Consider the following 71,342-nt stretch of genomic DNA (forward strand, 5'->3'; position numbering starts at 1 on the left):
TGTTTTAACCAGCTCCCATGTGACTCTTGGCTCAGATGTTAAAGAATCTGCCTGCAATGCAGGAGGCTTGGGTTCGATCCCTGGGTCAGGAAGATCCCTTGGGGAAGGGAATGGCAACCCATTCCAGTATCCTTGCCTGGAGAATTCCCTGGAGAGAGGAGCCTGGTGGACTACAGGCCATGGAGTCACAAACAGTGGACCACGACTGAGCGACTAACGCTTTCACTTTCTTTCAGATGACTCTTAGGCACGCTAAATGTGAAGGGCTGTAGCGTCTCGGGAGGAGGCCTGAGAAAGGAGGGCTGTGCCCCAGCTCTCCCATCTCTTGGTGGTGTATGGGCGGCATAGTCTCTTTAGCAACCATTGCCAAGGTCGCTTTAGCTCAGTTCATTCAGTTCAGTCGCTCAGTCGCGTCCGACTCTTTGCGACCCCATGGACTGCAGCACGCCAGGCCTCCCCGTCCATCACCAACTCCCGGAGTTTACTCAGACTCATGTCCATTGAGTCGGTGATGCCATCCAGCCATCTCATCCTCTGTTGTCCCCTTGTCCAAAGCGGAAGCGCCGAGGAATTGATGCTTTTGAAGTGCGGTGTTGGAGAAGACTCTTCAGAGTCCCTTGGACTGCAAGAAGATCCAACCAGTCCATCCGAAAATGAATCAGTCCTAAATATTCATTGGAAGGACTGATGTTGAAGCTGAAACGCCAATACTTTGGCCACCTGATGCGAAGAGCTGACTCATTTGAAAAGACCCTGATACTGGGAAAGATTGAAGGCGGGAGGAGAAGGTTGCTCTAAGGGGGTTGTGATTTAGTTTGGTGGGCGTAACTTTCTCAAGCACGCCTCTACCCTCCTTTGTAAGAGGCTGAACTCTCTTCCCCAGGTAGTGCAGCGAGGTCTTCTACAGCCTTTCAATTTTTTGAAGGTGGAAACCTGGCCCAGGTGCCTGGACACCGCAGCTAGTTCCTAACTCCAAGGCAAGCATGCCGGCTATCAGGCCGCTCTCCGACCACGCCTCCCTCGGGCCCCGCCTCCCGCAGGCCTCGCCCCTCTGGTCCTCCGCCGCCTCGCCCCGCCCCGCGCACGCGCAGGGGCGGTTTTTTTTCCATCCCGTGATGCTCCGCGGCGCGGGCCATTTGTAGCTAATGGCGGGTGCTTGGTCCGCTGATAGTTGTGAAGGATGCTCCTCTACTAGCTGTACGTGCGGCCACAAGGGCAAGTGGGGCGACTCCTCGCTGTTAGGCAAGCGGCTCTCGGAAGACTCGAGCCGCCACCAGCTGCTGCAGAAGTGGGCGAGCATGTGGAGCTCCGTGAGCGGAGACGCGTCGGTGGCCTGCCCTGAGAGGACGCGGCGCGAGGAGGCTGCGGACCCGGCGGAGGAGGACAGGCCGCTGGTGTTTCTGTGCTCGCGCTGCCGGCGGCCGCTGGGAGACTCGCTGAGCTGGGTGGCGAGCCAGGAAGACACCAATTCCATCTTGCTTCGCTGTCAGTCCGGGCTGGGGCGGGTGGGTGGGATTTAGGACTAAGGGTGGCCTTCTTCCCTGGCGTGCTGACCTGGGCGGCCCCGGAAGAGGCGGGGATGTTTTGGAGAGACTCAGGGTCTTTAAAAGCAGAAAAATCTGAGAGGCTGAGCTGTTCCAGAAAAGGGGCAGGAGGAGAGTCATCCCTGCATCTTGGGCTTACGCGTGGAAGTCCTTTTCTGGGTTCCCCCATCCCAGAAGACCAATGGATGAATCAACAACGTCGTGAGCATATATTAGGAGGAAAAAAAAAAAGTCAACCAACCAGGTTGTAAGCATTTAAGGTGTAGCTACTCTGTGTTATTCCTCATAGAAATTAGTGGTCTCTGTTAATCGGTAGGTAATATTGTTAATTGTTTATTTAGTAAATTAAGCTTTTCAGCGGCCTGCTTCCTGCAGGGGATGTCAGGATTGATTTTTTAGATCCTAATAGTTGTATCAGCGGACGCCTTTAGTCTGAAGTGTTACAACTTCAGAGTTGACGAATCATAATGCTATTATAAAAATGGAAGGAGACTTGCAATAAAAGCACTAACAACTCTCACAAAATTGGAGAGGAAGGAGGATATGATAAAAGGGTGAAGAAGGTCAGAATTCTAGCTTTTAATATTGATTCTACCAGTTACCTGTATGTTTCCCCAGCGTTTCTTTGCTTTGTTGTTTTCATAGTATTTATTTAGGGAAGTGGGTCACTGAGTTACCACTGAGCAAGTTTTCTGAATTAGTGAGTAAGTTTTCTGAGTTACCACTGAGTGGTTTTCTGAGTTGATGTAAAAATGACTGTTCTTTTTGGACTTGTGGTTTTCAAGATTAAGTTTCTGCTCTATTTGAATTCTGTAAGTACTTTTAATGGCAGAAATTCACCACCGATTTATTGATATTTGTGGAAAGTTTTCCTTCCTGGGATGTATTGGGAAGAAAGAAGGAGAGCAGTGTCCACCTGTTACCTGAAATTTTTTGAAGTCTGTTTTCCTTAAGGATGCACTTAACAATAGTTGCTGAATCCTTTTTGGTTGTTAAACATAAGCCTAAGAACATACATTTCCCGTAGTAATTCACTGAGATTAATCCTTCACACCTATTAAAATCAAACAGTGCAGAAGGGTGTAAAAGTAAAAAGGACTTGTCCCCAAATCTTATCCCCCGATCCTGATACTCTTAAGTCCCCAGAGTTCAACATACTTTATTCTCATTTATACTTCCAGATACTCTCCATGCATATATGAGCATGTTTAAATGTACATTTTTTGGAATTCCCTAAACATAAATTTTCAAAAACACCCTTGGGATAATGTTTATACTGTTAAGCATCCTTACCTTTTTTATTCTACACCTGTATTCTGAGTATTTTTCCATATTAGTGCATATCGGCATAGTTCAGAGTTTTAGCAGCTGCCTCTTGTACCCCTGCTGAAAGGCAGTGTAGGTGATGGCCCTCAACTGCATGGGTTTGAATCCTGGTCTGCTGCTTACTGGCTGTGTCTTGGGGCAAGCTGCATAGCCTCTCTGTGCTTCAGTGTTCTCCTCTGTAGACGTGAGGACAGTAATACAAGCGGCAGTTAGGAGTACTGAGCGAGTTTGTATGTGTCCTCTGCTCAGAAGAAATAGGAAGTGCCACTTTAGTGACATCCTTATGGAGATGCTGTTCACCCCCCAAGTCTGCCCCTGTTGATAGCGGTCCAGGTGTTTTCCAGGGTTGCCGTTTTAGAACCACATGTGTGTATTTGGGTTGAGATTTTGCTACAGAGCGAGGGCCTTTGTAGGCTGTTACGATTGAGAATCTGAATCTTTATTCTGCTATTGAAATGAGAGTCTAGTGAGTGTGGTTTTTAAGCTGGAGAGTGCTAGGACTCAGGTTTTTCTTTGGAGGGTGCACTGAAGAGAAGAATAAGCATGGGCGTGGGGAGGTCAGCCAGGGGCCAGTACAGCCGCTCCGGGAGAGGAGGCGGCGGTGGTGTGGGGCTGGAGGGAGGGTCATGAGGTAGAATGGACAGGACTTCTCAGAGGAGCGTCTGAACGGGAGCACGGTAAGGGGATGATGAATGTAGGTGACACTGATTTCAGAAATGAGCGACGGGCAGATGGGAGTGGAGTTTACTGAGTTAAGGTAGGCTGTAGAGGAGGTGAACTCAAGAGTCTGTTCTGATGTCCTTTCTTCATGTCCCTCCACCTGTAGTGTGTCCTGAATTTGGATGCTCTGGGAATGTTTCCTGTTGCTTCTAGCTTCAAGTTGTGGTCTAAAAGATTTGGGGCAGGGTTCCTGTGGACCCTGTCTGTTACTTACAGGGAAATGAGCTCTGTGTTTGAGACTTGGAGATGTATGCACAGATTTTTACCCTCTTCTTTGGGTTAATCCCTGTTTTACTGTGTTTGGCAGGTATTCTTGATAGTCTGTGATTTGAGGTTCTGATTTTTCCAAGTTTCACCGTCAATTGAATTTTTTCTTCCCTGATTGTTCTAAGTTTTACCATCAATTGAATTTTTTCTTCCTAATTTTATTTGTTTTGTTGATTTCAGTGTTTTCTGGGAAGGGAAGGAAATAACTCTTATTCTGCTATGTTTTCCCAGAAGACCCTGTACACTTAGTTTTAAACCACTGTGTGTGTGTGTGTGTGAGAGAGAGTGACTTTTGAGCCTTTATTTTTTTTCTGGCTTTCTGAGTTCTAAAATTAAAGTTGAATTAGAAGTTCTCTAAATACCTGCATGTGTATTAATCAAAGCACATTAATACATTGTTGTTACTTCTTTCCAGGTGTTACCTGTAATGTTTCTGTGAATGAGGAACAGATACTATCCAAACGTAAAAATGAAAATGGTTGGTGAGTAAAGCTATATCTGTATGAGTATGTATGTTTTTATTTTTTTAAATGAAAATCTTTAAAAAGATCATCAGCAGTAAAATTTGGGATAAAACTGTTTTCATGGGGTGTGTGTGCTTAGTCGCTCAGCTGTGTCTGACTCTCTGCGACCCCATGGACTGTAGCCCTCCAGGCTCCTCTGTCCGTGGGGGTTCTCCAGGCAACAGTCCTGGAGTGGGTTGCCATGCCCTCCTTCAGAGGATCTTCCCAACCCAGGGATCGAACCCAGGTCTCCCGCATTTCAGGTGGATTCTTTATAGTCTGAGCCACCAGGGAAGCCCTTTTTCATGGTAATCAATATCAAATCAGTCATTGTGCATGCTTCGTCACTTCAGTCCTGTCTGACTCTTTGTGGACTGTAGCCCGCCAGGCTCCTCTGTCCATGGGATTCTCCAGGCAAGAATACTGCTGTGGGTTACTGTGTTCTCCTCCAGGGGATCTTCCTGACCAGGGGATCTTCCTGACCCGGGGATCGAGCCCACGTCTCTTACATCTCCTGCATTGGCAGATGGTTTCCTGAGTGACAGTGGGCGCCTTTAGATTTAAGATGGAAGAGTTTCTAAACTTCTCAAGGCCCGTTCCAACACTTCCATTTTGGGTGTTTGGCTTGGTCCTAAAGGACATTGAAAATAAAAACAGAAAAAGAAAGTATCTTTATCATGGAATCTCTGAGCCAAAGAATGCTTTAGATAAATGCTCCCCACTTCTCATGGCCTAGCACCCATAGATAATGTGGCACATACAGACATGTGTGGCCCATTGAGGTGGACAGAGAAAGCTGCATGCACGGCGGCCCAGGGCCTCCAGCTGTCCCAGGCTGCTTCTCTCTCCAGGTGTTGAAGCGGTCAGTATCCTGCTCTGCCTGCCACTGTCTGTTGCAAGCAGCAGCCTCAGCAAACTGAATGGGAAGCTCTGCTTTGTAGAATTGTTGCCCGAAAGTTGTCTTACTGATGCATGTGAATAAGTGGTACACGAGCAATTCAATAGAAATTAATAATCATATGTTAAAATTTTATTATTTTTTTATTTTAATATTTATCTATTTGGCCGCACAGGATCCTCATGGCAGCACTTGGGATCTTTGATCTTTAGTTGTGGACTGTTTAGTGTGCAGACTCTTAGTTGTGGCACGTGGGATCTAGTTCCCTGGTCCCCAGGGATCAAACCTGGGCCCCCTGCATTGGGGAGCTCAGTCCCAGCCGCTGGACCACCAGGGAAGTCCCTATTTTTTTTTATTTTAAAACATTGGTTTTTCATTTTTAGTAATGTTAGAGTGTCCTATTCAAATAAAGTATATTTTCATTTAAAAAATTACTCTCTTTAAGGAGAATTTGAAGTCATGTAATAGGACAGGTGGCATGTGAATGTAACAGAAATTGTACTCATAGCATGCTGGTGATAACAATTTGGAAAACCCAGCCTTGGATCATTTCTCACTTTATTGATGAAGAAAATGATACCTTGGGAGGTTTACAGCCTCACCAAGGACATAGGACATTAGCAGGAGCTAATGATGGTGCTTTGCTATCCCTTTGCTTCCTGCAGAGTGTCCTCTGCTTCCCAATTCCAGTCATTCTGATGTCAGGTTACAGCTTTGCTGTTGCATACTTGATATTTTTCATTACATTGACTGAGTTTTTATTTAAGTTTTTTTAAAGGAAATCTGTATGACTGCCCTGAATATATCAACTGCTGTTACTCGAAAGTAACTGTGACAATAATTACAGTGGAAACAAATGTTGTTAAATTATAGCTGAGATACCACTGGCTGGCTGGTTCTGAGCCTGGGGTCTGTCCTTTTACAGTTAAAAGATTTACAGCTGTGAGATACACATTAAAAACCTTCTAGCACCAGGCTGAGACTTTTCTGTTCTTCATAATCAAGATTTCTAGAGAACTGAAAAGGGAATCGACTCTTGCTCTGAACCAGTGTTGCCGAGTTCTGTTTGCTTGTATCACCTGAACCCCATCGTTTATGCGAAACTATGGCTCATGGGCCAAGCGCCTGTTTTGTAAATATGTTTTTGTTGGAACACAGCTCATTCAGTTATGTATTGTCTGTGGTGGCTTCCATGCTGCAGTGGTAGGGACAAGTAGTTGCAGTAGACTCCACATGGCCTGCAAGCCTGAAATATTTGTTCTCTGACTCATCACAGAAAAAAATCTGCCTATCCCTGCCCCAGAGCATTAGTGATCCTTGGTGGACAATGTGACATTTAAAGAACATGTACAATCTTTTTGCCTTATTTCAGAATTTTAGTTAATTTTTAATACCAGATTGAGGCATTTACGTTCTAGAAAAGCACCATCTTAGTATTCTCTTCTTTTTTGCTTTTCTAAATTCTCATTTAATTTTGTCTGTGCTCCGCCTTCATTGCTGTGCACGGGCTTTCTCTAGTTGCAGTGAGCAGGGACTGCTGTCTAGTTGGCGGTGTTCGAGCTTCTCATTGCGGCGGCTTGTTGTGGAGCATGGGCTCTAGGAGCTCAGGCTTCAGTAGTCATGGTGCACAGGCTTAGTTGCTCCACAGCATGTGGAATCTTCCTGGGCCAGGGATCGAACCCATGGCCCCTGCATTGGCAGATGGACTCTTATCCATTGCACCACCAAGGAAATCCAGCATCCGCTCTGCTTTGTCCCTTGTGTGCATGCCGTCTGTCACTAGATGCTGAAGGCAGTGTGACCTGGAGGTGACTTGCCCACATTTCAGATGTAAGCATCTTACTGTCATTTTTCCCCTCTCTATACCCGTGACCTAGTAGGGCTAGGGTAGCGCACTTCAGCAGCGTTAATGCTCAGGTGTTTGCAGATCTCAGCAGTGGGTTTGTGGTAAGCAGTCGCTAAAGGGTGGCCCTTGTTGTTGCAGCGTCCTGGAGACCTTGCACTGCGCAGGATGCTCGCTCAGCCTCGGCTACCGGTACAGGTGCACACCCAAGGGCCTGGACTACAAGCGGGACTTGTTCTGCCTCAGTGTCGAAGCTGTTGAAAGGTGTGTTTGAGGCATGAACGAATAGCTCATAACTGAATTCTCAGAAAGTTGTTTGCAGACAAATTGGTATGAAAATTTGAAAACTACACATTGTTTGGTTAAAATATGTTTTTAAATAATAATTTCTCACCCTAAAGCAAGTGGTTTTTTTTTTTTGTTTGTTTTTTGGACTCGATTTATTTGCTATTGGAAAAGTCTGTCATGCTAAATTGTAGAAGAAAGCACTGTGAGTACATTTTGCAGAGTAAAAATTTGCTGTTTTTCTTAATTAAATTTAGTTTAATAGGATTTTTTTAAAGCAATTGTGTGTATCAATATATTTTGTCCATTTTATTTTTCCCTCTAGTTTTTAGTCTAGTAGAATAACTTGAAGAAATAGGGATTTCAGAAATGATCGGGAAAGAAGTCCCTTTGATGTTCTAGAAAAGTAGAAATGCAAAGTCCAGCTATTTCCTAGAGGGGTGTAAATAACTGTCTGCTGTTTTGAGAGATGCAAGGAAGTACCTTCATTTTTCAAGACTTCTAAAAGGTGTTTGGAGACAAGGTGAATTAGGGTCGGATGACATATATCTTAATGGCCCTTTAGTTCATTAACCTTTTAAAATTGGAAACAAAATCAATTGACCCCACTGTCTTTTCACTTATTCTGGAAAAGATGTAACTCTCAAGACTTTAGAGATTGTCGTTGTTCAGTAGCTCAGTCATGTCCGACTCTTTGTTACCCCATAGAATGTAGCCCACCAGGCTCCTCTGTCTATGGGATTCTCCAGGCAAGAATACTGGAGTGGGTTGCCATTCCCTTCTCCAGGGGATCTTCCTGACCCAGGGATCGAACCCAAGCCTCCTGCATTGGTGGGTGGGTTCTTAGCTCTGAGCCACCAGTTAGAGAGGTTTTCTTAGAGATGCCTAGGAAACCTTAAATATCAAGAAAGAAGAACAATTTAAGAAGAAAAGAAAGTGCCTACACTTTCATTACTTGAAGTATGTTGTCACTCTGTTGAATTTCTTAAATTTTCTCTTTAAAAAAATTTAGAATAATACTCTTTTTTTTATAATTTTTCATTTAATTATTTTTTGATTGCTACAGTTTTACCACCATCTTTGAAACTAGACAAGTTTGGATCAAAATTGTGAAATCTGCGAACTTTTCACAGCCTTTAACACAGAGAATAATGTCACAAGTACTGCTCATTGATGTAAAGCATGCAGGCCCACCTGGAGAGGGAGCAGATCTGTTTTGGTTTAATATGTAAATAGAAGACGCATGCCCAAACAACTGCTCTCATAACCTCCGTGGGAATTTTACCAAGATTCGTGAAAATTATGTGGGGGAGAGTACAAGAGTTTATACTTTATACATGAAATCTTAAACCAGTATGGTTGGTACGGAACTTTAAAAGCGATCCATATCTGTATAAAAGAAAATATGTGGAAAATTTCTGCATAGAGGATCCTAGTATCGAAGCTGTTCTTTCCCCAACAGTTGAATTTAAGGAAAAGTTACCTCATAGGGCAGAATTTAAATGACAGGGAACCAGTATGTTTTAGAAAGGGATGCCCTCCATTATGTTTATTTACAGCATTATAAATTAATCAGTGCCATTTAATTTTCCCCATCTCATTTTTCTTTTCTAAACAAGATACTAACTGCCTTCTGTAATTTTTCCTTCGATGACATCTTTTAGAAATTTAATCAGTTAATCTTGGGTTTCCAACAGAAGACTGTTCATATTTAACAGAAGTGACATACTGAAGTTGTTACATGTGATGAAAGACTTCTAAAGAAATGCAAACGAATGAAGGTTTTTTTTGTTTGTTTGTTTTTGGAGAAAAAACAGCACCTTCTCTACTGTTTAGATTTATTTGGTTGCCAAAGCTGGGCTTGTTTTCTTCCATTGCTAGGACAGTTGTATTTTCAAATTGTAGCATGTCATCACCTCAGAGAGCGGAGCAAAACATGAGTTATAGAATAACTGTTGAAATTGCTGAAATCTTGGTAATCAACAAGTGATGCTACAGATTACATACTACATACATTTTGATCTTTTAAAACTTCAAATGCTACTGTTGTACCACGCAGCTTACTAAAGAGCCAGTTTTATTCCCAATAATGAAATATTTATAGCATTGAGAAATATGTAGACCTCTTGAACAAAGCTGTTATGGAGAAAAACATGATTTCATGTAGTTAGCGTCCTATGTAGGTTGCTATTAACAAAAGTAATTGTTTTATGTGTTTACTCGGTACTAATATATACTTCAATATACTTTGAGTTTTAATGTTATCAATATAAACTTTATATTTACTCCCTTCTCATATTTTAACTTTGTACTGTACTGTACTTCAGTTATGTTTTAGGGTCGTCTGAAAAGCAAATTGTGTCAGAAGACAAAGAGCTTTTTAATCTTGAAAGTAGAGTTGAAATAGAAAAATCTCTAAAGCAGGTAATTTTGTTCTGCACTTTTTGTGTCTTTGTATAAACAACTTCCAGTCAACGACCAAGTGCTGCTCCACAAATAATTCTTAATTGTGTCTTCTCTTTTGATCTTAGCATTCATGGTGAGAGAGTGCTTATTCTATTTCAGTTGTTAGTAAAGTTGATTTACTGGGAGCCAAACTACAAATTAAGCCAAAACTTTATGGAAAAAATTATAAAGACATTCCATGCTAAATCAAAGCAGTATGTATTCTAAAACTATTAAAATAGAAATATATCTTTAAATCAATATTTCATTTGATTTGATTTTCATGGTAAAAACAGCCTTGTTTTTGAATGTTAACATCCTGTCACATGCAAGATAGTGGTGAATAAATGTAAAAGCTATGGATCAGAGGTTGAGAGCTACTATTAATAGGCTTATGTCTTATTTAAACAGAAGTCCCTTAAATAAACACAGATATGTATAACATAGCAGACATTATATTAATGATCAACATTTAAATCATATTTAACCATGTATGATTTTAATCATATGTATTTTTTTCTATTCTTTTTTCCATTTGATAGATGGAAGATGTTTTGAAAGCCTTGCAAACAAAGCTTTGGGAGGTCGAATCAAAACTGTCCTTTACCAGTTGTAAAAGCTGAATTGGTTCCAAGGCCCACATTCTGCAGTCCTCTGCTGATGGAGAGTTCTTTCATATGTAGCAATTCTTGTTATAATTTACTTCACTTAGAACTGAAAGAATTGGAAACGTTTATGTACACTGTATCCTCTTGTACTGATCAGCTGGTCACATGAGAAGAACTGTAGAACTTTTCTGGATGTGTTTGATTGTAAAGAGGTGATTGTTTCCTAAACTCCAGTTTTAAAGCCATGATAATTGCTGGAATTTAAGAGTTGTTGTTTTGATAACAAATTCTTATAATTTTTTGAAGGGTTTTCTCCTTTGTACCAAATTCGTAGTTTTTTACTTACTATTTTTTAACTTTATTCTCTGTACCGAATTTGTTATTTTTTATTTCCTATTTTTTAACTATATTTCACTTTTAATAGTTTGAGCACTGTTTAATCTTGAGTGCTTAGAAAATCTTAGAGGTTTTTCTATCCACTGTGTGGTTGAATCTTCTTTGAAAACTAATGAATAAGCTTTCTGGAGAAACTGGTCAGTTGAATTATTTGTCCAAACTCTGAAACCTTGCACAAGAGTAGATTAGCATGTGTTCTGTTGGTGGTTGGATTCCGTTTGGTCCTGTTTATTTGCTCCTGTGTGCTTACTTAGTCGGTCAGTCGTGTCAGACTCTTTGCAGCCCCATGGACTGTGGCCCTCCAGGCTACTCTGCCCATGGGATTTTATAGGCAAGATTGCTGGAGTGGGTTGCCGCTTCCTTCTCCAGGAATCGAACTCATGTCTCCTGCATTGCAGGGGGATTCCTTACCTGCTGAGCCATCAGGGAAGCCCGTATTTACTACCATATACCCCATAATCTGGCAGCATAGTTACCAAAGAGAGTAGTAATTATTCCCAAGGGTGGGATTCTGGGAGAATTTTCAGTTTTCATAATGTAAGACTTCTAGTAAGCACTTGTTATTTTTATAATAAGGGAGAAAATAAAAGATTAAAGCAAAGTGCTTTACAATTGATTTTTATGAAACATTTGTTTAAGTGAGCTCAGAAATCCTGCTGTCATAAATACCACACATTTACTGGGCATGGCAGTGTGAGGGGTCCTGCTCAGGACTCTTAAAGGTAACCCCAAATTTCCCCAGTCCCCACTCTGTTTTTGAGTATAAATGAGGCCACCTAACATTAGTACTCAGCATGTTTGAGTAACTTAACTCAATTTCTGCTCAGAACCTCCCTAATTATTTCCAAGAATACCTCAAGTTGTCATGGCAAAAGGTCCTAAGTCAAATTGACTTGATCACTGATCATTCACAATTACTAAGTTCTTTTTGAGAGATTGTCCGCAGCCTCTAGTCATTTGAAGTTAGCTGTCCAAGTCTCTTCTCCACACCTTCTGGCAACAGTCACCCTTCTCAGTAAGCTTGATGAGGTCCCCAGGGTCTGTCATTGTAGGTGTTTCGGTGGCGCTTTCATGAAAGTTCATTTAGAACAGATGGGAGAGTTACTTTAACCGAGAGATTCAGCTGACTTTCTTGTCGCATGGGTGACAGACTTCTCCAGTCACTTTCAGGGCCATTCCAGTTTGGCTCCTTAATTCCTTTTACCCATCCTGGGGCTACAATTTCTAGCCAATCCATACATCTTGAAAACGACTCATTTCACCAATGCAAAGTAATTTCTAATATCCAACAGTGCTAACCAAGCCTCTTGTGGTTCAGGAAATAAGCAGCCCAAGTGCGTTTGTGGCAGTTTGGGCCTTTGATTAGCATTTCCCTGTACACTCTCCGCGCTTGGAGTTTTATTTCCAGTGAGGGTCCTTCAGCTGAAGCTCGCTTAAACCATGCGGGTGGAGAGCTCACACACGCTCTTCACACAGTCTTTGTTGAAGCATCTGAAAGCGAATCCTAGGAAGCAGTCGTGTCTCGTTTAAGGCGCAGTCTGTGTCTTTGGCCTCTGTGATGTCACTGAAAGCAGGGGCTTACTATCACCGTGGGGAAGAGAGCTCTGAGACTCCCACGGTGCCTACTCGACGGGTGCACGTGCGACAGCTTCGTCCTCTGCAGGCTGCCCTGTGGCACTTTGGAGGAGAGGGCCCATCCTCACACTCTAGGTCAGCCTCTGTGGAAACCACCCGTTTCCCTGAAGCCTCGTGACTTCAGGCTTAGTGACTTTTTAGGCTTTGCATGATGGCTCATTGGCATGCGGTTTGTTGACTTCCCCTATGTAGCCACATACTAAAATGGACAGTCAGGACTGGTTCCTGCTCCTTGTGACTGTGCTTTTGTTTCTGGTTACCGCTGCCCGTGAGCAGCAGTGAGGATCCTGGAGCAAGAAACGGACCTTCCAGCCTGATTGCACAGGACCCCAGCAAAGAGGCTTCAGACAGGACCTGACCAGGATTTGTTTCTGCACCCAGTCCCCGTGAAGGGGTGCTCCCCAGTTCTTTAGAGAGAACCTCTGGAAACTAGTATCAGGACCTATTTACAGATGGTTGTAAATGCATATGTATAGAACATTGCACATGATTTTCATCCCAGAGTGTGGGTTCTGCTGTTCTCAGCAAGCTCTCCTGTTACCTTCACAAGTTTCCAAGCTTACGAGGCTCAATGGGTATTGCTTGTGTAGGATCGATGTCTGGATGGAGTATGTCCTACCTGGGGGATTCTAGTCAGGCTTGGGGCGTTAAAAATGGGCAAAAGGAGAGTGCCTCCTTGCAGAGCTGGGTCTAGGTGTTCAGTAGGAAGTACTTGAGAGGAGCCATGATGAGCAACGTGATGAGCTTTTGAGGGAATCTCAGGGGTAGTCAACCCCCGGCCAGAGACCCCCCTTCAACTGCTTTATTAGGCTTGTGACCTTGGGCAAATCTTTTACCCATTTGAGCCTCTGTTTTCTTATCTGTAGAATGAGCTGTGATAACCTGCTTTTCTTGCATCACAGATAAATTAATGCTTATGATGGTACTTTGAAAAGAGTAAAGCATCACAAAAATAAATGACAAAGGTGTAGCCTTGCTTAATTTGGTCTGATTCAGTCTTCTTGTCAGTCTGACTTCTAGTCAGATTGTTTGGATGTCCTGGTGGCTCAGAGTCAAAGAATCTGCCTGCAGTGCAGGAGACCCGAGTTTGATCCCTGGGTCGGGAAGATCCCCTGGAGAAGGGAATGTCTACCCACTCCAGTGTTCTTGCCTGGAGAATTCCACGGACAGAGGAGCCTGGCAGGCTACAGTCCATGGGATCGGAAAGAGTTAGACACAACTGAGCAACTAATTCAAAAGAAAAGAAAATCTGAAACACCATGTTTGTAATAAATACAGTGACAGTGGATTAAGTTCATTCTCTAATTACAAATACATGAACCCTGTAGAAAGTTTGAAAAGTTAAAACATAGCACAAAGAACAAACTAAAACCCCCACACAATCTCACGACTACTTTTTGGAGTTATATTCCTGTTGTCATTTTATATACAAATTTAGAATTGTTCTAGACATACTGTTTTTACTAAAAATATTTCATAAACATTTCTGCATCATTAAACGTTCTTTTGTAACCTGATTTTTAATGACTACCTAGGATGAAGCATCTATTTTAAAGCTTGTTTAAATGTGATCCTTTGGTATGAGATTCATACTTTTTAGTGGCTTAACAACTTAGTTTACTTGTCAGATAGGAGAGAAGGCATGAGAGAAGTCTTCAACCAGCCGCCTCTTTGTCTTAACTGCAGGGTGCACAGGAGCAGACAGCCAATGGTTAAAATTTCAGGAATTTGTGAACTGGCTGTTCAATCCTTGGTGACTTTTAATTGGCCAGGATTAGGAGCACAGACACAGCAAGAGGAACATTCCAAGTATTGGGAATGAGCAGGACCAAATGTGACAAGATCCCTAAGATTTAGCCTTTGAGAATTAGCGATGAAATCAAAACACACACTGTCATGGGGACTTTCCTTCCAAGCTCCTGACTTTGTAGTCTTCTTGACTCAGGTCTACACTGCCAGGGGAAAGCAGGGCATTGATGGTGTAGACAGCAAACCCAGATAAATTCAGGCTCCCGACTGGTTTTGATTCCATGCATCCAGGTAATGCTAGGTGTAAAGAACCCTCCTGTCAGTGGAAGAGATGTTAGAGATGTGGGTTCAGTCCCTGGGTGGGGAAGATCCCCTGGAGAAGGACATGGCCACCCACTCCAGTATTCTTGCCTGGAGAAGCCCACGGAGAGAGGAGCCTGGCAGGCCACAGTCCACGGGGTCACAAAGACTCAGACAATACTGAAGTGACTTAGCATGTATGTAGGAGTATTTATACCAGAGAAATCTGCAATTGCTAAAAGGCAGGATTACTTCCAGAGAGCTGCTTTCCCAGAATATTACTGTATATTTTGAACCTCTCTACTGTTTGACTTAAAGTTTGAGAAGAGAAATTGACTCTGTCTTCAGCACTCAAAAGACCAAGCCCTGAGACCTTTTCACCTAATAAATATCAAATTGTTAGATGAAAAGATCTCAGGACTTGGTCTTTTGGTGATTGGACTGTCAAGGTCTTCACCTCTTCTGAGGAAAAAAGCAAAATACCTGAACGCAAAATACCTTAAGCGACTTAAGATTACATATAAGTAGTGACTGTTACACACATCTTTTTTTGTTCTTCCTGAATTAAGAGAAATAACTGGGCAGTTGCTTGCCTGTGAACAAGCAGAGAAAGTTCATCTGCAATGACTTGAACCGAGGGACATTTATTTACTCTTTAGCCCAGACATGTTCTGGATACCGATGGTTAATTTTGTTTAGTGAGAACTAAGTTGCGTCTATAGGATGTTTCATTATCCAGGCCTCTGTTCACGATGGTCCAAGTGCAGTCAAGGCTGATCTACATAACTATAGTCTCTTTGGAGTGTTTGCACTTATCTAAAATCTTGTTATAATAATCTGGGAGGCAGTGAAGTGAGGGGATCTGAGGAACTGATGTACTGGAGTCGAGTTTTATTGGCCCAAATGTGATTTTGAAGAGAACTGGCCTCATTTCATTCAGAATTAGCTCCTACTGACCTCTGCGAGCTTGACAGAATTAAATTAACTCTATAACTTTTTCCCCCTAAACAATTACTACCATGGTTTCTAGATCCTTTAATTTTATGGCAGAGAGATGGACAAAGGGATCTCTCAAGGGTCCTTTCAACCTTATAACTCATGTAAGCTGAAAGGAAATCAGAAATAAATGAAAGGAGGGAAACGAGAATCCAGGAGCCAACTTGGAAGACTTGAGGATAATTTAATTCTCTTTTTAACTCTGTCACCTTCCTGTCTCAGGAGCTGCAAGCTTGTAATTTTGAAGACTTGAGAATCATAGAAATTGTGGAAAAGTAAATGGGCTTCCCTGGTGGCTCAGCAGTAAAGAACCCACCTGCCAATGCAGGAGATGAGGGTGTGATCCCTGGGTCAGGAAGATCCCCTGGAGAAGGGCATGGCAACCCACTCCAGTATTCTTGCCTGGAGAATCCCATGGACAGAGGAACCTGGTGGGCTACGGTTCATGGGGTTGCAAAGAGTCAGACACGACTGAGCGACTGGACAACTACAAGATGTGTGTTTGATTGAATAACATTTTCCAGAGCAAATGCAAGAGTGTGCTATAATTTTGAGGAGACATCTTATGAAGCCATCAAATGGTATTCCCTGAAGAGGAGAGATAGCTTACTTTTGACGGTCGCATCAGCCTCACCAGGGCTAGGTAACCTTTTTGTTCTTAGCACTGAGTAATCACTTACTGTGTAATCATTTGCTGTGCGCGGAGCTCCACCTAGCTTGTCTCACTCCACCCTCACAGAACCGCCTCTCGTGGAAATCCTTGTTCCCCTTTTATAGATGCAGAAACTAAAATTTGCAGAAGTTAAATGAATTGCCTGAAGTCCTGCTCGGCTGGAGGATGGAGCCAAGGGTTTTCCTTCTGTGCACTGCTGCCTCCTCTACTGAGTGCATTTGGCGGGGGTGGTGCTTCCTTGCCTCTTAGCAGGAAAAATGGGAAAGGAAGCTGTGGAACTGAAAGTACTGGTGTCCAGAAACGTTGAGGAGTCATGAGCTGCCTGGTGGTCTGGTGATTAGGACTCTGCACGTCCAGTGCAGGGGACACAGGTTCGATCCCTGGCCGAGGAGCTTGATCCCACATGCTGCTCAGTGCAGCCAAATAAATACATCTTAAAAAAAGTAGTCATGAGCGCCCCACCCCCAATTTCTTTTTCCCTGTAATTAAAGCTGATGGAGCCCCCTTGACCTGAGTTCACTTCCCTTTCTTCATCCCTGCTTTGAGATCCTCTGGCTGCCATATCTCCCGGCCTCTTCCCTCCTCAGCCCAGAGCTGCTGGCTGGCCTGTTTGAAGCTGTCACCTCTCCAGGTAATTCTGAGTCTCCCTTGCAACCACCTCCCGCGTGCCATTGATTCTGCTTTACTGCACTTGCCACAGTGAGCGTATTTTATTCCTCTGTGTTTAGTGGCTGTCTCTCCATCGGAGTGTTAGCTCCTCGAGGGCAGCAGTTTTGTCGTCTTCCGCCTTGTGCTGCAGGAATGCACACTCATGGCAAATGCTTATTTAACAGGTCAGTGGAATGAATGAACGCTGCTGCCTCACGTAGCTGTTTCCCCACATCGTCAGCCTTTGTTCACCCTCTGGATTCCCGAGTCTTGCCCTGTGAGCATGCTTAGTCTCTGCTTGGTGATGGCCTGGCCCTGACCTCCCTGGAACCATTTCCACTCCACCCGCTGTGGTCTTCCACCCTGGGCATTACTGAATCCACTCTCTTGAAGGCCACCGAGGAGTTCCAACAAAGTGTCACTGTCTGAAACCCCTAAGGCTTCCAATAATTTAAAATTGTCCTCCCCTTTAAAGTTCTCTTTTCAATTGTCCGTCTTTTCTCAGCGATGCATGATGAGGCAGGGGCGTGATGCCATGAGGGATTTGCTGTCAAATATTTCAGTAAAGTAACTATACAGCAAGAGGGCACGTGGGCATGGCTTGATCACTGATCACCTTTGAATGGTGATCAGTGTGTATCTGAGTTGCTCAGTCGCGACTGAGACTTTGGGTCTCCATGGACTGTAGCCCGCCAGGCTCCTCTGTCTATGGGATTCTCTGGGCTAGAAGACTGGAGTGGGTTGCCATGCCTTCCTCCAGGGGATCTTCCCAACTGAGGGACTGAACCTGGGTCTCCCGCATTGCAGGCAGATTCTTTACCATCTGAGCCGCCAGAGAATATGTGCATTGAGTGGGTATTGGGCTTCATTATATCTTTATTTGGGTGTGTGTGTTTGTGAGACCAAAAAACAAGCTCACATCCTTAATGGCATCTGACCCTCCTCCCTGCTGCCCTTTTTGGCGGCTCTCCTTCCTCCCACCTCCCCTCTTTATGCCCTTGACCGTGTTTCTCTCCCGCCTCTCTTGGATGCTTCCCGGCCTATCAGTGACCGGCGCTGGGTCTCTGACTCCCACGGCCCTAAACCATCTCCACAGACCCACCCCGTTGTGAATTGCTGACCACCTGCAGGCCTATGGCCCTGCTCATGTCCTTTAGGTGCGTGCCGAGCATCCCCTCTAATGGATGCGGACGGCTTCCTCTCGAGGCCCCCTGCACACCCCTGTCCCCTGCCTGTGCCTCCTGAGTTCTCAGTGACATTGTCCTCCTTGTGTCCTGGCCGCAAAACCCCAAAGGCCCGTGACCTCCTCGCCATTCTCTGCCCCGCCTCCAATCGTCAGGTCCCCTGTCTTCCTTCCCAAAGCCTCTTCTTTTCCCTTCCCTGCCCTTTCTTCCTTGCCATTTATCCTTGTTCAGCCTTCCTTATTCCTTGCCCAAGTTATTGCTTAGTTGGTCTTCTAATTTAATTCTTACCCCTCGATGCAATGAACACACCATTGTCAAATGAATCTTCTGTTCCGCATTTCCCCAAAACACACGCAGAACACAGCTCTCTTAATCTGAGACTCCATGTCCTCTGACCTGGCCCCAGATGACTTCCCAGCTCTGTTCCCACGTTTCCTACCCGGGACTCAGCTTGTGTCAACACTCTGCGTCTCACCCCAGGCCTTCTCTATATATACAGTTCTTACTGTCTTTCAAGGTCCTGCTCAAATGCCCCTTCTTCCAGGAAGCCCTTGCTGATTTCTCAGCCAGAGGTAACTGCTTCCACTTCATCATTCCTAAATTATTTCAGGATGTTCTTACCTCATTTCATGTAATAATTTTTGTAGGAACCTTTCCTGCAAAACTAGAGTTCCCTCCACCCCAGGCCAGAGACCCAACATGTTGTGAGACCTTATATGCTGGAGGTAATTAATACTTGTCAAATAAGGACAGAATTTTAATCTGTCATTTTAATCTTGTCTACTTTGTATAATTACGATGATAAATGGAAAAGCATGAAAAACGTCTAAGCTAGAGACAAATTTATACCTAAGCATTCTAAATTGCTTTTAATATTTCAGAATTGACAGACTAAAAAGAAACTATCCCAAAATGCAGTGGTGGAGTAGGGTTAGAATTCAGTGTTAACCAATGTAAATAGGAATTCAAGGGAGAATTACCAAACTGAACTCATTTACATGTGTAATTACCCACCTGTGATCATTCTACTGTCTTATCTATTCCATTTTCCTCCTCCTACATCAAGTTAAAAATACTTCACATCAATTTTTTTCTTTCTAACCAAATACAATGAATTCTTGGAATTGGGAGTGGGATGTGGTTGCAACTCTACCACTTGAAGCAAGGTGCAAACGGGCCACATGTGTGCAGTTAGTGTGGTGGGGGAAGCCGAGCAGGTAAACTTACAAGCCATGCTCAAATATGCAAGAGGATGTGTGGAAATAAACGGCATCAGAAACATCTTGTTGCTTCCAGTCATCAGGAAAGCCGTGAAAGAAAACCACAACTCTTATTTTAATGTGGAAATCCACGGGGCACAGGCCTATGGCAACCTGAGGTTGCTGCTTCCTTTGACAAGATGGTATTTGATAGTAGGAAGGTGTCAGTGGCTTTGCCTTCTTAAGAAACTCTCTTTTTGTGGGGGAGGAAAGGATCTCTCAGAGCTTGAGGAGAGAGGCTCTTGAGCTTGAAGAAGAAAAAAGTGGTTCTTTGGGTTCCTTAGTGTTTGGATGGGGGAAGGAACTGTAACCCCTGGGGTTGCTCTCCAGGCTGCCTGTGGTCCCTGCAGGCAGGGACTGATGGAATCTCCCTGGCTCACCCAGAGGGCAGGGGCCTTCCCTTGAGACCCTGGCACTCACAGCGTGGGCATTACCTCCTAGATCCTGCCAGGTCTGCTCTGAATTTAACAAGACCCTGGTGATCTGCACGCACGTTCACATTGGAGATGTGCTGCTTAGAGGACAGGGTTAGTGAACACCCCTTTCATGTGCTTGTCTGTTTGATCATGACCAGGGTCATTATTAATGACCCCGAACACCACCGTCGTGTTCTCAGCATCTCCTTTAACACGCGTAAAGTGGGTAGGTTAGTAGTACTCTCCCGCTTTTTGGTTGGATTTTTCTTAATCAGACCACAAGGGGACGCATTTCACCGTGTAAATCCTCCCCGTGTCCAGCCGGTCACAACCACAGAGTCGAGAAGAGCTGCAGCCGAAGCCCCTTCCCAGACCTAGGCTGCTCCGTCTCAACTTGGAGTCTCCCCCTCTCTGCGCTTGTAACCAAGCTCTTTAATTAAAATAAGATCAAGGTCTCTCCCCGCCAGCCCCCACCCCCGCCCAGTGCCAAGGGCTTGGGTTACTCAGCATTCATTCTGAAATCGTCTATACTTGCACGCCCACAAGCCTTCCCCAAGAGATTGACATTTTTATACGGGGAAGTTAATTATGTTTTCTCTTGCAGTCATTTCTGAGGTTTCCATGACTCAGGTTCATTACCAAGTCCCATCCCCCAGTCTTTAAGGCTGCGCTTGCCAGCTCCCTTTAAACTTGCCAAGAGGGGCGTCAGCCTCCCCCGAGGAAGCACGTTTCCCATCACCTGGCTCGAGCGTCTGACTCACAGGGCTTCCCCGGAATCCTTGCCTGGATCACTGCCGTTTATTCCTTGGGAAATACTAAGGAACACTGTTACTCCCTGGCGGCTCAGATGGTAAAGCTTAACCCCTGGCAGTGCAGGAAATGCGGATTTAATCCCTGGGTCAGGAAGATCCTCTGGAGGAGGAAATGGCAACCACTCCAGTATTCTTGCCTGGAAAATCCCATGGACAGAGGAGCCTAGTGGGCTACAGTCCGTTGGGTGGAAAAGAGTTGGACTTGACTTATCGACTTGGCATCACCGACTCAATGGACATGAGTTTGAGTAAACTCTGGGAGTTGGTGATGGACAGGGAGGCCTGGCGTGCTGCAGTCCATGGGGTCGCAAAGAGTCGGACACAACTGAGCGACTGAACTGGACTGACTTAGCGACTAAACGACAAGAACAGTTATTTCTTTATAGCAGAAGGCAACAAAAGCATTTTATTCAGGTTAAAACATTTTCCAGAATCTTAAATTTAGACAATCCCATTTTATGTCAGAATTTCATTTGTTGAAGCAGAAATTAAAAAAAAAAATTCTCGTGCATTATTTTGTTCAGTGGAATGTAACTGAGGCCAAGAAATAGTGCTGTGGGGTTGGACCAGCCTGGGAAGCCTGGAGCCTTGGCGTCTGGGTCCTGCTGTGCCTCTATCTGACAGGGCAGTTTGCATCTTTGGCTTTCTATCTCTCAGCTTTGCTCTCCTCATCCATATAATGAGGAGGCTGTACTAGAATGATCTATAGTGAAAGTGTTGGTCGCTCAGTCATGCCTGACTCTTTGTGACCCCATGGACTGTAGCCCACCAGGCTCCTCTGTCCATGGAATTCTGCAGGCAAGAATACTGGAGTGGGTTGCCATTTCCTTCTCCAGGGGAATCTTCCCAACCCAGGGATTGATCCTGGGTCTCCCACATTGCAGGCAGATTCTTTACCAACTGAGCTACCAGGGAAGCCTGATCTACATTGCAGAAGAATGATCTACAAGTTTCTTCCTTTAATTAATCTAGTAAAAGCAATCAGAAGTCGTGTTGTTTTAATTAAGCATTGACTCGAAATGGAAACTTGGATCAATAGCCGATATAGGATTGTACAAAGCGTCTATAATCTGATGGATATCAACGACATCCTGCCGTTTAGAGATCCAGGACCACAAAAGAGTCTAAAGGCAAGCACAGCCCGCACTGGCTGCCGCTGCTTAATTAACAGTCGTAGGTGGCTGGCAGGTGACGCGTCTTGAAGATATTCTTGAATTGGCTCACAGAATCCTAAATAGAATTAGCACATGGGCACGTGAACACTTAACCCCATCTCTGGTCACCAACATTTGATCGAGAATCTTAGTTATTAAAACCTATCACTGATTTCTTTTATCACTACTTCAGCTGCTTTCAGTGAAAAAAAAAATGTATGTCCTGATGTCATTTCACTTTGGCTTGTCCTCCTGCTCACTTTCCCCCATCACTGTGTTCCCTTGGCAAAGCCTTTAGTCAGCCAGAACTTAAATTAATCAGGGTTGCATGTCAGATGCGGAGTAAGGCGAGTGAAATCCCTTGATGCCGGCTCACTGGGCAGAGTTTCCAAGGCAACCGCTGTTGTCTGTGTCTTCACTCTGAAGGGAAACCTGGGAGATTCTGGTCCTGACGTCGCTCTGAAAAGAACCAGCATGGGGTGAAACGATCTGTGAACGAGGGACTTTGGTTCCGGCCTGGTGTTTGTCTTATTGCTGTTAGGAAAGGTCATATTCACATTTATTTTCTCTAGCTCTGAAATGAGGATTTGAATTGAACTACTTGTGGATGGGCAATTAAAAGCATATTTAAAATATACACGGACTACAGTTCTGAGAATCACTGATCTTCCACTGATAAAGAAGGGACAGAATCAGAATTCTCACAGGAAAAAGAAAGAAATTTTGCCCTTAAATGAGGGAAGGATTAGCATGGGCCAAGATGCAGAAAACAAAAAGGGCAGAGAACAGTCCCCAACCAGAACACAGTCAAGCTCCCACCTTCAAGTTTTTCTCCTTGTTAATGAGACTATAACATTTATTGTCCAAGCCAGGGCACATGAGAGGGTGAAGGGGGAGATTCAATAATGAAAGGTTGGGTCAGGATGACAGACATAAACCTTCCCAGGCAAGCCCGTGTGTATATCACCTGCATTTTGTGCTGTATGGTAAGAAGGCTTTGCAACAAAGATCCCCTCAGCTAATGCAGTTTGAAAACTGCTAGGCTCAAGTGGTGAAGATTCTGGTTCATCTGATGAGATCTATACGAGTGGGAGTGGAAGAGAAAAACAGAGGAACATGGGAGGGTTTGAACAGCCTCTCAGAGACGTGACAGGGAATCAAACAGAAATGAACAGAAAAGGCTTGGAGGTCTTGGTTGTTGCTAAGGGAGCACCACTTTGGGTGACCGTGGTCAGCAGATTCGTGACTTAATCCAGTAAAGACTATAGTAATTATGATTTACCTTTGAGAGGGTTTCTGGGGGAGAAAATCCCAACACAATAAACATGAAAACAGTTTGTGGTTATCATTAATCCTATTTTCTGTAAAGAAATTCACTCAAAGTGGACATCAATCAGCTTATGAAAAATGTTTCTTGTTATCCTCAAAGAAATAAACTGCTTGCCATATATTGTGAGCTAATGATAAGATAAACTGAAAAGTTTGCAGTCCCTTTATAGTGCTAAATATATTTAGCTCAGGTGTAAACACATGTTTGTTCTTTATTCAGGTGAGGTTTCCTGATGGAATAATCTTTTTTTTTTTTAATGTTTATTTTATTTTTTTGGCTACACGGCGTCTTTGTTGCTGCATGGGCTTTTCCCTAGTTGTGACGAGCAGCTGGAGCTGCTCCCTAGCTGTGGTGGGCATGCTTCCCGTGGCGGGGGCCACTCTGGTAGCCAGGGGGTCTCCTCCTGTAGCCAGGGGGTCTGGGCGTGCAGGCTTCAGTGCTTGTGACTCCCAGGCTCTGGAGCACAGGCGCAGTAGTTGTGAATGGGCTTAGTTGCTCCGAGACATGTGGAATCTTGCCCGATCAGGACTCGAACCCAAGTCTCCTACATTGGCAGGCATATTCTTTATCACTGAGCTACCAGGGAAGTCCTGGATGAACTAATCTTAAAAGTTTTAAAAAGTATGTCTTACTTCGAGCTGCTATAACAAAATACCACAGACTGCGTGGCTTGTAAACAACAGAAATCTATTTCTCACAGTTCTGGAGGTTGGAAGTCTAAGATCAGAGGGGCAACCCTCCGGGTTCTGGTGAGAACCCTCTTCCAGGTTGCAGACAGTGGTTTTCTTGTTGTTTCCTCACGTGGCGGAGAGAGAGTCAGAGAACTCTCTGGGGTCTCTTTTATAAGGGCACTAATTGTGTTTGCTGCACTGATTTTTATTACTCTGGCAACAAAGGTCCGTATAGTCGAGGCTATGGTCTTCCCAGTGGCCATGTAGTGTTGTGACAGCTGGGTAGTAAGGAAGGCAGAGCTCGGAAGAACCGATGCCTTTGAACTGTGGTGCTGGAGAAGGTTCCAGAAAGTCCCTTGCATAGCAAAGAGATCAGTCAATCTTAAGGGAAATCAACCCTGAATACTCATTGGAAGAACTGATGCTGAAGTTGAAACTCCGGTATTTTGGTCACCTGATGCCAACAACTGACTCATTGGAAAAGTCCCTGATGCTGGGAAAGACTGAGGGCAGAAGGAGAAGAGGGTGTCAGAGGATGAGATGGCTGGATATCATCACCGATGCAATGGACATGAACTTGGACAAACTTTGGGAGATGGTGAGGGACAGAGAGGCCTAGCGTGCTGCAGTCTACAAGACTGCAAAGAGTCAGACGCGCCTGGGCAACTGAACAACAACAATTTCATTTGCTTGGGCTCCACCCTCATGACGTAATAGCCCTTGTCTCCTAATACCATCACACTGGGAGTTAAGATTTCAACATATGAATCTGGGGAAGGGGCACGGAACAGACATTCAGATCATTGAAAAGTAATCAAGAAATGCACTTTTGCTGAAGAAAAATTAGAAAATACAGGCAACTGAAATGAAGGCAATAAGACCATCTGTAACTCTAAACACTATGTTAGTGTATATCCTTCCACACTATCTCCTCTGCATTTCATTTATACATATAATTGGTTGCTGAAAGGATACTGATGTGAGATCAATGTAACATGGAGTTGAAAAGAGCATTGACTATTTTTTGATCAATTTTAGAGGATCTGAATTGCTTGTGTGTGTTTGCTCAGTCATATCTGACTCTGTGTGACGCCTCGGACTGTAGCCCGCCAGGCTCCTCTGTCCATGGGATTCTCCAGGTAAGAATACTGCAGTGGGTTGCCATTTCCCCCTCCAGGGGATCTTCCCGACACAGAGATCGAACCCACGTCTCTTGCCTCTCCTGCACTAGTTAGCAGACTCTTTACCACTGCGCCACTTGGGAAGCCCAAAAAAATGCATAGGAAATATTATGTTTTTCATGTTAACAAATATATACTTACAATATTGTTTTAATGACTGTATAATAGCCCATGTATTGGATTAGTTCATTTAACCAAACTCCTGACATTAGGGCTTCCCTTGTGTCTCAGCTGGCAAAGAATCCGCCTGCAATGTGGGAGACCTGGGTTCAATCCCTGGGTTGGGAAGATCCCCTGGAGAAGGGAAAGGCTACCTACTCCAGTGTTCTGCCCTGGAGAATTCCATGGGCTGTGTAGTCCCTGGGTTCGCAGAGAGCCTGACACGACTGCGCGACTTTCACTTTCTTTCCTGACATCAGATAGGAGGTAGTTTCCAGGCCTTTTGTGTTATAGACAATGTAGTATTGTGCATCTCCTAGTGAAATCTTTGTGCAAAAGCAGTGAATGGAGCTGGAGTGTGTGACCAGGTGGCAGGTCTGAGGGCTCAGATCTGTCAGCTGTGTGTTCTGTTCATGCATCACGTGTGGAATGAACACACGATAAGAAGGGAAGAGGAGAGGGGGCTTCCGGTTCCCAGCCAAGCATACAGTCCTGAGTGTGTCACTCAACCACCTCATGGTTCAGTTTTCTTATTCGTGGCAGCATCACAGAAAGTAGAGATAATGAATGGACCTGATCCCTTGAACGGGACAACTGTGAGGGTCAGCTAGGGTAACAGTATGAAAAAACCAAAGTTGTGAAGCAGTGTACTGTCTGGGGATGTATTCTTTTCTTTTCAAGATGCTATTTTGCAATTTTCTTTTCAGTGGCATAAACAGCAGACATTTATTTCACGTGGTTCTGGAGGCGGGAAGTCCGAGATAAGCTGGCAACAGGCTCTGTGTAAGAACGCTTCCTGGTTTGCAGATTTACCTTGTCCTGTGTGTTCGTGTGGCCTTTCCTTGGTGAGTACACGTGAGGGAGGCGTGAAAACAGAGATCTTAGGTCCTTCCTTTTTGTATAAGGTATTAATCCCATCTTCTTCTTTTTTTTTTTTTTTTCCTGAGTCACAGGTAGTTTGTTTCATGAAGACTTCATATTAAAGTTCAAGTGGATGAATGCAAAAGTCTTCATGACCTTAATGCCACTGGAGCTGGACAACTGTTAGCCTACGAAGTAGAAGACTAAGAAGTAAGTTGAAGTTCTGCACGAATTAACTGTAATTGTCTCTGAAGCTGTGCAACATTAAGTCATCTAGAACTGTCTCCAGTTTTGCAGATTGTGCATTTTGGTTGTGCTGGATCTTGGTTGCTGCACGCAGGCCTCCAGCTGCAGGGCACAGGCCTCTCATTGGGGTGGTTTCTCACTGCAGGGCACAGGCTCGGGGGGCGTGAGGGCTTCAGTGGTTGGGGCTCCTGGGCTCTAGAGCACAGGCTCAGTAGTTGTGTCGTATGGGGCTTCGTTGTCCCCTGGCATGTGGGATCTTCCGGTACCAGGGATCGAACCTGTGTCTCCTGCATTGGCTGTTGATTCTTTACCCCTGAGCCACCGGGGAAGTCCCTGTTTCCTCCAATTTTTGACATTCTCCAGGAAAAATGGATTTTTTATGAGCCAAACCACAAGGTTTGGGTAATGTGGTGCCTGAATGGGCACTTCTGGGCAGAAGCTAGTAGAAACTCTCAGGCTCATCAGACAGCTTGGCTGCCTCCCGGATGACTGCAAACTGAAGGCAGAGGGAGCTTGCAGCTCGCAGAGGCGGGACCCTTGCTGTGTGATCCTGGGGGCGGGGGGGGGGGGGGGGGGGGAGGGGGTCATTCCCTCCCTGGCCCCTCACCCTCCCTCCTGCCCCCATCAGTCAGGAGGCTGCTCTGAGGCTGGCGAGTGTGATTTAGACCTGATCCTGTCCAGCCCAAGAGAGACAGAGGCCAGCCTGCTGTCAGAGATAACAACGGCTGTTGGAAGGGAAGTCTGGGGAAAATATTTGAAAAAAGAATCCTGGGAATTCCAGCTCCAGCCGGGCAAGGGCCCCAAAGGGGGCAGGTCAGGAGCATGAATGGAAATTTGCAGCCTGAGTTAACCCCAAAGGGGCAAGCCTACAGCTGGAAACCACATGCCTCCCACATACCCGTCACTCGTCCACAGGTGGGAAAGCAAAGAGCGCAGTGCTGTTCATCAGACACAAAGGGGTGTTGAGCCTTCCTTCTCTCTGACCCTTGTCCATGGGGTGCCCTGCCCTGGTGGCGGGGGGCACCATTCACACGGTCTTCTCTGAGATACTGTATCTTGGCCATTTAGGGTCAGTATTAGGACACTGCCTCTTGCCTTCTCCCCTGCCTCTTGGAGATGGGGAGCACACAGTAGATGTCCCTGTGGTCACCGATGGAGGCGTAAACAGCACAGGACACAGAGAGGAGAGGCTGAGGACCTCCCACCCACCCACAGGAGACCTTGGCACCACCAGCCTGCCAGCGATGCAGCCTGCAAGAAGACCTGCATGGTAATTCTCAGATTCCTAAAGAAAATAACTTTCTATTCCCACCCCCATAGGAAGATGTCTTGGGTTAGAAAAAAAGGAGTGAATGCAAAATTATAAAGACAATGAGTCTGAGTTCCCTGATAAGTGCGTTAGGAAGCTTGCATATTTTCCATCCCTGGAGAGGTCCAGAAACTGGAACTTGGTGTGGCAGGAGGCCGACTGAGTTAAGTAAGGGAGGAAGCAAAGGCTATTTCTGTTACAGGCTGGAATGGACTGACAAGAGCCCACTCGTTTTACTAGAGCAGGGACGGACAAGTGCTAGGCTTTTTACAGGCCTTTCTTTGTTGTAGATACATCTGTCGCAATTACTTTAAGTTCTCCCAGCTTATTTAAGTATGATATATGCATGCTCAGTCACTCAGGCATGTCCGATTCTTTGCGACCCCATGGACTGTAGCCTGCCAGGCTCCTCTGTCCATGGGATTCTCCAGGCAAGAATACCAGAGTGGGTGCCATGCCCTCCTCCAGAGGATCTTCCCCACCCAGGGATGGAAGCTGTGTCTCTTATGTCTCCTGCATTGGCGGGCAGGTTCTTTCCCTCTTTACCCGGGAAACCCAAGTATGATATATAGTGCTGACCAATTAAACATCCCAGTACATTTCGTACTTCTTTTAAACTATTAACATTTGATGATGGTGTGGAAGAAGGGGAGCCCTATTAGTAAAATTGGCCTATCGTTTATTTGCTATTTGTAAAGAAAGACTTATCATACCTGATAAATATAAGAAGGAGTGTCCTAATACAGACCATAAACAGTGGCAGGAATGCTTCTAAGAGTCCAGGAGTCACTAATCCCAGTGCACGTGGAGACCATCTCCTGCCTGCAGGAAATAGAGTCTGGAAGAGGGCATTCGTTTGAGGTAAATGGCTGACTTTGGGGGTTGCCTTCAAATATCAAGTTTCTATTTTTGTTTGATGACTGCATTTTTTTCAGTTGCTGATAAATCGTAAGCAGAGGGACAGACTGTTATGGGTTTATCCTCTTAAATGTTAAGTTCATGGAGAGATGCACGAAAGCTCCATTTGAGGGCTAAGAGGTTAAAGGTTATGTCTCTGTTTTGAGCTTTCCAGATCCCAGAATAAAGTGCTTAGGGGGAATCATTTTTTTTTTAAAAGTTTGAAGCATAGCTAATTTACAATGCTGTCTTAGTTTCTAGTGGACAACAAAGTGATTAAATTTTGCGTATATATGTATGCATTCTTTTTGATATTCTTTCCCATTGTAGTTTATTACAAGATATTGGATATAGTTCCCTGTGCTACACAATAGGACCTTGTTGTTTATAGATTTTATATATATATATTGGTTTGTATCTGCCAATCCCAAACTCCTCATTTATCTCTCCCACCTTTTCCCTTTGGTAACCATAAATTTGTTTTCTGTGTCTGTGTTTCTGTTTTGTAAATAAGTTCATTTGTATCACTTGTTTAGTTTCCACGTTTAAGTGATAGCATATTATATTGGTCTTTCTGTGTCTGACTGACTTCACTAAGTATGACAATCTCTAGGTCTACCCATGTTGGTGCAAATGGCATTGTTTCATTCTTTGTTATGGCTGAGTAAAATTCCATTGTATAGATGTATCATATCTTTGTCCGTTTCTCTGTTGGTGGACATTTAGGGGTTTCTGTGTCCTGACTATTGTAAATAGCGCTGCAGTGAACACTGGGGTATATGTATCTATTCCAGTTACTGTTCTCCATAGTGGCTCCATCAGTTTTCGTGAGGGGAATCCTTTCTTAAGGGGAAGTAGTGGTTAGTGATCTAAGAATTGGAGGTTAGATAACTTGAAGAGAGGGAGTGTGGGAGAAAAGAAGAAATAGCAAGAAAGACACAGACAGACACCGCGAGTAGACCCTGTACTTTCAGGAACCACAGAAATCATCCAGGAATGTCCTTTCCTCAAGGCTATTCACCCCACTGAGAGAAGGAAGACTCAGGGATACTTTGTTGTCTCTTAAGAGACCCCTTGGAGGAAATCTGTTAGAAAGCCTGCCTTCCTTTCTTTTTTTTTCCCCTTCAGTAGCTGCAGCTCCCAGCTCTAGAGCACAGGCTCAGGCGTTGCGGAGCTTAGTTGCTCTGAGGCGTGTGGGATCTTCCTGGACCGGGATGGAACCCATGTTCCCTGCACTGGCAGATGGACTCTCACAACTGGACCTCCAGGGGATGTCCCCTTCTTTGCCACTCCAGGGCTCACAATTCTATTGGACTTTCTGGGCTAAGAAAGAGGGAAGAGGGCTGAGTAATAGCAGATGGTTAGAGAGAAATTAGATTTTAGACCTGTGCAGTCAACCTATGGGCAGCAAAGCTCCTTCTGGAAGCTGCAAGGCCGCCTCTGGACCCCCAGCTGGGGTTGCCAGCTTTGGAGGGGAAAGACAGCGGACTGCCTGTGAGCCCCCTGGGGGACAGAAGAGACGGCTTGTAGGGTCCCGGCAGTCTGGAGGGTGCCAGATTCTGCAGTCAGAGCAGGGTGACCTGGTCCCGATCCATTGGGTCAATACGGGAGATGATCAGCATGCCAATTACACATACCTGCCTCTATGATGATGACTGGCTGTCTTTAGGGATTTGTTATGCAAAGAGACAGAGGCTTGGCTGGTATAGAAGATCTGTATTGTTAAAAAAAAATATTTTTTTATTAGTGTGTATTTTAGAGGTAGGGGGTGGGGGGAAACCCAGTATAGATATTTTCATTTTGGGGAAAAAAATATTTGGGGCGTGAATCAAGGCTCAGTTAGGTTCAATGTTGGGGGCTGGTGAGCTATTAGTTGGCTCATGGACTGGGGCTAATGCCAAGAAAAGAGTGTCCAGTCTGAAGTTTCTGCCTTCTCGTCAGGACTCAGTCATCTGAGCCTCGGTGTTTTCCTCTGTGAAACGGGGTGGTTGAGAGGCTGAGATGAAAACTCCACATAAACATTGTAAACTCTCACCAACAAGTTGGGGTGTTTTTCCTCAGCTGAGGATGGAAGCTCCTTGGGGTCTCCCCTTCATCTTCATCTCTAAGATGGCTTCATCTCAGTTATGGCTGCCGTATGAGAGAAACCCAAGTGTCGTCAATGACCACCTGCTCAGGACTTTTATTACCTTTATGCTGAGTTTTTCTTCATCCCTCCACGCCTTTTTTGGGGAGATAAGGCAATATAGTAGATCTACAGGGCTGTGTACATACAAAGTACTGAATGGAAGGGGAGGAAAAAAAAGACCCCCATGCTCAGCCTCCCTCCCCAGGTCTGCAGAATGTCAGAGAAGAACGAGTGGCCCCGGCAATGCTCTGGGAGGCCGTGGTAAGCAGCCAGGGTCCCCACCCAGACTTCAGGCAGTCATGTTGAAATCCAAGATGGCGGGGCCCCAACAAACCATCCCTCTCTCTGCCGGCAAACTGTGGAATCTCGCTCAACCTGGGGAGTTTAATCACAGCTAAGCAAATGATCTTGGATTTATTTTGAGGGCCTTCAAAAGCCAGAGGGGAAAAGTAATTTTATTTTTATAAAGAAGAAGAAGGAAAAAAAGCAACCCAGAAACGTTTGCCAGCTGAGATCTTTCTTCATCTTTTTTTTTTTTTCCCCTAGTTTCTTGACTTCTGTAACTTCCTAAGCCTGGTGGGAGGCGAGTTCACTGTCTTGAACAAAGGGCGGTTTATATCCTTTGCTAGAAGACAAATGGGGGGAGGAGGAGGGGGTGAGAGAGACCCAGAGTTCAGATTTTTATTTCTGGAGAATATGGAATTCTTCTGGTGAAGTAGTTGCCCTGGTCCACAGGTTAAATAAACAGCACACATATGGGAAGAGTTAGAGAGGACTTACAGAGTCACGGGGCCAAATCTGTGTCTCATTGTTACTGAGGGAACCAGAGAATTCCATTGAGAGCCTAGGTTAAGATATTTGACCCCATTAGGTCTGAATGAAGAAGAAGGGCAGAAAGATGAATGAATTTCTGATACTAGTTTTATTTCCCTTGGGCTCCAATGGTGTGAACATGCTGTGTATTTGTCCGCATTCTGCTCTACAAATGAGGCCTAGGTCCATCTGTTCAGTTTAATGTAACAAGATTTTATTGTGCACCTAGGATATACCAGAAAGAAGGCTGAGTGGTAAAGAATCGATGTCTTTGAACTGTGGTGTTGGAGAAGACTCTTGAGAGTCCCTTGGACTGCAAGGAGATCCAACCAGTTCATCCTAAAGGAAATCAGTCCTGAGTGTTCATTGGAAGGACCGATGCTGAAGCATCAATACTTTGGCCGCCTGATGCGAAGAGCCGTCTCCTGCCCAGAGGAGAAGGGGGCGACAGAGGATGAGATGGTTGGATGGCATCACTGACTCAGTGGACATGAATTTGAGCAAACTCTGGGAGATGGTGAAGGAGAGGGAAGCCTGGCGTGCTGCGGTCCACGGGGTCGCCAAGAGTCAGACACGACTGAGCGACTAAGCAACGGCGAGGTGGGCAGGGCCTGGTCTCGAAGCACAGGAAGGGTAGGGGACGGCTGCCGTAACAAAGCCCCACAGACAGGGGCCGGGAATGGTGGGTCTTAAACCACAGCAGTGGATTTCCTCACCGTCCTGGAAGCTGGGAGCCCGGGATCAAAGTGTTTGATGGTGTGGCCTCTTCTGGGCCCCCGGGCTCGCAGATGTGGGCCTCTCACCGTGGGGGCCTCAGCCCTCACCTCCTCTTGCTTCTTGGCTGCCCTGGGTCTGTGTTGCTGTGCACAGGCGTCTCCCTAGCTGTGGTGAGTGGGCCCTAGGGCTTGAGGGCTTTAGCAGTTGCCGCATGCAAGCCCGGAAGTTGTGGCCCACGGGCTTCGTTGCTCCATGGACTGTGGGATCCTCCCAGACCGGGGATGGAACCCGTGTCCTCTGCATTGGCAGGCAGATTCTTCAGCACCGGACCATTTAGGAAGCCCTTAATTACCTCTTTAAAGATCCTATATTTAAACACAGTTGCATTCTGAGGTCCTGGGGATTAGAATGTCCAGCATGAACTTTTTGTGGTACACAGGTTTAGCCCAGACTACTTAATGCCCTCCAGCAAAGAGCCTTGCAGGGGGGTAGGTGGCTGGGAGACATGCCCACAACTGTCTGCTTTAGTGGCAGCCCGAGGTCAGGGCTGGGAACAGAGAAGTCCATTTTCAAATGTGTGTCCTCTCCCCTTCTCCCTGCAAAGACCTAGGTCTCTGTCATCAAGGAGCTCGGAGTTGTCCTCCTCTGGGGGAGATGGCGCCTGGAGCCATGAAACAAACCTGGGGAGGATGCAGCCAGGAGACTCAGGAGCTGGGGTCTGGTGGTGCGGCTGCCCCCCGAGTGTAAGAGATGCTACCTTTTGAGTCTGCTTCTCATATGTGAAGTGGGGGGGTTAGCTGGAGGTGAGTGGGCGCAATGGTCTGAGGATTCCATGATTCCAAGCCGTGTGTTGGTTTAGGGCAGACTGCCAAAGTGAGGGGTAAGTAATCGGTGTTGGCTCGAGTCAGTGGAGAAGGCTGTGTGCTTGCTTAGCATGGGGTGTCTCCCATCATCTTGGCTTGGGCTGGAGCCAGCTACCCTCCTCATGCCTGACTGACTTTTTTGGTTCAAAAGCAAGCCATCTCTTTTTCCTTCTGCAAAACAAAAACAAAAGCCCACAAAAACAAAAACAAAAAACAAAACACCCTACAACCCTCCCCAAACAAACAAGCAAAACCCAAACAAGGAAGCTTCTGCCCTTCGGAGCCAAGCAGCCCGTGTTTTGGGGGCAGTCTTAGAGAAAGGCACTGCCTGCTCATTTCTGTGGGTCATTACCCCATCTCCCTGACTCAGCTCTGGCTGACTCTGTTGGGGTCCCCCTGCACAGCTCCAGATTCTGCCCTGGAAATCCTGAAGGCTGGCTACTGAGAGAGAAGGCTCTAGAAGGGATCTTCCAGGGACCCTGGTAACAAAGCAAATGACTCAGAATGAGAGTCAGACAGTCCAAGAGAAGGAAGCTTTCCTCGGTGAGCCTGCTGTTGGTTGATGGTTCACTTGAATGAATGAATGAATGAACGATGAATGGGGCTTTTACTTTACTCAGAAACTTCTTGTTGGATCTGGGGGCTCAATAAGCCACACCCTCTCCTCCTTGCCTGAATCCTGCAGTATCTGATGATCAAAAAAAGAAAAGAGGAGGGTGAGCCCCTGGGGCACAGTCCTATTTCCTAATAGAAGCCATAGAATTAGAGCCAGGCCTGTAAAACCGGTGGTAAGAATGAACAGACCACATGGTGTGTGACCCAGATGTAAACACCGCGGGCTGAGTGATGCTGCTGGCTGATTCTTTCCAAGTAACACAAGAGTCACTGAGGGTCTTTCCAGAGAGAGGCTGAGTGTTATGCTAACAAAGGTGCTGCCTCAGGAAAGGAGGGGCTTCCCTGGTGGCTTAGATGGTAAAGACTCCTCCTGCAATGCAGGAATCACAGAAGACATGGGTTCGATCCCCGGCTCTGGAAGATCCCCTGGAGAAGGGAATGGCAACCCACTCCTGTGTTCTTGCCTGGAGAATTCCATGGACAGAGGAGCTGAAAAGGCTACAGTTCATGGGGTCGCAAAGAGTTGGGCAAGACTGAGCTTCTAATCTATTAAGCACTTATACTCAGGAAAGGAAGAAAAGCTTCTCCTCCTCACTGCTGTTTCCCCAAGACACTCACCCAAGACATTCCGGTGTGAGAAGGCGCCATGTGACAGAGGGGCCATTCACACTGCAAGACCCCGGCAGCTTGACACCGAACATCCGCTGAACTTGAAGACTGAACGTCAGCAGCTGGTGCTCCTTGCCTTTGCAAGTCCTACGGCGAGACCTCTGCCAGGGATCCCTCTCTGGTCTCTTCCTTCCCAAGACACAGCCTCCTCTTGCGCTGTAGGACGCTGTGCACCTTGAAGTGTTGTGTACGTGGGTTAAGTTCTTTCAGTCGTGTCTGATTCTTTGCGACCCCATGGGCCGTAGCACACCAGGCTCCTCTGTCCATGGGATTCTCCAGGCAAGAATACTGGAGTGGACTGCTGTGCCCTCCTCCAGGGGATCTTCCCGACCCAGGGATCAAGCCCTAGTCTTTTACATTTCCTGCATTGGCAGGTAGGTTCTTTACCACTAGCACCACCTGGAAGCCCTTGAAGGAACTTCTGCAAATTTTTCATTTGTTCATTAAAAAAATTTTTTCTTAAGTTTATTTATTTATGCCTGTGCTGGGTCTTTATTGCTGCCCAAAGGCTTTGTCTTGTTGCAGTGAGCAGGGGCCTACTCTGTAGTTGTGGAGCCCAGGCTTCGCATTGCAGCGGCTCCTTGTGTTGGGGTATATAGGCTTAGTTGCCCTGCGGCACGTGGGATCGTAGTTTCCCGACCAGGGATCGAACCTGTGTCCCCTGCAGTGGAAGGCAGTGATTCTTAATCACTGGACCACCAGGAAAGTCCTCTGTTTGTTCATTTTAAGTAACCCCCCCCTCCACTGGACATCCCAGGAACACTGTGTCTCTCCTAAAATCTACTTTGGCTTTTACCCATCAGCATTTCAGAAGAGCCAGTGGGCATTTTGCTCTTTCCTTCTCCTTTGTGTAGGTGGAAGGGAACAATTTACATATTTCCTTTCCCACTGTGATGAAAGACGCCACCTTCCATTAGAAGGCAGAAGTGACTACAATTAGTTCAGGTGTTTGGGAGAATTCATTTACAGGAAGACCCTGCTATAGTGCACAAAGTGATCCCCCAAACATTTAACAGGGCAATGAAGTCAGTGATCATTTAACCGATTAAGATTTTACTTTTGAGTGGCATGAATTATAGAGCTAAGGTGATTCTTTTTCTGAATGAAATCCAGATTTCAGCTCCACTTATGCAGTAGTCCATTCTTTCCTCACTAATTTAAATTGCTGCCTAAATTATTTACCAAATATGTAAGTGGATCTGGTTTGGGACACTTTTATGTCAGTTGATCTGTTGTCTGTTCCTGTGCCCACGGCACACTTTGAAAATTGTGATAACCTTATATTATGGTAGGGGCTTCCCCTGTGGTTCAGCTGGTAAAGAATCTGGCTGCAATGTGGGACACCTGGGTTCGATCCCTGGGTTGGGAAGATCCCCTGGAGAAGGGAAAGGCTACCCACTCCAATATTCTGGCCTGAATAATTCCATGGACTGTATAGTCCATAGAATCACAAAGAGTCGGACACGACTGAGCGACTTTCACTTTCACTATAGTATATGCTGACATTTCCTAGAGCAAATTCTCCCACTGTTGTGCCTTTTCCAAATTTTCTTGATTTCAAGTAGGCATTTTTACCTCCTGTTGATTTCTTTTTTAAAAATAAGCTTTATTGAGGTATAATTTACATATAATAACATTAGTGGAAAATAACGTTAGTGTACGATTTGATGGGTTTTGACAAATGGACGCAGTCATGTGAGCACCGTTATAATGACAGTACAGAACGTCTCCGTTATCTGCCCTTTTGCAGTCAGTCTCCTTTTTACCTCTGGCCCCTGGCAACTGCGTTTCTTTCTTCTGTCGTTATGACTTTCCCTGTTGTAGAATTTTATGTGAAGGGACTCAGACAGTGTGAAATCTTCAGCGTCTGACTTTTTTTCACTGAACATGATGCTTTTGAGATCCTCCTTGTTATTGCAGGAAACAGGAGTCTGCTCCTTTTCGTTGCTGGTGGTGGTCCATTGTAAGGATATCCTGCAGATGGCTTACCCAGTCACCTGAGGATGGGCCTTTGGATTGTTTCCAGTTTTTGAGTGATATTAATAAAATTTGGGATGAACATTTGCATACAAATCTTTGAGTGGACAAATGCCAACATTTCTTTTGGGTAACAGCTAAGAGTGGGACTGTTGGGTCATGGTCGTATGGTAAGTTTATGTTGACCTTTATAAGAAAAGGTTAGGTGTTTTGCTTTCTTGGCATCCTCACCAGCACTTGATATTGTCAGATTTTTAATTTTAGCTGTTCTGATAGGTGTGCTTTTGTGATGGTTGGATGGCATAACCGACTCAATGGACATGAATTTGAGCAAGTTCCGGGAGATGGTGAAGGACAGTGAGGCCTGGCGTGCTGCAGTCCATGGGGTCACAAAGAGTTAGACACAACTGAGCGACTAAACAAAAACAAAGGTGTGCTTCCCAAATGGTGCTAGTGATAAAGAATCTGCCTGCAAGCCAGGAGATGTAAAGAGACAGGGGCTTGATCCCTGGGTCTGGAAGATCCTCTGGATGGGAAATGGCAACCCACTCCAGTACTCTTGTCTGGAAAATCTCATGGACAAAAGCCTGGCAGGCTACAGTCCATGGGGTTGCAAAGAGTCAGACACGACTGAAATGACTTGGCATGCAACAGGTGTGCCGTGGTACCTCATGGGCATTTTATTTTATTTTATTTTATTTTATTTTCCCCTCATGGGCATTTTAATATGCATTTGCATAAGGACTACTGATGAATACCTGTTCACATGCCTGTTTTTAACCCATATTACTTTCTGGTAAAATGTTTCTGTTTAAGCTTTTTTACTTTTAAAAAAATTGAGTTGTTTGTTTTCTCCCTGCCAAGTTTTGGCATTTCTTGATAAATTCTAAAAGCAAAGCTAAAGGCAAAGGAGAAAAGGAAAGATAAACCCATTTGAATGCAGAGTTCCAAAGAATAGCAAAGAGAGATAAAAAAGCCTTCCTCAGTAATCAATGCAAAAAAATAGAGGAAAATAATAGAATGGGAAAGACTAGAGATCTCTTCAAGAAAATTAGAGATACCAAGGGAACATTTCATGCAAAGATGGATACAATAATGGACAGAAATGGTATGAACCTAACAGAAGCAGAGGATGTTAAGAAGAGATGGCAAGAATACCCAGGAGAACTATACAAAAAAGATCTTCATGACCCAGATAACCACGATGGTGTGACCACTCACCTAGAGCCAGACATCCTGGAATGCAAAGTCAAGTGGGCCTTAGGAAGCGTCACTGTGAACAAAGCTAGTGGAGGTGATGGAATTTTAGCTGAGCTATTTCAAATCCTAAAAGATGATGCTGTGAAAGCGCTGCACTCAATATGCCAGCAAATCTGGAAAACTCAGCAATGGCCACAGGACTGGAAGAGGTCAGTTTTCATTTTAATCCCCCAAAAAAGGCAATGCCGAAGAATGTTTAAACTACTACTGCTCAATTGCCATCATCTCACACGCTAGCAAAGTAATGCTCAAAATTCTACAAGCCAGGCTTCAACAGTATGTGAACCATAAACTTCCAGATGTTCAAGTTGGATTTAGAAAAGGCAGAGGAACCAGAGATCAAACTGTCAACATCCGCTGGATCATCGAAAAAGCAAGAAAATTCCAGAAAAACATCTACTTCTGCTTTATTGATTATGCCAAAGCCTTTGACTGTGTGGATCACAACAAACTGTGGAAAATTCTTCAAGAGTTGGGAATACCAGACCACCTTACCTGCCTCCTGAGAAATCTGTATGCAGGTCAGGAAGCAACAGTTAGAACTGGACATGGAACAACAGACTGGTTGCAAATAGGGAAAGGAGTACATCAAGGCTGTATATTGTCACCCTGCTTATTTAACTTACAGGCAGAGTACATCATGTGAAATGCTGGGCTGGATGAAGCGTAAGCTGGAATCAAGATTGCCGGGAGAAATATCAATAACCTCAGATATGCAGATGACACCACCCTTATGGCAGAAAGTGAAGAGGAACTAAAAAGCCTCTTGATGAAAGTGAAAGAGGAGAGTGAAAAAGCTGGCTTAAAACTCATCATTCAAAAAACAAAGATCATGGCATCCAGTCCCATCACTTCATGGCAAATAGATGGGGAAACAATGGAAATAGTGAGAGACTTTATTTTCTTGGGCTCCAAAATCACTGCAGATGGAGACTGCAGCCATAAAATTAAAAGACACTTGCTCCTTGAAATAAAAGCTATGACCAACCTAGACAGAATATTAAAAAGCAGAGGCATTACTTTACCAACAAAGGTCCATCTGGTCAAAGCTATGGTTTGCCCAGTAGTCATGTATGGATGTGAGAGTTGGACTATAAAGAAGGTTGTGTGCTGATGAATTGATGGTTTTGAACTGTGGTGTTGGAGAAGACTCTTCAGAGTCCCTTGGACTGCAAGGAGATCCAACCAGTCCATCCTAAAGGAGAATAGTCCTGAATATTCATTGGAAGGACTGATGCTGAAGCTGAAACTCCAATATTTTGGCCACCAGATGCAAAGAACCGACTCATTTTCAAGACCTTGATGCTGGGAAAGATTGGAGGCAGGAGGAGAAGGGGACGACAGAGGATGAGATGGTTGGATGGCATCACTGACTCAATGGACACGAGTTTGAGCAAGCTCCAGGAGTTGGTGATGGACTGCGAAGCCTGGCGTGCTGCAGCCTGTGGGGTCGCAAAGATTCGGACACGACTGAGAGACTGAACTAAACTGATATATTCTGGAAACAAGTCCTCTTTGTCAGATATGTGATTTTCAAATACATAGTGTATCTCTTTATTCTCTTACCAGTGTTTTCAGAGAGCCAATGTTGTTAACTGTGATGAAGTCAAGTTTATCAATCTTATCTTCTTTGATGTCCTGTCTGTGCTTTGCCTAACCATAGATTGCAAAGATTTTCTCCTTGTTTTCTTCTGAAAAGTTTGAGCTTTCATGTTTTTCATTTTTGTTTATGATCTATTTGAATTTTTTTTTTTTTTAAGTAGAATGTGTGAGGTTGATGCTAAGGTTCTGTTTTTGTGTGTGTGTGTGTTGTTTTTTTTTTTTTTTTTTCGCCTATGGACGTCCAGTTGGCAGCACCATTTGTTGAAAAAGTCTTTTGTCTTCCCTTGAGTCATTTCAGCAGCTTTGTCCTTTTGTGTGGATCTGTTTCTGGGTTTGCTCTTCTCTTCCTCCAACACCACACTGTCCCGGGAAGATGGATGAACAAATGAACAGAGAGTTCACTCGTTAGAATTCCTCTCACACCTATAGTGGCAGAATTCTTTTAAGAAAATCCCATCAACAGAGGACCCTGGCAAGACTACAGTCCATGGGGTCACAGAGTCACGGTGAGTGAGACTGTAGCCCGCCAGGCTCCTCTGTCCATGGGATCTCCCAGGCACGAATACTGGAGTGGGTTGCCGTTTCCTCCTCCAGGGGATCTTCCTGACCCAGACATCGAATCCTTGTCTCTCATGTCTCCTGCATCGATAGGCAGATTCTTTACCACTTGAGCCACCTGGGAAGCCCTAAGACAGGGTGGAACTGGCCTCCCCACCGTATATCTTCGTTGTCCCTTCTTTCTAACACAGCCCCACAGCCCTGTGAGTTTTTTGAGGGCAAGGATGGTGACATTCCTTTCTGTAAGCCCAGCCCAGGGCCTGTCACAGAGAGGGTGCTCAATAATATTTATTGAATAAAATGAGTAACCATGGACCAGCTGAACACCGTCTGTATTCAAGAAGTCACATTTTGAGGCAGGCTTTTTGCTCACAGGATGGCTGTCAGAGATGAGGAGTAGACATTATGCAGTGCAGCAGTGGTGAGGAACATTTTTTTTTTTTAAATATAATCTAATTCAGGTGAAGAAATGTGTTTATGTCCTGTGACTTTTACTCCCAAAGTGAAATGGTTATATTAAATCCCGTGGGGGCAGGAAATGGCAACGTTGTTCTATCCGGTGCCTGTGTGTGTTCAGTCCTGTCTGACTCTTTGTGACCCCGTGGACTGCAGCCCGCCAGGCTCCTCTGTCCATGGGGTTCTCCAGGCAAGAACACTGGGAGGGTTGTCATTTCCTTCTCCAGGGGATCTTCGTGACCCAGGGATCGAACCCGGGTCTCCTGCATGGCAGGCGGGTTCTTTACCGCCTGAGCCTGTTTTATCCCATAAAGGGGTGTGAATGAGGAAACTGGCCCTGCCTTTACCCTTCTAAAATGTCCTATTCAGGTAGATTTGAGACGTGATAGCAGTGGAAATTTTTCCATCCTTCCTCCTGAAGTGGATCACAGCTTTTACTGGGAAGCCAGTCAGTCTCCGGCTGTTTCTGGCTGCTGTAAAGGCATTTTTTGTTTTTAAAGTAAGAAATTGTCAAGAAATGAGCAGAGCAGAGTGGCCTTGAGCCTTCAGTGAGACATGAAGCCGCCTGATAAGGCAGTCTTTCACAATGGTGCTCTTGGTAATGAAATGTTACCTGCGATGTCTCCGAGCTGCGGGGGCTTGACATATGTTCTCTTCTGTGTATCAAGGGAGGAAGGGTGTCAGAAACCCAGCCTGAGAATCCCTGGTCCCTTCTCTGATGCGTTTTCCTTGCTTCCAATAGTTGGGTTCAGCAGACAGGTGACAAGCCTGGGGAAGCTGACTCTGAGTCTCTCTAAACTTTCAAAGATTTTATGTCTATTCCTTCTCAGAAAGGGAAATACACGGGCTGTAACACATCACTGAGGCATCTTCACTGATGGAGAAGGGTCGGCAAGTGGCCGTTTTCACACTGCCGCTTTGGTGTCACATCTGTGGACGCTGGCCTCTCACCTTCGTGGGCATCTCTGATCACAGACTGGACACTGTGCCTCTTCAAATAAAGCAATACTTCATTGGAAGGTTGCTTGGATTTTAGTTGTGTTTCCTTTGGTTGGTGGAGAATTTGTTTGCTTTAATTTATTTTATTCAAGTATAGTTGACTTCCAGTGCGGTGTTAATTTCTGCTGTGTAGCAAAGTGGCGCGGTTTCTGTCATGGTTTATCGCAGAATATTGAGCATAGTTCTCTGTGCTCTGCAATAGAACCTTGCTGTTTATCCATTCTCCGTGTTAACGCCAAACTCCCCCACCCCTTCCCCCTTGGCAACCGCAGGTCTATTCTCTGTGTCTGAGAGTCTGTCTCCATCGATAAGCTCGTTTGTGTCACACTTCAGACCTCACGTGTACGTGCTCGCGTGTGGTATTTGTCTTTCTGTTCATGACTTACTCCACTCGTGATGCTCTAGGTCCATGCTACAAGTGGCATTATTTCATTCTTTTTTATGGCTGAGTAGTATTCCATTGCATGTATACACGGCATCTGTATCCATTCATCTGTTGATGAGCATTTATGTAGCTTCCATGTCTTGACTATTATAAATAGTGTTTCTATGAACACAGGGTGCCTGTATCTTTTTGAATAATAGTTTTGTCTGGACATATGCCCAGGAGTGGAATCACTGGATCATATGGGCTTCCCAGGGGGTGCTAGTGGTAAAGAACCCGCCTGCCAGTGCAGGAGGCATAAGAGAAGCGGGTTTGATCCCTGGGTCTGGAAGATCTCCTGAAGGAGGGCATGACAACCCACTCCAGTGTTCTTGCCTGAGAAATCCCATGGACAGGGGAGCCTGACCGGCTATAGTCCATAGGGTCGAAAGAGTCGGGCATGACTGAGGTGACTTAGCACGCATGCAGTATGGCAACTCTATTTTTAGTTTTTTGAGGACTGTCCATACTGTTTTCTGTAGTGGTTTCAACAATTTACATTCCCTGGTTGGTGAAGAATTTGAAGTTCTACTTCACACAAAATGATATTACTTGAATCTGACAGTGAACGGTCAAAGCTATGAAATTGCATAGGAAAGTTATGAACGGGTAAGTACCCTCTCCACTGACTTTGAAAAGAATATAAATATAAAATCACTATGGCCTTTCTGAAAACACTGAAAGCCAAATACAACCTTGACATTTAAATGTGACTTTGAAGGGTAGGACCACATTTCAGCAACTTAAGTGGCTTCATTTTTTTCTTTAAAGAGAAATATCTAAATATTTAACCAGCATCTGTCAAGTCACCCAGAAGTGAACCATGAACAAGATTTCCTGTGTTATGGGGATTGTTGTGGCTGCTAGGAAAATAACCCACAGATAAATGAATCCAGGAATTCATTTGTGCAAATGGGCTCTGCTGTCATAGTTCACTGAAAAGTAAGCTCTAGACACATTTTCTTGAGTAATTAAAAAAGAAAACAAAAACCAAGCCATCCAATGCTCAAAAATATCAATGAAACTGTGACTTAAATAAACCTCTCAGACATGGATATGTGTGGCAGTTTATGTGTATAGAGCATGTGTACAAAGATAAGTACGTAGATTTGATCAGGGAGTCAATTTTTATTGTGTACCCGAGTCTTATTTAAGCCTGACATCAATGTTGTGGGCTGCTATTATTCCCATCTCACAGATGGAGAAACTGAGCCTGGCTATCTCTCTCAACTTTTGCCCAGGCTCACATAACTGGTTGTTGTTGGTTCTTTTCATCTCCAGACCCTCCTAGGACAATGAGTTGTTTGTTAAGTCCAACAAATTTACCTTAGATACCAAACTAACACAATGGGCTATATAACCTATACTGTAATAGGTTTATAATACTTTTCACACAAATAATACATTAAAAAAACCACAAAAACTAAACGTTTTTAATCTCACAGTACAGTACCAAGAAAAGCATGGTAGTACAGTACAAGAGCTGGCATACAGGGGCTGGCATCGAGTGAACAGACAAGCAGGGCTACTGACTGGAGGAGGCAGAGGAGGTGGGAGATGGCAGAGCTGAAGGGTCGTCAGCAACAGGAGACGGGGGGCGAGCTGCAACGTCACTCCTGCCTGAACGGGCTTCCCTGATGGCTCAGACGGTAAAGAATCCGACGGCAATGCAGGAGACCTGGGTTCCATCCCTAGGTTGGGAAGATCCCCTGGGGAAGGGAATGGCAGCCCACTCCAGTATTCTTACCTGGAGAATCCCATGGACAGAGGGGCCTCGCGGGCTACAGTCCGTGGGATTGCAAGAGTCGGGCACGACTGAGTAACTAAAGCCTGATGGGGATGGCACTGGTTCTGGCTCCTTGCTGGCACCAGATGGAAGTTCTCAGCTTGAGGGCTCATATGAGGGGACTTCTGTACCAAGAAGCAGCAGAGGTCTGTGGTTCAGGAAATGTGACTGGGAATAACCCAGGAGCCCCTTGCGGTCAAGTCACACTGGCTTTTTTCTTTTAAACCACTCCTTAGGAAATGCCCTTGGCGTGTCCTTAACGAGCCAATCCTGTAGCACTTTTCCTCCATGTAGGAAGGCCTGATGGTGAAGCTGAAGCTACAGCACTTTAGATAGCATGGGAGCTTTGCTCATTTAAGAAAGAGCAAACACCAAGCCTGAGGACGGGATGCAGCTGAGCCCTTCCCCCATTCTGTTTTCTCCTCTTGGCTCCTGTGGCCAGGATGCTATCAAAGTTTCCTGTGGACACAGTCCATTGAGAACCTCACACACAGACCTGGTCCTTTCACTGGGACCTTTCCGTGGTCAGAGTCACAAGTAACAGAGAGGGCCCGCCCAAGAAAGGGTGATGATGGCGATTCTTTCCTCTCTTCAGCTTTCTTCTTAACATTTCCAGGTGAAAATGATTGGAATTTTAGTCGCTGTCGAAACTTATCAGCATCAGCTAGGCTCTGAAGATATTTTTAGGTGGGCAGGTCTGGAAAAACTTCATAGATGGCTTCAACTTCAAGTTCAGGTAATAAAAGCTTCCCCCTGTCCCAGGCTCCTATCTCCCCACAAGAAAACAAATTTGTAATGATTGTAATACTTGATATTTGTGCTGGGAATCAACTTCTGGTCATCCTGAAAGCAAGAGTTAGAAAAGAGATCCCTTGGAATTGTATAAATGCTTTTTCTTTTACAAAGTCCTTCCTTCATCCTTATTAAAAGAGTTGCATTTCTATGTTAAGAAGAAAGTAAACATTACTTATAGTCCCACTGCACAGGTATAAACACTATTAATATTTTGCTAAGATTATATATGATTTTTTTTAAACAACTGAAATTTAAAAATCAATGTATGTCATACATACACTACTATGTATAAAATAGATAACTACTGAGAATGTGCTGGAGAAGACTCTTAAGAGTCCCTTGGATTGCAAGGAGATCAAACTAGTCAATCCTAAAGGAAATCAACCCTGAATATTCATTGGAAGGACTGATGCTGAAGCTGAAGCTCTAATACTTGGGCCACCTGATGCGAAGAGGTGATTTCATTGGAAGAGACCTTGATGGCAGGAGAAGAGGTAGGCAGAGGAGGAGATGGTTAGATAGCATCACCGATATGGACATGAGTTTGATCAAACTTTTGGAATTAGTTGAGCTTATGCAGAGCTAAGAAAGGTTTTTTGTTGTTGTTGTTTTCCAGGAACTAATCCTCACGGTGTGAGGTTGGAATGATTATTTAGACATTTTGGTAAAAAGCCAACTGCCTTGATCTGGAGGACTCCTAACATCCGTCTTTTTCTCCCCATGGCACCCAAACTCTCCCCTCCCTCTTCTTGACAGCAACAACTGTCAAAGGCAAGAATGCTTTTGACTTCAGAGAAGTCCTTGGAGGTGGTACAGTCATTAAGATGCAGAAGTTGTTACCCGATTTCTGGGTTCACCTCTTGGTGGGTGATGAGCCAGAAGATACAACCAAGTCAAGGATCAGGGACGGAAGGATTTATTATTACTTGCAGCAAGTAAGGAGAACACTGGGGATCTTTCTCAAAATGGTATCTCCTTGAGCAGCAAAATTGGGGCAGTTTTAAGCTAAGGGTACATGCTTATTCATAAAGGAGCAAGAACCGTGGACAGAATCCAAGCTTTAATTGGTGGGAGTCGTGAGGGTCAGAGAAGGTCAACATCCTCACCCTTAGGTTCCAGGTGACCTGGGGGTTGAGCCTTCAGGCTAATCTTTACCACTGAAACAGAAATGGAGTCTTTACAACTGGGAGTCTCTGCTATTGTTACTTCCCTTGCCTGATAATATCGTTTGTTCCTGTATTCTTTTGTTCCCTTAAGATCACTGTTACTGAGACCTGTTCAAGGAGTGGCCTTGTGGTAGGGCTTAGATGGCAAAATGGCTTGGATTGTCAATGGCTTCCTTCCGTCAAGAAAGCTGTGCCTGGTTCTCTCTCTCCAGGGAACCCCTACCCTTTTTTGTTACAGAGAGACTTGGAACCCCTGGGTCTCTGAGGAAGGAAGGGGTGGCACGGGCTAGAAAAACTAGGGTGCAGTGAGGACGGTATTGGGGTTGAGTGAAGAAGGGGCAAAGGCAGAATTGAGAGGAAGGGGTGATTAGGAATGTTACAGAGGAAACCACAAGCCCAAAATGGCAACACTTGTGCTAAAGCCCCCTGAGATCCAACCTAGATTTAATCTCTGCCCTAATTGCGATTTTGACCTTCCTCAGGAATGTATTCCTAATGGGCTAGTCTGGAATTATCTGGTCAGAACCAATGAGGTAATCTGTCTCCTGGGCCATCTCCACCCACCCCTGCCCCCACCCCGAAGGGAGCGAGGTAACCTGCATGGTAGACTCTTGCCCTCTCCCAAAGGAAGGTGACCTGAAACAGTCCTTGTTTTCCTCCTTTTGTTGATAGCTTCCTTGCCCCACCCTCCTTCTACCTGTGAAAGGCTGTTGCTGAACCAGAAAAGACACCGGGATTCTTGGCCTCCCGAGGAGAAGAATTCAGTCTGGGGCCAGAGACGACGCTTGATTGCTCAGAGCTTTTGTGTAATAGAGTTTTATTAAAGTATAAAGGAGATAGAGAAAGCTTCTGACATAGACATCAGAAGGGGGCAGAAAGAGTGCCCCCGCCCCCCCCCCCCCCCCCCCCCCCCAGTGTTAGAAAGGTAGTTATATACTTTTTAATTACTTATCATAGTGAATCAAAAGAATGTCTGGAGGTTGTAAAGACCTCGCTGGACCCACTCCCATAATTTACATTTTAAGATAACGGGATTAGCCAGAAGATTTTTTTCCAGAGACTGTCCTCAAGCAGGATACATTATTGTTATATAATCCTAAGGAATGCAGAGGGGAAAAAAAAAAAAAAAACATTTGCCCTTTCTTCCTCCTTGAGAATTCCAGACCCCTCTCTCCTTGGGGACCCCTGGACTTCTTATCAACCTGCCTAGGAATTGACTCTGTCACCTGTAAAAACCTTGCATTTTTGTACAGCCTCTTAGAGCGTTCTAGTTACTGCATGAGATTCTGCCCAACTCATGAATCCTTGAGTAAAACCAATTGGATCTTCAAATTTACTCAGTTGAATTTTGTCTGTCAGAGGGGAAAAGTCAGCCCTTCCAGCTTGCTCACGGCAAGGCAGGGTCGTGGAACGAGTCATGATTAAAGCAGGTGGAAGCAGGGACATCCCTAGTGGCACAGTGGATAAGAATCCATCTGCCAATGCAGGAGATACGGGTTCAATCCCTGATCTGGGAAGATCCCACATACCACAGAGCAACTGAGCCCGGGGACCGCGACTACTGAGCCTGCGCGCTGGAGCCCGGGAGCCGCGATGACTGAGCCTGCACTCTAGAGCCCGGGGAATGTGACTACTGAGCCTGCGGTCTGGAGCCCGGGGACCATGACGACCGAGCCTGCGCCCTGGAGCCCGGGGCCGCGAAGACCGAGCCTGCGTGCTGGAGCCCGGGAGCCGCGATGACTGAGCCTGCACTCTAGAGCCCGGGGACCGTGACTACTGAGCCTGCGCGCTGGAGCCCGGGAGCCGCGATGACTGAGCCTGCGTGCTGGAGCCCGGGAGCCGCGACGACTGAGCCTGCGGTCTAGAGCCCGGGGACCGTGACTACTGAGCCTGCGCGCTGGAGCCCGGGAGCCGCGAAGACCGAGCCTGCGTGCTGGAGCCCGGGAGCCGCGATGACTGAGCCTGCACTCTAGAGCCCGGGGACCGTGACTACTGAGCCTGCGCGCTGGAGCCCGGGAGCCGCGATGACTGAGCCTGCGTGCTGGAGCCCGGGAGCCGCGACGACTGAGCCTGCACTCTAGAGCCCGGGGACCGTGACTACTGAGCCTGCGCGCTGGAGCCCGGGAGCCGCGATGACTGAGCCTGCGTGCTGGAGCCCGGGAGCCGCGACGACTGAGCCTGCACTCTAGAGCCCGGGGACCGTGACTACTGAGCCTGCGCGCTGGAGCCCGGGAGCCGCGACGACTGAGCCTGCACTCTAGAGCCCGGGGACCGTGACTACTGAGCCTGCGCGCTGGAGCCCGGGAGCCGCGATGACTGAGCCTGCGCGCTGGAGCCCGGGAGCCGCGACGACTGAGCCTGCACTCTAGAGCCCGGGGACCGTGACTACTGAGCCTGCGCACTGGAGCCCGGGGACCGTGACTACTGAGCCTGCGCGCTGGAGCCCGGGAACCGAAACTACTAGAGTCCACCGCCCCAGAGCCTGTGCACCCCGGTAAGAGAAGCCTATGAGCTGCGAAGAGTAACCCCCACTCGCTGCAACTAGAGAAGGCATGAGCAAAGCAAGGAACATACGGCACAGCCAAAAATAAACAAATAATTAATTAAAAAATGAGGCAGATGGAAGTAACGTAAATTACTTCCGGGTTGAAGCAAAGAGGAGCTGGTATGCGGGCCTCCGGCCCCTCTTCCCCTGCGGCAGGGCCCGAGGCGGACTTGTGTTACAGATGGTGTACCCTCGACGTCTGACAGCCTCCATGGACTTTTGGCAGAAGAGCGTGTTAAGCCACTGAGATTTAGGGGTGTTTGTTACCACAGCAGAGCCTACCCCCTCCTGACTAGTTTGGCTGCACACATTCCCACGATGGAGGCTGAAAATGCCAGGACCTTGCTGCTTTCGTCTTTCACGTGGCTAGGTATGACAGAGTGCCCGCTGGCACAGGAGGGGACCTACCATGGGGGCTTCAGAAAATGGCTTTCTAGCCTCAGGAAAAGAGATGAGTGAGGAGAAACTGCTTTTTTCCCTTCTTAAAATGTTTTTTGAAAAATTAAAATCTAATTGACATAAAATTAGTTTCAGCTGTCTAACCTAAAGTTTTGATGTAAGAACATATTGCAAAATGATCACTGCATTAAGCCTATTTATATCCATCACCACATACAGCCATGCATTTTTTTTTTTTTTTTTTCTTGTGAGGAGAGATTTTAAGATCTACTCTCTTGGCAACTTTTCAAATATACAATATGGTATTATTAATTATGGTCGCCATGTTGTATATTACATCCCTATGGCTTATTTACTTTCTAAACAGATGTTTGTACCTTTCTCTTTTTTTGACAAATACTGTCATATGTGGATATGGTGCTTGGGGCAGTGGCAGCCTCCTTGTGACCATGAGGGGAGACATCACTGGCATTATAAGGATGGGAGAGCAGAAAGTGGAAAGCATCTGGGTCCTTCAGTTCAGTTCAGTCACTCAGTCGTGTCCGACTCTTTGTGACCCCATGAATCGCAGCACGCCAGGCCTCCCTGTCCATCACCAGCTCCTGGAGTTTACTCAAACTCATGTCCATCGAGTCGGTGATGGCAGCCAACCATCTCATCCTCTGTCATCCCCTTCTCCTGCCCCCAATCCCTCCCAGCATCAGGGTCTTTTCCAATGAGTCAACTCTTCGCATGAGGTGGCCAAAGTATTGGAGTTTGAGCTTCAGCATCAGTCCTTCCACCGAACACCCAGGACTGATCTCCTTTAGGATGTACTGGTTGGATCTCCTTGCAGTCCAAGGGACTCTCAAGAGTCTTCTCCAACACCACAGTTCAAAAGCATCAATTTTTCGGTGCTCAGCTTTCTTCACAGTCCAACTCTCACATCCATACATGTCTGGGTCCTTAGCAACATTGTAAAGCCAATGAGCCCCCTGGGCCTCCCTGCCTGTCTGCTTTTGATTGAGTCAGTTTAGAATGTCTTTATCATTTTAACTACTTTTAGGGTTCTTCCCCTACTTGCAAAGTATTCTATCTGTTTAATGTTAGGTAGTACACTAACAATAAAACCATTAACATTATCATTTTTCTAATTATTAGGAATCTAATTTTACAGTTTTGTTATTTGTCAAAATGCTAAACTAGAAAAGGGCAGGGCTTTAAGGGCAGGGCTTATTTTCCAAATATTATTGTTTTATAAAAGGATTCATCAGATAGAGTTGTTTCAGTGAGCAGTAAACTGTGTGCACTCAGTGATGAGTTATAAGGTGAAAGCATTAGGAGCCATCTGTAAAGGGGTTTGATTCTCAAACCCAAGTGAGGTTTAATGACAATAAAATACTTGGAGCTTAGCTCAAGTGTTCAGTGATAGGCAGCCATTAGCCTGCTATGCTTATGGCAGTGGTGCTATACTTTCTGAAGAAAGATTCCACTGGCAGGAGGACAGGAACGCTGACTCTGTCAGGCTAGGTGTTATATATATAGCAACAACCTGGCAACCTCTGTGGCTTGCAGCAACATCAAAGTTTTATTTCTCACTCATGCTGCAAGCTCTTCTCAGGTCAGCCGGGGCTCTGCTCACATCCTCTGCAGTTCAGAGGCTGATGGAGCCGCCTCTGTCTAGAACATCTTTGGTATCTCAGCAGAGCGAGGAGAGAGGCCATGAACCACATGCTCCTTTAAACTTCGGCCTGAAAGTGAGACACATCACTTCTACCCCCATCTCATAATTAAAGCAAGTTGATGGTTGGGAGTGGGACACCGCAAGAGGAAGACAGACTTTGGTGAACAGTAGTAGAATCTACCAGAGGCACTAAATGGGAATGTTTGAGACCTTTAAGTCAGCTCAGTGTCCCTAAAGAGGACAGTGCCTTCTCAGGCCGTTACCTACATTCCTGGTTTCTCTCTCTAACAACTGTCCCCCAGTATCCATTCTCTTTTTTCTGTTAGAGATAGAATGCCCAATTTTTAGCTGGACTCGTGGCTTTCATGTTTTCAAAGTGCATGCGTGCGTGCTCAGTCATGTTTGACTTTTTGCGACCCCATGGACTGTATCCCACCAGGCTCCTCTGTCCATGGAAGTTTCCATGGAGCGGGTTGCCATTTCCTCCTCCAGAGAATCTTCCCCACCCAGGAATTGAACTTGTATCTCTTGCATTGACAGGTAGATTCTTTAACCACTGTGCCATCTGGGAAGTCCCCAGCTTTTACATTACACCCTCTCTTTCCCAGTCTCCCAGGTAGTTAGGTGTGGCTATGGATCTAGCTCTCCATCAATGGAAAGTGCACCAAGGTGATATGTGATCCAGATCATTCTTTTAAAAGGAAGGGGCAGATCCTGCCTCCGCCATCCTTTCCCACCTACAGGTAACTGAACTGTAGCAGTGTGCTAGACCAACAGTGGACAAGAGTGATATTCTAGGGATAATAGATCAACAAGGTATTAGGAGTCACCCCCTAGAGATAGAGTCATGCTACCAGCCTGGACTTTTACCTGGGAGATAAATAGATTCAGTTTTTGTCGTTATTTTGAGCTTTAGTTCAGCAGTCTTTCCCATTTCCTACCCAAAACTCTTCCTTTCTTTTTTTTTCTCTTGGTAAAACTCAGCTGGCATTAAACAATAGGATGGAGAAAAGCAAGGTTATATTTAGTAAAAAAGACGCCCAACTGCAGCCAGTTCCCTGATGCCCTTAAGACAGTGCACGAACTCCTTAACTAGCTCACCCAGCCAAGGAGTGTGAGAAAAGCATTCAGCTATTAGACATGACAGCTTCTTGGAGTAAAGATGTACTTTTAAAACTTCACCTTTTTTCACTTTATCCTGCAGGCGTCCTTACTACAGAAACACTTGCCCTAAACAGTGGGCTGGGGAAGAAGAAATAAGGACAGACAGGTCTCCAAACCATACCTAAACCCTGTGTCTCAACAGTGAAGTCACAAAGCTGCTTACTCTCCTTTGTCTTTGCAGAGAGTGAGTGAGAGGTGAGGTACTCAGTCATGCCTGTCTCTTTGTGACTGCATGGACTGTAGCCTGCCAGGCCCCTCTGTCCACGGAATTTTCCTGGCTTGAATACTGGAGTGGGTTGCCATTTCCTATTCCAGGGGATCCTCCTGGCCCAGGGATTGAACTGACATCTCCTGCACTGGCAGGAGATTCTTTACCGCTGAGTCACTGGGGGAAGCCCTTGGCAGATCACCTAGGCTTCTAGCTTCTGTGTTGACCTTTCCTTTTGTGCTGATGTAATCTCTCCTATTTGTTAGCATTATGTCCAGGAGAGATATTGACTAGATTTCACCTCATGTATCAACTCATATATTGATAGTGGCTGCACGGTGTCTGTGTTGAGAAGGATTGTGTACACATCTTAGACTGGGTTTCCTGAAGCAGGGATTCCCATGCTCTGGGTTTATTGAGGGAAGACTCTGGAAAAAGGGAGTGAAGGAAGCCATACAGCACAGGGGAAGGAGCTAGAGAAGAGTGTGGTCTCAGTGCAGAATCTCGGAAAGAGCATAAGGCTGAGCAGGAATTAGGGCTCCCCCAGGAACCCCACAGCAGAATCATATGGTCCATTTCCTAGGGTGGTGCTGTAATGCTCAACCTCAACCACTTTCAGTCTCTATGCCTCTGTTTCTCTTACTCTTTTAAATCAGCTTTTAATTTTAGAATGGTTTCAGATTTACTGAAAAGTTGAAAAAATGTTAACAAGATTTCCTACACCCAGTTTCTTATTGTTAGCACTGTTATGATGCATAATCACAGCTAGTGAACTGATATTGACACCTTCCTGCTAACAAACCTTCATAGTTTATTCAGATTTCCTTAATTTTTACCCAATGTCATTTTCTGTCCCATCATCCCACCAGGCACCAGATACTTTTAGTAGTCATGACGCCATAGGCTCCTCTGGACTATGAGTTTCCAAACTCCCCTTGTTTTTTTATTACTTTGACAGTTTTGAAGAGTGCTGCTTAGAGTTAACCCTAACCTTTAACTTTGTGTTTCTTTTAAATTTTGGCCCAGTTTGAGTCCAAAATCTTCCTCCTAGGAGCAAATGACTGTTGCCAGGGGCAAAAAGGAAGCAGAGCAAGGCCATGGGGGATGTGAACCCCAGCCACTCCAGTTTGGAGTTTATGCTTACAACCCGAGATCAAAGCACGGATCCTTCCCTGCAAGATTAGATGACCTGGGTCACAACTCCCAGCAAAATGATCATGTGTGCCCAAAAATAGTAAAATAAGTAGCACAGAACTGATGGCTATGGTCAAGCAACTACAGAAGAGAAACCTCAGTGATTCTGGCCAGAACCAAATGTGTGATGGCTACATACTTTATTCTCTGTCCCTAAGCTTAAAACAGTCAGGGACTTCCCTGGTGGCCCAATGGCTAAGACACTGCACTCCCAATGCAGGGGGCTCAGGTTGATCCCTGGTCAGGGAGCTAGATCCCACGTGCCACAACTAAGACCCGGCACCACCAAACAAAACAAAATTTAAAAACAAAACAAACAGAAAAAACAAGGCTGTGAGCCTGAAAGTCCTCGTCCATTCCTTGTAGTCACTTTGATTCTACTGTTGCAGGAACGGGGACCGCTTGCAGGTCCCAAGAGTGGGTTCTTGTGTAACACCTGGACAAATGAATTGTCCAAGGAAACAATGTGTTGACAAAGCAAGAGATTTTATTGGGAAGGGGTGCTTGGGCAGAGAGCAGTGGGGTGAGGGGACCCAGGGTTCTTCCTGGTGGTGTATACATCTCTCAGCCGAGACGGATTCCAATGTGAAGGATTCTGGGGGGTTGGTCGTCTCCTCCCTCCTCCTTTTGGCCCTTTTCAAATTCTCCTGGTTAGTTTTCCACGGCAGTACCTGGTTCTTTATCAGGACCTCCTATTGTGAGTCAGCTCTTTGCATCAGATTTGAAAAGAGCCTAATGAAGGGAAAGATTGAGGGCAAGAGGAGAAGGGGGCAGCAGAGGATGAGATGGTTGGATGGCATCACTGACGCAAGGGACATGAGTTTGAGCAAACTCAGGGAGCCTGGCCTGCTGCAGTTTATGGGGTCACAGAGAGTCGGACACGACTTAGCAACTGAACAACAACAAACCTGTTGTGAGACAACTCAGGCGAGCGGTTACCGTTGTGCCTGACTGTGGCCGGCAGTTTTGGTCAATGATTCCCTAAATCATTGCAGAAAACACTTTTTCTCTCCATCAACAAAATAGCAAACCCTCAAACAAGAGTTTCTTACAAGATACAATTTATTTGTTATTTCTTTTGTTTCCCTTTCCCACCCAGCCCTGAAGATTACAGAATAATTGACTGCACAGACCCTGGGTTAAAAGCAACTGTAGAGGAAAATTCAGAAATTCGATTCATCTCTAAATAGGTCACTCGCAAAGAAAAGAACCGGAGTGCTCGCTGAACTGAGCTGAACTCTTTGGAGTCCTTGATTCAGGCAGGCCTTTATTTAGAAAACAAAGAATTCATCCAGGAAAACAATTAAATTCTGGCCTATTTAAAACAACCTGTTGCTCTTTTGTAAACTGAGCTATTCTCTGTTTGCATAGGACGTAAATGTTAAGGGAATTTAGACAGTTGCCCCTTTGTGGCTGTATTCTGTTTTCAAATTGCTGCGTAAGTCAAAGTTAGACAGGATAAAATGATGATCTCTAGGTTTCTGATGATTCCTTTGCTGCTGCTGCTGCTGCTGCTGCTAAGTCACTTCAGTCGTGTCCGACTCTGTGCGACCCCACAGACGGCAGCCCACCAGGCTCCCCCGTCCCTGGGATTCTCCAGGCAAGAACACTGGAGTAGGTTGCCATTTCCTTCTCCAGTGCATGAAAGTGAAAAGTGAAAAGTGAAAGTGAAGTCGCCCTGCTGTGTCCGACTCTTAGTGACCCCATGGACTGCAGCCCACAAGGCTCCTCTATCCATGGGATTTTCCAAGCAAGAGTACTGGAGTGGGTTGCCATTGCCTTCTCCAGACGATTCCTCTAACCTCTAGTAAACACCCTGTAGAGAGGAGGAAGGAAAGACAAATTTTAAGGCCACCATTTTTTTGTTCTGGTAACAGCTTTGTTGAGATATAATTCATGTACCATAGAATTTACCCATTTAAAATATATGATTCAATGGTTTTGACTCCATTCACAGAGTTGTGAAACCATCACCATAACCAGTTTTAGTATTTTTTTAATTTTTAAGTTTTTGGCCACTCCATGTGCCTTGTTAGTCTCTCAGGCATGTCTGACTCTTTGCAACCCTATGGACTATAGCCTGCTAAGCTCCTCTGTCTTTGGAATTCTCCAGGCAAGAATACTGGAGTGGGTAGCCATTCCTTTCTCCAGGAGATCTTGAAGCCAGTTCTCCTGCATTGCAAGCCGATTCTTTACTTTCTGAGCCACCAGGGAAGCTCAAAAAAAAAAAAAAAAAAACTGCGGACAGTGACTGCAGCTGTGAAACGAAAAGATGCTTGCTCCTTGGAAGAAAAGCTCTGACAAACCTAGAGAGTGTATTTAAAAGCAGAGATTTTGCCAGCAAAGGTCCATATAGTCAAAGCTATGATATTTCCAATAGTCATGTACGCATGTGAGACCTGAACCATAAAGAAGGCTGACTGAGACTCTTGAGAGTCCCTTGGACTGCAAGGAGATCAAACTAGCCAATCCTAAAAGAAATCAACCCTGGATATTCACTGGAATGATTGATGCTAAATCTCTAATACTTTGGCCAGCTGATGAGAAGAGCTGACTCTTTGGAAAAGACCCTGATGCTGGGAAAGATTGAAGGCAATAGAAGGGGACGACAGAGGATGAGATGGTTGGATAGCATCATTGGCTCAATGAATTTGAGCAAATTTTGGGAGATAGTGAAGGGCAGAGGAGCCTGGTCTGCTGCAGTCCACGGGGTCACAAAAAGTCAGACACAATGACTCAACGACTGAATAACAACATATGCCATCTTTCCTTTACCTATTTATCTACTGATGCACATTTGAATTGTTTCCCCCTTTTTTTTTTTGGCTATTGTGAGTGGGCTCCTAGGATTACTTTTTATATATGTTTCTGAGTGAACTTATTCCCACCCCCCTACTTGGATATATACCTAGGGGTTGACTAGCTAGGTCATAGGTTAAACTGGATCTTTTAAATAATAAATAATGTGGTGTGCCAACACTGGGAAGCAGACTCTTTCCCCTCTAAGGTTTGTTTCTGTGGTTGGTTTGGTGACTTTTCTGAATTAATTCTGTAAAGTCTATATTCTTGTCATGCATGGCCATGAAATCTCTGCTCATTTACCTTAGCAGCATCCTAATGACTGAACAGAGGTTCCCTAAATGCCCAGAACCAATAAGTCTCTAAGTTTGTGAAGGGCTCTGTCTGTGTGTATTGGAGGGTGTATCTTCAACAGTCAGGCAAGTAGTTTACAACTTTGCCTCAGCATTTATTTCCTTCTTGCAGAGAGCCTCAAGGTCAGTCCGAGCTGAGAGTTTGAGACCTTTTCAAGTCTTACCCGACCGTGGTACAGCTCTGGGCACACTCACAGTCCTAGGCATGCCGGTGTGGCTCTCTAGAGCCAGGAATGTGTCAGAGTTTTGCAAAGCACTGTCTGCGTAACTCATTCCCCTGCCTTTCCTTTTAAGCTTTTTGATTGGCTTATTGTTTGCCCCTACTGTCTCTGGCAGCCATGCTGTTAAACAACTGTCTCTGATTATTTTTGATAAATGTCTTGAGGAAAAAACAAAACCTGTTTGCATTTGGAGAGCTCTGAGTTATGTGAAATGAAGAGTCTTGTTAGTACGTCTGAAAACACTAGGTGGCCTTCCAGGGGCTCTGAGGAGCTCCAGTGCTTTATGTCTCAGAGCAGAAAGAATTCAGCAAGAGGCGAAGTGAGAGATAAGAGGTGATTTATTAGAATTGTGAAGCTAACACGTGGGTGGTGGAGAGAGGGCTCTGCCCCAAGAACTTAGTGGGCTATGGTTTTATAATCAAAGGAAAAGTGGGGAGGGGGAAAAGGCCACCTTCTTCCTTGTTCTTGAGTAGATGTCTGGCTCCCATCATCGGCTCCTCCTCCACATCAGGTGGGGGAGTTTTTGTCCCCCTACGTGGTCAAGCCAGGATTGTCATGGCCCATGGAAATGAGCAAACAGGCAGTACCCTATGCTATAAATGGTAAGCCGTCTCAGGTTTTAGTATGATGTCCCCTTGTCCTCATATTTTTGTTTTTAGTGCATGCGGAGGTGCATGTCCTAGGAACTGTTGACTTACTTAGCTCAGTGGGCAGGATGTGTGTCTCATGCCATTGTTTTCATTGTTTGGGGACATGTCTCATGCTTCTGGTCCATGGTTTGGTTGCTAAGCAAGCTTGCTTGGCTTTATGGTTAAATAAACCTTCTTTTTTGAGTGATCATTAACCTATGGGGGTCTCCCATATGTTTTTCTTTACTTACCATCCCCTAGTGGGATTAACTATTTAATTACTTACTTTATCTCTTTCGTGTGTCCCTATCAAGTTCTTCCGGAGCCACCAGACTGGTCAAATAATGATGGTTGTCTGGAAATGGGGCTTTGAAGGCGTTCCAACCCTGTTCTGCCCCTTTCAATGGCTGCCAGTCTGCTGATTTTCACTGTGACTGTGAGCTATTGGTTTTCATGAGTGGATGGGACTAGAGCAAGTTAAAATGCTACAAAGCTCTCTGTTCTTCCTAAGACTCAGTCATTTTTTCTTTATAAGTGTACCTGGATTGCTGTTGACTAATTTTTGTGTATCTGAAACATCCGACTGTGACAGTCCTTGCCAGTGTGTGTATGCAGAGGTGGTGTTTCAGAGCTTCCTGGGCCACTTTGTTTTTTTTTTTTTTTTTGCTCACTATGAAACTCGTGGACTCTCACCTCTCCAACCAAGGATCAGGCCCAGGCCTGGGCGGTGAAAGCGCCAAGTGCTCACGGCCGAGCCACCAGGAATCCCCATGCATTTATCACGTGTGCCGACATCCCACACAGCGATTGTTTAAAATTAAACAATTAAAACAATTTAAAATTGTTTGTTTTAATTACAGGCTAATTACTTTACAATATTGTGGTGGTTTTTGCCATTCATTGACCTGAATCAGCCATGGGTGTACGTGGGTCCCACCATCCTGAACCCCCTCCACCTCCCTCCCCACCCCTTCCTTCTGGGCTTTCCTAGAGCACCAGCTTTGCATGCCCTGCTTCATGCATCAGACTTGTGCGGGTCACCTGTTTTACACGTGGTAATATACATGTCTCAATGCTATTCTCTCATATCGTCCCACACTGGCCTTTTCCCACAGAGTCCAAAAGTCTGTTCTTTACATCTGGGTCTCCTTTGCTGTCTTGCATATAGGTTCATTGTTATCATATTTCTAAATTCCATATATATATATATATGCATTAATATACTGTATTGGTGTTTCTCTTTCTGGCTTACTTCACCCTGTATAATAGGCTCCAGTTTCATCCACCTCATTAGAACTGACTTAAATGCATTCTTTTTTATAGCTGTGTAATATTCCATTGTGTACATGTACCACAACTTCCTTACTCATTTGTCTTCCGATGGACATCTAGGTTGCTTCCGTGTCCTAGTTATTGTAAACAGTGCTGCAATGAACAGCGGGGTACATGTGTCTCTTTCAATTCTGGTTTCCTTAGTGTGTATGCTTAGCAGTGGGATTGCTGGGCATATGGCAATTCTATTTCCAGTTTTACTTTTTTTTTTTTATTTCCAGTTTTTTAAGGAATCTCCACAGTGTTCTCACAGTGGCTGTACTAATTTGCATTCCCACCAGCAGTGTAAGGGGGTTCCCTTTTCTCCACACCTTCTCCAGCATTTATTGTTTGTAGACTTTTTGATGGTAGCCATTCTGATCAGCGTGAAATGGTATCTCACTGTGGTTTTGATTTGCATTTCTCTGATAATGCGTGATGTTGAGCATCTTTTCATGTGTTTGTTAGCCATCTGTATGTCTTCTTTGGAGAAATGTCTATTTAGTTCTTTGGCCCATTTTTTAATTGGTTTGTTTATTTTTCTGGTATTGAGCTGCATGAGCTTCTTATATATTTTGGAGATTAATTCTTTGTCAGTTGCTTCATTTGCTATTATTTTCTCCCATTCTGAAGGCTGCCTTTTCACCTTGCTTATAGTTTCCTTGTTGTGCAAAAGCTTTTATGTTTAATTAGGTCCCATTTGTTTATTTTTGCTTTTATTTCCATTACTCTGGGAGCCACACAATGATTTTTATGGTAATGGCACTGTAAAGTTTTGAAAATTCCTTAGAATTTTAGATTTCTCATTATAGTCTGAACTTTGATATCCTATCTTTCTATCTTTTTATTCACCTAGAGTTTCAAATGGTCTTCCCAGGTGGTGCTAGTGGTAAAAAAAAAATCCGCCTGCCTATGCAGGAGACACAAGAGACGTGGGTTCAATCTCTAGGTCTGGAAGATCTCATGGAGTAGGAAATGGCAACCTGTTCCAGTATTCTTGCCTGGAAAATTCCACAGACAGAGAAACCTGGTGGCCTACAGTCCATGAGGTTGCGAAGAGTCAGACACAACTGAGTAACTGAGCACAAGTTTCAAATAAGGAAAACCTACCGTCACACAGCATGAACTGTGTCATCCCATTTTTGGTTCAGATATCTAGATCACTCTAATCATGAAAAAAAAATCATCACATGTCAGAGAAATAGATGACTAATGGCTGATCAGAATAATCCAGGAAAGTGAAAGTTGCCCAGTCGTGTCCAACTTTTTGTGACCCCATGGACTATACAGTCCATGGAATTCTCCAGGCCAGAATACTGGAGTGGGTAGCCTTTCCCTTCTCCAGGGGATCTTCCCAACCCAGGGATCGAAGCCAGGTCTCCCATGTTGCAGGCAGATTCTTTACCAGCTGAGACACAAGGGAAGCCCAAGAATACTGGAGTGGGTAATACTGGAGTGGAGAAGGGCCTATCCTATTCCTGGGATCTTCCTGACCCAGGAATTGAACCAGGGTCTCCTGCATTGCAGGTGGATTCTTTACCAACTGAGCCATCAGGAAAGATAGCTATAGCCCAGGAGGCTCTTTTTAATCCTCTCCAGGACAAAGGGCAAAGGGGGAAGGGAGCAGTTTATGTCCCAACAAAAAGAAAACATCTGAATTCAGTCAGCCTCTGCCTTCCCTCTAGAGCAAGGGTGACATATCCTTCCTGCCTTACCCTGGCCTCCTTTAAATCCTGAACTATTCTCTGGCAGACATTATTAGTACATGGCCCAACCCTGCACCCACCTCACGCCTCTACCCCTTGCCTCTTGGCCTATCAGGGTCCCATTTTCTGGGAAATCAGCCTTGCAGGAAAGCCACCCATCTTTCCTGTTTAGGGGCAGCTAGTGGAAAAGCCAGGGTCAGTGAGACTTCCCAAATGCCCCACGATGCGGCCTCTCTGTCAGTTTTGGTGGAAAAATGATTCAGCCCAGGACGGTGAGTGCAGGCACCCGTGGGGCAGAGCAGGAGGGTCAGTGAGCAAGCCTGGAGACAAGACTGCTGACTGGCCCTGCCTGTGACCCTGATTTGCAATGTCCCCTTCAGAGGCTTTCAAATCACATTAGGCTCTGGCTGTCGCTGACGTGATGAGCCGTGTCAGAATGGCCAAGAGCTCTTCCGCTTGGCCTCACCAGGTGGCCCGAGCCCCTTGGGAGTCAACATTTGCAGCCTCCAGGCTCTGCTCGGCCCCCTTTCCTGCCCCCCGCAACGGCTCTCCCTGCCTCCCCCAGCTGCCTTCCTTCCCACTGGGTCCCAGGTGCTCCCCCTTCGGCACCGTGGACTCAGCTACCAGACACAGGCCGGCCCACTGTGCTCTGGCAGGACTAGATTTTTGGCCTCCCATCAGAATCCCCTGGGAAACTTTAAAAAGGATCGGGACCTGGATCCTGCTCTAGGCCAGTTGAGTCAGAGGCTCTGGGAAGGGCCTGTGCTTTTCCCACGAGGAGGCCGAGGCCACGAGCAGGTGAGTGACTTCCCGATTCCGCACACCTGGGGCGTGGACTGGACCCCGGGATCCTGACGCTCAGCCCTCGGCTCCCTGGACTGTTACTAATACTGCCGACGTCTCTAGGAGTATTTTCTAATCCAAGCTTCCTTATCTGGGGCTTCCCTGGTGGCTCAGATGGTAAAGTGTCTGCCTGCCATGCAGGAGACCTGGGTTCGATCCCTGGGTTGGGAAGATGCCCTGGAGGGAAAAATGGCAACCCACTCCAGTACTCTGGCCTGGGAAATTCCATGGACGGAGGAGCCTGGTAGGCTACTGTCCATGGGATTGCAAAGAGTCGGACACGACTGAGCGACTTCACTTTCTTTCTTTCTTTCCTTATCTAGAATTCTCAGACTGTTGACTTTTGTTCCTAGATATGGTGATTGGGGTTTATGTGTTTCTAGTCAGGATTTTTTCCCCCAGAAACATTTAAAATTTATTTCTTTGTTTTTTTAGCTTTTTATTTTATATTGGTGTATAGCTGATTAACAATGTTTTGATAGTTTCAGGAGGACAGCAAAGGGACTCAACCATACATACACATGTATCCATTCTCCCCCAAACTCCCTTCCCATCCAGACTGCCACATAACATTGAACAGAGTCCCCTGTGCTACTTGGTAGGATCTTTTTAGGATTTTTTTTTTAAGTTTAATAAAAATTATGCCTTAGTCTGTGATTAGGATACATGGGCTACTGTTTAGTAAGTATAAATTGTTTTGGAACACCAAAGACCTTTAAAACCTGAGAGCTCATAGAAGAAAACAAGAGTCACTGGTCAACCTTTTATTTAAAAAAAAATATTGGGGAGACGTGGCATGAAATCTTCTTAACAAGGACCCTTGTGACTTTGCTTAAATCCAGCTCCCTTACCCTCTAAGGTTCTGTCCGATGGATCTGGCATTATCAGACATGTCAATGGATTGAATGCAATGCATGACCTCGGTGAAGCCTCACCAGCTGCCAAGCTGTGGAGCTCTGAGTGAACAGGCAGGGAACGGGGTGGAACTCCGTGTCCCGTTCCGGGGTGGAGGCTTCCAGGCCTTTAAGGTGGGCCCAACTGCTATGCTCGTGGGGGAGGAAAAGTGGAGGAGTGAAGGGTCAAGAGCACGGGTGGCCCAGAGGTGAGTGAGGCCAGCTTTTCATGCAGTGATCTTCCCACTGATGACCTCTTCCTGGAGGACAAGAGAAAAGGAATGAAACAGACAGAAGTGTTTCCTTCTCGGCTCCCTCTGGTAGGCTGAATAATGACCCCCAAATACATCCATGTCCTAATCCCCAGGATCTGTTAATTGTCCTAGCTTATCCATATGAAAGTGAAAGTCACTCAGTCATGTCCAACTCTTTGTGACCCTGTGGACTATACAGTCCATGGAATTCTCCAGGCCAGAATATCCACATGGGCCCAGTACAAATACAAAGCCCCTTATCAGAGGGAGACAGGAGGGTCAGGGTCGGGGAGGAGATGTGACCATGGATGCTGAGGTCAGAGTGACACAGCCTCATGTCAACAAATGCAGGTGGCTGCTGAAAGCTGGAGAAAGCAAGGAACGGGGTCCTCCCCTTGAGATCCCAGAGAGAACTAGTCTGGCTAACACCTTGACTTTAGCCCAGTGAAACCTCAAGCACAGTAGAAGAGTTCCTGGAAGTACTCATAACTGTCGTAGAGCTATTTTATTTTTCAGTTAAAAAATTAATACTTGAATACAGTTCACACTTGAAAGATAGAAAAGGGCATATAATGCAAAGAGACTCACTCTCTTATCTCCCATCTACTGGTTTCTTCTCCTCTCTAAAAAGAACTGCAGTTAACCACTCTCTTGTGGATACTCCCAGGGCAGTTCTGTGCATGCACACGCACCAAGCACAGAAACGTGCGCTTTGTGCAAATAGTAGTGTGTTATCCAGTGTTGAGCACTTTCTTTTTCACTTCACATCATCGTGGAGCTCGTTCTGTTTCAGAAAGTACAGGATCGATTCTTGTTTCTAACGGCAGCATTGATTTCTTTTGTTGGAGGTGTCATCATTTTTACCACCTGTCGTTTAGTGATAGACATTTGGGTTGTTTCCAACCTCCTTCCAGTTCAAACAACACTGCTGTGAATAACCCACTAACAATGCTTTTTGGGCATGTGTAAGATACCCACAGGGCTTCCCTGGTGGCTCAGTGATAAAGAATCTGCCTGTCAATGCAGGAGACAAGGGTTCGAACCCTGGGTTGGGAAGAACCCCTAGAGGAGGAAATGGCTACCAACTCCAGTATTCTTGCCTGGAAATTTCCAAGGACAGGAGTCTGGTGGACTACAGTCTGTGGGGTCAAAAAAAGAGTTAGGCATGACTTAGCAACTAAACAACATGATACCCGTGGGATAAAATCTGGAAGAGGGATGACTCTGCCAAAAGTCAGATGAACTTTCTTATCTAGCTAGAGACTTTATTACCAAAGTGCCTATATCACAGATTGTACTGATTCACACTCCCAGCAGCAATGATGGAAACTTTGCCTGCTTCCCAGGCCCTGGCAACACAGCGTGTCATCTTGTCTCCTTCAGCTTGGCAGGTGAAAACTTGGAGACCTTGGTCAGCTCCACAAATGCAGTCTGGAGGAGTCCTGGGTCTTGGGGTGAGTCACCAGTGTCCAAGCCTGGAAGGCCTCCTCCCTCGTGTCCTCAGCAGCTGCACCCCCCACCTCGGCCAGGGGCCTCTGAACCCAGACCAGCACCACCTCTTCCCCAGGTGGTCCTCGGCAATACTGGAGGAGCTGGTGTGAGAAGCTGGCTTCTCCAGCTCCTTCTTGAACAGCGTCCTTCATGGCTGCACATCAGGGCGGAACTTGCAGCTGAGAAAGGGGAGTCCGGAGCACCCGGGGACAGGCCAGCCGCAGCGAGATGCGGCATGCTCCTGCAACCCCGGGAAGTCGCAAGATGAAGGCATGACTGCATTTTCAGGACACATTAAAGTCAGCCTCGTGATTGCTCTGTGTTTGACACTTATCAGGCCTCTCTGAGTAATCCGAATAACAACTTTATGTAAGGGGAAGTCATCCAGCCGCTCAAACAAAAAGCATACAGGTCACCTTGCTGTTTAACCTCTCCTCCCGCACTGGGCCTGCCTGTGTCCGGTCTGCCTGAAGCAGGGTGATTTCATGAGGAGTGTAATCAGCCCACACTCACCCTCTGGTTAAAAGGCATTATTAATTTTAGATTTTCTTTCTTTCACAAGCTTCTTATTTACCAAGTAGCTCCCCACCAATATCAGTGTGGGAAGAGGGATGGAGTACAGCCTGGGGACGTGGGCACCGAGACAGGCGGCTGGGGGAGGAGAAGATGGAGTTTGGGGTCTGATTGAATATTTATCTGTTTATTTATGTTTGGGTACAGCACGTGGCTTGCAGGCTGTTAGTTTCCTGACCAGGGGTCGAACCTGTGCCCCCTGCAATGGAAGCTGGGAATCTTAATCGCTGGACTGCCAGGAAAGTCCTCTTACCAGATATTTAGTCTCTGGAAAACTAAGTGACTCTTTCAATGCAGCTGGGGTTTAAATCATGCAATGTGGGCTATGCTGTTTGTACATAGTATTCTGGTCATCCTTCTTTTCCTTCTAGTTAATGCTGTTGCAGCTTGTGTTGTTATGAAGTCCATTGGGAGAAACATCTGGCCAGATGGTCAGCAACAGGAACAGGAAGCTTGTTAGTTTTCTAATCCCCTATCTAGCTTGGAACCTCCCCTATGACATCCATCAAGGTGGCTTGCCTAGGATCGCCTTCAGAGAACAGCTCAGAGTTGGTGGGGAGAGAGCTTCCCATCTCTGTGCGTGTGTATGTTCAGTCGTGCTGGACTCTGTGACCTGGGATTTTTCAGGCAAGAGTACTGGAATGGGGTGCCATTTCCTTCTCCAGGGGATCTTCTCAACCCAGGGGTTGAACTTGAATCTGCTACGTCTCCTGCATTGGCAGGAGGTGGATTCTTTACCCCTGAGCCACCTAGGAAGCCCTATATCTGGGCACCTTGCAAATAGAATCACAGGGAGATGGTAGTCATCTCCCAAAATAGACCTCACCATTAGGAGATGGTATCTGAGGTGTCAGTTAAAAATCAGAGTTGTCAAGAGGTGTAGAAAACTGCTCAGTTGAAAATGAGTGAAAACAGAGAGGTGAGGTTGGGTGGAGCATTTGCAGTTTCTTCCTCCTTCATTTCTCCAGTTGGAAATCCTGCCCCTTGGTTGAGCTGTGTGGGCTGTTGACCGGCTGGACAAAGAAGGAACCGCCATGTGAATTTAAAAGTCATCTTAAGGGAATAACAGTCACTCTACTTTTAATGTCTCCATTAAAAATGAGTGGGTTAAAAAAAAAAAAAATGAGTGGGTTATACTGTTGGCCTTTTCCCCAGTGACCATGAAATTGCTCTGATTTATAAGAGAAAACATCTCTGCTCCCCAGACTTTGTTCTGAGTGAGCAATGAAATTAACTCTCAAGGACCGACTGTGTTCATGATGTCATAGCGTTTCCTGTGTGGATGTGGGGGTGGGGCACAGGGCACATTAACTACCTCGATTCTGTTCAGGGGACGGTGTCAACCCAAAGCTCTTCTTAATACCGTATCAGAAGTGCCTAAGAACGTGGAGTCTCAAAGACAGTGCAGACGAACTTATTTACAGAACCGAAACAGACTCACAGACAGAGAAAACAACCATATGGTTATCAAAGGGGGAGGGGAGGTAAATTAGGAGCGTGAGATTAACATGAGGTGGTTGGATAGCATCACTGACTCAATGGACATGAGTTTGACCAAACTCCGGGAGATGGTGAAGGACAGGGAAGCCTGGCATGCTGCAGTCCATGAGGTCACAAAGAGTCAGACATTACTTAGCAACTAAACAGCAACATGGGATTAATAGACGCATGGTATCATACATAAAATAAACAAAAGGCCCTACTGTATAGCAAAAGGGGACTATATTTAATATCTTGTAATAATCTATAATGAAAAAGACTCTCTCTCTCTCTCTATATATATATATATATCTGAATCACTTTGTTGTACACCTGAAACTAACACGATATTATAAACCAACTAAACTTTAATTTAAAAATGTGCAAGGACATGATGAGGCAATGCACAAAATAAATACAAATAGCTAATAAAGAAGAGAGTTCACCCTCTCCAGATATCCAAGTGTGTGAATCAAAACAACACCAAAATTCTTCTTTTTTGTCTCCTAATTGTTCTTATCTTCAAGTTGTTGAAGCTGTTTGAAAAATAATATTCAATATTGGTGAGGTGTAAGGATAGCTATAATAGTGTTAATAATAATAATAACATAAACACCAGGGTGTTTACTATGAGCTAGTGCTAATTTTTTTTTTTTCAAATAACAACTCATTTCATTCTCACTGTGATTCTCTGGGGTGGATAGTGTTTTTATTGCCATAGTGAGCCTGAAGAAACAGCATGGAGGGGTTTTGTGACCTGCCTAAGTTCATACAGGTAAGAAGAGGGGGCCAGTGCCTCCCATTAAAGACTTTGGAGTCATTCACCGCTTAACTGTGAATCTCAAAGTCTTTGACTTTGCAGAGAACTTGTTTAGAAAAGTATCTCTCCATCCTAGGACTGGAGAGACAGCAGAAGGAGAACTGGATTAAGAGTCAAACATTAATAGCACCATTCCCACATCTATGGACTTGGGCACCGTATGCAACCTCTCTGAGTTTTGATTTCTCTTCTGGAACAATGGGGATGATGTTACTCCAAAGAGAAGTGAGATCAAATGCAATAATCTAGGCATGTGAAAGCCTTTTCCTAACCCTAGAGTCCTGGGCAAGATACTAAAGCAGAGACTCAGCCGCCTGCTCTTCTGGAACTCCATTAATTAAGCAAGAATGCCTGTGTGTAGATCTCAGAGGGTCCATTTAGCCTGTCAAAATCACAAGACTGAGTAAACTTTGGCAAATTGTCCCGAAAATGCTTTAACATACGCTAAGCTCTTTGCAAGAGGCGTTCTCATCCGTCTCTAGGAACCCATCCAGGTTTAACATGCTTTGATTCTATTTTTTCAGAGTTTATTATTATCTGGAGGATTCCATGAAAGGCAAGTAACTCTGAAAGCCACACTGTATCAAATGAATTTTCCTTTAGGTGAGCTGCCTTATAGCAATAGAATGGCTCCTTCGAGACGGTGAACCACAGCAAGTTCTTGGCTTGTAAGCACCTGCATTTTTGCCTGAGAATCACAACCAGCTGTGCCATTTCCAACCATTTCAAACAAAGGGAATTTGTCCATTACTTAGCTCTCCCCCATTGAAAGGGAAGCCTGATAATGAGAAGTTGAAGCACACGGATCAGCCTCTATAGAACAAACTCATGATGCAGTTAAACTTTATTTACCACCTACAACCAAAATTTAGAGCTGATTGAGACGGAAGTACATACTTATACTGAGTTGTTAAAATGGACCTAAAAGGTCAAAGCTCAAGTACATTAAAAAGAATGAAATAATGCCATTTTGTAGCAACATGGATAGACCTAGAGATTGTCGTACTGAGTGAAGCTAGTCAGACAGAGAGGGAGAAATATTGTATGACACCCCTTACATACAGAATCCAAAATGAAATGATGCAAAATGAACTTATTTACAAAACAGAAACAGGCTCATAGAGAATGAATTTATGGTTGCTAGGGATGGGGGAAGTGATAGGGAGTTTGGGACTGACATGTACCAATAGATAACCAGCAAGGACCTACTGTACCACACAGGGAACTCTGCTCAATGGGCAGCCAGGATGGGAGGGGATTTGGAGGAAGAATGGATACATGTCTATGTAGGGCTGAGTCCCTTTGCAGTTCACCTGAAACTATCACAATGTTGTTAATTGTCTATACCCCGATACAAAATAACTTTAAAGAAAAAATAAAAGTTCATGTGGATTGGTGGTTCCTAGACTTTGGAGGAAGGGTCACAGAACTGTCAAGAACTTGATAAAACAAGAGGAACTCTCCAGGAAAAAGCATGTCCCCTTGTCCACAGAAAAGTTTGTATGCAACTTCAGGAGCTTCCAGATTAACAATCTCTGATGGAGAAAGAGAAGAGAGAGAGAGAGATGGAGAAGAAAAGAAATACACTAAAATCTTGACTTATGTTTTCTGCTTGAGCCTCGCAGTTAGTCCTGGACTTTACAGCACATCCAGGTTGGATAATAGAGTTCGCAGGACCCTGTGCCAAATGAAAATGTTGGGGGAGGCGGCGCTCACTCAAAAGTTATTGGAACTTTGAGACAGTGGTAGCAGAAGATCCTCTGCACAGGGTACACACTGGGGAGCTGGCTCTGGGCCCGGGAGGCAAAGAGGCTGTGGGCTCTTCCGGTCTGTTTTGGAATGCACAAACTTGTAACATGTAATCTCCTGCATTAAGAAATGTTTGGTGAACCTGCCAGAAAATTTTCTTTTAGTTTTTATTATTCTTTTAAAATTTCTATTTATTTACTTTTTGACTGCACAGGGTCTTCATTGCTGGGTGCTAGCATTCTCTAGCTGTGGCGAGCAGGGACTACTCTTCATAGTAAGGACTTCTCTTCATAGTAGGGGCTACTTTTCATTGCAGGCTTCTCACTGTGGTGTCTTCCCTTATTGCAGAGCTCGGGCTCTAGGCACATGGCCTTCAGTGGTTGTGGCACATGGGCTTAGCAGCCTGTGGAATCTTCCCAGACCGGGGATTGAACCTGTGTCCCCTGCATTGGTAGGTGGATTCTTATCCACTGAACCACCAGGGAAGTCCTATAATTTTCTTTTAAACTTCAACATGACCTTCATATTATGGTGGATAAACAAACAAAAAGCAATTAGGAACAACAACAACAAAAAAATCCAACGAAAGCCAGTCTCTTTCCTCTCTTAGGTCAATGTTAGCAAGAGATGCAGCAACTCCCTCTGCAGGAGACAGCTGTGGGTGGGCTGGCAGAAAACACACTATCTGGTAGCATGCCAAAAACCCTGGCCAGGGGCTCTACCAGGCCAGCTGCCCTGGGGTATCTGAGAGGCATCACCTTCCAAGTCTGATGCTTCTGAAGTGTGACCCCTTTAACAGGTTTGTATTTATCAGAGTACTGCATATCCATGCTGTAAACAAATGAACATTTCCCAGCGACGTCTATGAAAAAAAAACAGCTGTCCCTTAACCTCCTACCCTCTTTCACCCTTTCCAGGCCTTTCAGCTCTCGAGCTATTTCTTGTGGCTTTTACCAACACTTTTCTAGATAAGATGCCTATCTGCAATTTCTAGATTTATCAGTTTTCATCATTATCTGCTGACTTCTGGAAATAGACATTGGTTATTTGTAGACTCTCGACTTTTTTGGAACACTCCTCCTATTCTGATCATTTCCTGTGCTCCCAGGATAGAAGCCATAAAAACTGTGTTCTCAGCCTCCCTTACAGCTGGGGTGTAGAAATGTAATTGAGGCTTCATCAGTCAGATGCACCTGCCCCAGTTTTGATTCAGAAGTGAGTGTGTGAGGAAAGGGGCCTGTTGGGGAAGAAGTCCTCTGGCACCCGTGGTGGTAGAGGGTCTGGCTTTTGTGAGTCTCTGATGCATGGTCCTTCGTGTCAATGGTGTCATGTACAGGCTGCAGCATGGGTCCCAGGCACCAGAGACAGTGAGGCATCCACCAGTGTAGCCCATAGTGAGTTAGGCGTTGTTCCTGGAGATTCTGGAATGCTACCTGATTTGACAACCTCATTCCCAGCTTTATCAAGTCAGAGTGGAGTCTGCTGCTTGCAACTAGGAGCCTCGACTTACACACTGAGTGGATGAAACTGTAACTCTGTCTCCCTGCTCCGTATCTCCCATTACGGTCCCATCAGCGTCTTTGGTTAAACCAGTCTTCAGTGTTTATATAATTGTTGTTGCTCAGTTGCCAAGTTGTGTCCGACTCTTTGCAACCCGTTGGACTGCAGCACACCAGGTTTCCCTGTCCTTCACTGTCTCCCAAAGTTTGTTCAAAATCATGTCCACTGAATTGGTGATGCTATCTAACAACCTCATCCTCTGCCACCCTCTTCTTTTGCCTTCAATCTTTCCAAGCATCAGGGTCTTTTCCAATGAGTTGGCTTTTTGCATCAAGTGGCCAAAGTATTTAAGCTTCAGCTTCAGCATCAGTCCTTCCGATGAATATTCAAGGTTGATTTCCTTTAGGATTGACTGGTTGATCTCCCTGCAGTCTAAGGGACTCTCAAGAGTCTTCTCCAGCACCACAAGTCTGAAAGCATCAGTTCTTCGTTGCTCATAATTAGGGCCCTATAAATGTTGCTTATTTGAGCCAGGTTGCATATTCTGTGTAATAGGATGTTAAAACTGGGACCTCCATTTTTTTCTCTCTCAATTTAGGCTGAATCTCCAAGATGACAGATGCTGCTGATTCTCATATTCCAAAGTGAGGCCTAAAACTGCCTGAGCAGGACTTGCAATGGAGAATCTAATAACTGAATTCTGTCCTTAGGTGACTGCCTAGCTCTAGCCTATAAAGAAAGGCTGTAGAAGACTAGGGGACTGCAGATTGGATGAGTAGTTTTGGAGAGAGCTGTTACAGTGCTGAGGATCCCAACACCAAAACTCTCCCATCCAGACACTAACATACACAGGATGTTATGTTGGTTAGGAGAGGGTGTGAGACACTTTTTCAGCCTAGGGAAAGGGGTTTCAGTGGGTCCCCTCAGAACCTGATCTGAATCTCTAAGAGCTCAAGGGGACTTGGTTGGTGGTGTCTGAGTCACTCCTGAAAAATCTAAAAGTTAGACCTGTGGCTCTGTTGGTAGAAACAATAGAGGTGGCAACTGATATTTTAGTTGGGTACAGATCGCTAGGTTGAAGTACATTTTTATATATAATTTTAAAGTTAACATGATCTTGTTTTCTAGCTTCCAGAGATGATATTGAGAAGTAAGTTGCCGTCCTAAGTTTACCCTTTAGTATGTTATCTGATCCCCCACTTCAGTCTCTAAAAACTTTAATATTTTTCTCTCTCTCTGGAGTCTGAAATTTCATGAGGGCATGTACTAAGAACTCAATGAGGCTTTTCACTTTGGGAACCAATTTCCTTAAGATTTGAGGAAAATATCCTGCACTGTGTTTGTATTTATTATTGTCTTTATTTTATTTTATTTTAAAAAAAGAGCTGTTTAAGGTTCGCAGCAAAATTGAGGCAAATGTACAGAGATTTCCTATGACATGCACAACCTCCTCCATTATTGACATTCCCCAGAATGGTACATTTATTACAGGTGATGAACCTACATCACTATCTTCTGAAGTTTAAAGTTTACTTTAAGGCTCACTCTTGGTGTTGAAATTCTGTGTGTTGGACAAATGTATAATGACATGTATCCACCATGATGGTCCCATGAAGAGTATTTTCACTGCCCTAAAAGTTCTTTGTGTTTTACCTATCAACCCCTCTCTTTCCCAACCTATGGCAACCACTGTACATTTTACTGTCTTCATAGTTTTGCCTTTGCCAGAAGGTCGTATATTTGGAATTGTATACTATGCAGCCTTTTCAGATTGGTTTCTTTCACTTAGTAAAATGCACTTCTTAAAATAATATTTTTCCTCTTTATTTTCTCTATTTCTTCTCTCTGGAACTGCTCTTGGTAGGATTTTAGACCTCCTAGATTGATCCCCTATGTTTTCTCTTTTTTTAAATAAAAATATTTGTTTGTTTATTTACTTGGCTGTGCCTGGTCTTAGTTGTGTCATGTGGGATCTAGTTCCCGGACCAGGGATCCAACCTGGGCCCCCTGCTTTGGAAGAACAGAGTCTTAGCCGCTGGACCACCAGGGAAGTCCCAATATTTTATTTTTGTAGTCTTTTTGTACTACTCTCTGAGAGAGTTTCTTAATGTTGTTTTTGACCTTTATTTTGAGAGTATTTTAAAAACTTTCTATTACATAAAAAAATTTTTCAAGAAAATAGAATGGAAGTTATTAAAAAAAACAATTATTCTATATTCCAGAAATTTAGCTTCTAGTATATAGTCAAAAAATTGAAGCAAGGTCTTGATAAGTATTTGTGTACCCATGTTCACAGCAGCCTTATTCACAATATCCAAGAGCTGAAAGCAACCCAAGGGTTCCTTGATGGATAAATGAATAAGCAAATGGTAGTATAGGCATACAATGGAATATTACTCAACCTT

General features: G+C 45.1%; 1 protein-coding gene and 1 non-coding gene across 3 annotated transcripts; both read left to right on the top strand.

Moving 5' to 3' along the window:
- The first annotated feature begins 1,124 nt into the window (after positions 1-1,124).
- Positions 1,125-28,985, top strand: MIS18A (MIS18 kinetochore protein A). 2 transcript variants are annotated; one of them, XR_009691551.1, is made up of 6 exons: positions 1,125-1,485; positions 4,273-4,339; positions 7,243-7,365; positions 25,710-25,847; positions 25,956-26,073; positions 27,178-28,985. XR_009691551.1 is itself a non-coding variant. In XM_061134422.1 (5 exons), the coding sequence occupies exons 1-5, from the start codon at positions 1,146-1,148 to the stop codon at positions 10,452-10,454; spliced, it is 708 nt and encodes a 235-aa protein (XP_060990405.1). In that variant the 5' UTR covers positions 1,125-1,145; the 3' UTR covers positions 10,455-10,969. The 2 variants fall into 2 exon arrangements, 1 of the variants encoding a protein (XP_060990405.1); XM_061134422.1 differs by lacking the exons at positions 25,710-25,847; positions 25,956-26,073; positions 27,178-28,985 and adding exons at positions 9,714-9,810; positions 10,374-10,969.
- A 31,292-nt stretch (positions 28,986-60,277) lies between these two features.
- On the top strand, positions 60,278-60,349 carry TRNAG-GCC (transfer RNA glycine (anticodon GCC)). The gene has a single exon. It is a non-coding gene; the product is annotated as a tRNA-Gly (tRNA).
- The last annotated feature ends 10,993 nt before the right edge of the window (positions 60,350-71,342 follow it).

This window comes from Dama dama, chromosome 31, assembly GCF_033118175.1.
Source record: "Dama dama isolate Ldn47 chromosome 31, ASM3311817v1, whole genome shotgun sequence".
Taxonomy (NCBI): domain Eukaryota; kingdom Metazoa; phylum Chordata; class Mammalia; order Artiodactyla; family Cervidae; genus Dama; species Dama dama.

Bases quoted from the DNA above. Each gene is read 5' to 3' on its own strand.
- MIS18A (XM_061134422.1), top strand. From the start codon at position 1,146: ATGGCGGGTGCTTGGTCCGCTGATAGTTGTGAAGGATGCTCCTCTACT. The intron at 1,486-4,272 runs GTCAGTCCGGGC...ACTTCTTTCCAG, and splicing joins CAATTCCATCTTGCTTCGCT to GTGTTACCTGTAATGTTTCT. The intron at 7,366-9,713 runs GTGTGTTTGAGG...ACTGTACTTCAG, and splicing joins AGTGTCGAAGCTGTTGAAAG to TTATGTTTTAGGGTCGTCTG.